At 42.8% G+C, this 72089-nt stretch overlaps 1 protein-coding gene across 1 annotated transcript; it reads left to right on the top strand.

Annotated features, from left to right (window-relative positions):
• Window positions 1-45227: 45227 nt before the first annotated feature.
• SERP2 (stress associated endoplasmic reticulum protein family member 2) lies at window positions 45228-70869 on the top strand. The gene is made up of 3 exons (XM_073614173.1): window positions 45228-45561; window positions 60977-61049; window positions 70449-70869. The coding sequence occupies exons 1-3, from the start codon at window positions 45478-45480 to the stop codon at window positions 70487-70489; spliced, it is 198 nt and encodes a 65-aa protein (XP_073470274.1). The 5' UTR covers window positions 45228-45477; the 3' UTR covers window positions 70490-70869.
• Window positions 70870-72089: the final 1220 nt, after the last annotated feature.

The following is a 72089-nucleotide window of genomic DNA, read 5'->3' as shown; positions in this document are numbered from 1 at the left end:
TTTATTGGACAGCTTGGGCCAATGGTACTTTAGCATTGGTCCAAGACTCCAAGCTGTCCATTGAGCTCAGTGCCTCTGACAAGAAGTGAGGAGAGGCACTGTGAGCTCATCCTCTCAGTCTGCTGCAAACAGAGTGTGCCAGCTTGTATTTAAACTGGCCGCCCTGTATGTAGCTTCTGACAGGATGCGCAAGGAGCCCCCTATCTCCGGAACCATATTTCGTAGGAGCCCTAAATTTTGACCAGTGGTGGGGTAGGACTTCTCTGAGACCCCAGGTCACTGAGCTATGACCCTCGAAGCTTGATGGGGTTTTTTTTTGGGGGGGGGGGGGTTTCTTTTATGTTCATGGCAGGTGAGGCTTAGACTCACCTACCTCCCCTGACTGCACGTCCCTGGTCAGGAAAAATCTGATCATTGGAGGAGCGTACACTGAGTTCCCAGCACAGCTAGAAAACTAACCACGGTGTGTTCTCTTGCTTAGTGTGGTCAGTTTTTGATAGGAAATCAGAGAAACTGGCAGGAACACCAGGTATGTCACAAAAAGAAAGTAATACAAAGAGAACAAGGTACTTTATCATATAAGTACATGGTACAGCAGGCACATATCAGGAATATGAAGTTTTGGGCTAACAAACGCTTTAACTCTCTGTCTATAAAAGGTAATATCACTTTTTTTTAGATTAAAAATGCAAGGTTCACAGATCAAAGATAAGTGCATAGATTTATTTATACTCTGTAAAAGAAATCAAGACCTCATTCAATGGAAATGATCATTCCATCAGAAAGGATGATAAAAAGTACCCCTAGCTATTAATGACCTTTGCATCTGCAGCTAAACACTTCCTCTGTGTAGTGGAAATTACAAGCAACTCTTGTGATTATCAGCCTATTACAGGAGTTTCTAGGGTTTGGAATAGCTATGTTATGTCATCATTTTAACAAAATATTAGGCATCCTGCTATGGATCAGAGAAAGTAATTATGTAGCTTGCACACACATTTATTATCATCATGGCAAGTCCAAATGCTGCAGTGAATTATTGGCTGTCGTCCTTGGAGAGACATCTGCCCGTCTATGTTCACCCTTGGTTGTATTAAACATTTCATGACAGTAACAAGTGGTACATTACATTCTCACACTCTCATATTCAGGACAGACGTTTAATGAAAACACTACTGGCGTGACTTGTATTGTTTGATATATTAAATACTACCTTGGTAAGATCTGCACCCTTTCTATTGACACCCAATCCCCTTTGTGTAGACGCATTCTAATTAACTCTGTGTGCAAGTCAGGCATTCAGTCACAATTCCTACAGCTCATGTTGCACAGATAATGCTTTATGACACCAGTCTTACCAACTGTCTAGAAGCACACCTTTAAGTTACACTACACAAAACCTTTTTTTCCCCAAATACTCCCAGTGTGTTTGACACCCTGACAATGAGGGTGATAAAATGAACAATAAGCTAAATATGCTTTACATCATCTTTTTTTTTAAAAACAGCATCCATTTAGATTAAAAACAATAAATAAAACAAACAAGGAGAAAAATATTAAAAATGACAGTCTGGAACTGTAAAAACACAGCGATTTACCACAAAGCACAGTGGTTCTGTGACCAGAGGAAGCATGGACTGAAGTCACACATGCATGGATTAATATTCTCAACCAATGCCACTTAATCAAGCTTTGGGAAGCAAAGGTTATGCGCAATTTTAAAGCATGAGATGTTAGGTATCTATTTACTCAGCGTAATTTTTTTTTTTTTTTTTTTATTAATGAAACAGTTAACAGTTTCTTGAATAAAAAAATCGCGTTTGAAAAATTGCTGCGCAAATACCGTGTGACACAAAAAGTTGCAACGACCACCATTTTATTCTGTAGGGTGTCTGCTAAAAAATATATATTGGGGGTTCTGACTAATTTTCTAGCAAACAAATTATGATTTTTACATGTAGGAGAGAAGTGGGAATAATTGCCATAAGTAAGTAATATACAAATAATTATTATAACGTTTTTAAGGTAATTTACTATATTTTCAAAAACTGTACTCAAGCAGGTGGCTTAACGGACAAACTACTGAAGTTTGAAGTTAAAACTTCCAACCAGTAATTTCACAGTAAATAGATAAATAATAAATTATTAAGGTTTTAACATATAGCATAATAATATATGATTTAACTTGATTAAAACAGTACCTTTTCAACAGCAGCAGATTCTCATTCTCCCTCTCAACTGTGTGAGAAAAAACATGGGATTGTGGGTAAATCATATCTGTCTTTTAGACACATGCCCCCTTCTATGACACTGCAGGGAGAGGCGTGCCTCCACTGAAGCATTTTTATTGGACAGCTTGGGCCAATGGTACTTTAGCATTGGTCCAAGACTCCAAGCTGTCCATTGAGCTCAGTGCCTCTGACAAGAAGTGAGGAGAGGCACTGTGAGCTCATCCTCTCAGTCTGCTGCAAACAGAGTGTGCCAGCTTGTATTTAAACTGGCCGCCCTGTATGTAGCTTCTGACAGGATGCGCAAGGAGCCCCCTATCTCCGGAACCATATTTCGTAGGAGCCCTAAATTTTGACCAGTGGTGGGGTAGGACTTCTCTGAGACCCCAGGTCACTGAGCTATGACCCTCGAAGCTTGATGGGGTTTTTTTTTGGGGGGGGGGGGGTTTCTTTTATGTTCATGGCAGGTGAGGCTTAGACTCACCTACCTCCCCTGACTGCACGTCCCTGGTCAGGAAAAATCTGATCATTGGAGGAGCGTACACTGAGTTCCCAGCACAGCTAGAAAACTAACCACGGTGTGTTCTCTTGCTTAGTGTGGTCAGTTTTTGATAGGAAATCAGAGAAACTGGCAGGAACACCAGGTATGTCACAAAAAGAAAGTAATACAAAGAGAACAAGGTACTTTATCATATAAGTACATGGTACAGCAGGCACATATCAGGAATATGAAGTTTTGGGCTAACAAACGCTTTAACTCTCTGTCTATAAAAGGTAATATCACTTTTTTTTAGATTAAAAATGCAAGGTTCACAGATCAAAGATAAGTGCATAGATTTATTTATACTCTGTAAAAGAAATCAAGACCTCATTCAATGGAAATGATCATTCCATCAGAAAGGATGATAAAAAGTACCCCTAGCTATTAATGACCTTTGCATCTGCAGCTAAACACTTCCTCTGTGTAGTGGAAATTCCAGCACCATCTCCAAATACAAACACATCTTTATTATAGCTCTTAAAAATGTGTAAGCTACTGATCCTTTATAATGTATATTCAGCTGTTTTTCTAGAACCTTTAGCTATCACAATAACATCCTTTAATTTAGTGAATATCAGTGTAAAAAAAAACATATTCAGCACATTTCTCATACACATATTTTTGTGTATTAACCTTTAAAAAGAACACTGCAATACAGACAAATGCTGGTTGATCTGACAAATATAGTGTATTCCTAACTCCTTTTTTGGGATGACAACCCAATGCTTTTCTGCACTGAAATTCTAACCAGTACTTCCAACTCTGCATGGTAAACTACAGAACTATGTTTGTCCTCCACCCTCTTCTGTCCTTTTCCACATGCATTTTCCCAGCATATAATGTTAATGCCTTAACACCCAAGAGCCTGTCCCAGCACATTGTGTTTAGGGAAAGGGCTCTTGGTAGATGTAGTTCTGGTGGCATGCCTACATCAATAAGAATTTCCATCAGCTGCCTCTACATTACATTTTTTAAGCATAGTGATGATTTCACAGCTCTAGAGGTGGTTGTAAACTTTAACATCTAAAATGTATGTATTTCCAAAATGGGAAGTAAACTGCACACTATCCTTATAGGGTATCGCGGCCACGCCATGTTGCTAGGACACGGCGCGACCCCGATCTGTGTAAAGAGCCACATCAGCGGCTCTTTAACCATGTGATCAGCTGTGTCCAATCACAGCCAGTCACATGTAAATACGGAGATGCCGGTAATCGGTTCTCCTCGCCTCACACTGACAGAGTGTGAGGAGAGGAGAGCCGGTCAGCAGCATCTCCTCATAGGGGAACATCTAGGAATGTAATCAGGGCACTGATCATCAGTTCCCTGATTACAATAAAGAAATATAGTGTCACGATACAGTGCCCACCATTTCCAGCATACAGTGCGAACCAGTGGCAGCAATCAGTGCCCACCACTGCCCACAAGTGCCACCAATCAGTGCCCATTAGCCATGCCAGTCAGTGCTGGCAATCAGTGCCACCTATCAGTGCTGCCCTCACTGCTGTCCATCAATGCCCATCAGTGTCGCCCATCAAAACCCATCAGTGCCCATCTGTACCGCCTATCCATGCCCACCAGTGCCGCCTATCAGTGCCCGCCACTGCTGCCTATCAGTGGCCACCAGTGCCGCCTATTAGTGCCCATCAGTGCCGCCTATCAGTGCTCATCAGTGCCACATATCAGTGCCACCTATCAGTGCCCATAAGTGTGGCATATTAGTGCCTCCTCATCAGTGCCACTTCATCAGTGCCCATAAGTGCCACCTCATTAGTGCCCATAAGTGCCACCTCATCAATGCCCACCAGTTCAGCCTATCAGTGCCCATCGGTGCCGACCCATCAGAGCACATCAGTGAATGCGAAAAATTACTTAGTTACAAAATTTACTGACAGAAAAAAGTAAAAAACATTTTTTTTTCAAAATTTTTGTTCTTTTTTTTTGTGTAAAAAATAAAAAACACAGCAGTGATTAAATACCACCAAAAGAAAGCTCTATTTGTGTGAAGAAAATCATAACAAATTTGTTTGGGCACAGTGTAGCATGACCACGCAATTGTCATTCAAAGTGTGACAGTGCTGAAAGCTGAAAAATGGCTTGGGCAGGAAGGGGGTGTTAGTGCCTGGTAGGCAAGTGGTTAAAGGGAATGTGTGGTCTTTTCAATTATTTTTTAGATATAAAATTAAGAGATTGGCTAGATGTGAACAATGTTTACATACTCCTTGCTTTGCGATGTTACCTATGGTTTATGCTTTGTTGTTCTTTCTAACAATGAAATTAGATGAACTAGCTAACTCACTGAAAACAATGCAATGTCTGTGTGGCTGATGAAGTATTTCAACAGTTGTTCAACAGATAGGTTAAACAAGGCTAAATTATATATATATATATATATATATATATATATATATATATATATATATATATATATATATAATTCCATCTAGTGGTCTACTTACTAATCTACAAATATCTATATGTAATTCAATAACACAATTCCGTGTTGAACATCGTAACAGAAAAATAAAAATTGAAATAACTCCAAATATGTTCTCACCTCAAATACAGTAGCACCTTCTTTGTGTAGAATCCTGGTGAAGCGCTTACCCCCGAAAGAGCGGCTAAATAATTGTTATATCCGTAATTCACGTTTACCACCCAACCCTTGCAACCCATAGATTCATAAAACACAGTCTTTAGTGCTTTTTCTCTTGCTTTATTGATTAACATGAACTGGGATGGGAGAAGTACTTCTTTTGAGATGCTCTTTTGTTACATTATCATCTTTTACGGTCTCTTATGAGAAAACTAGAATCACTTGCGGAAAAATTGGGAAATCACTTTGTGTGATTTCTTCAATCAGGGAAGATGGAAGTAGATTTGATAGAGAATAATTGATAAAGAGTCACTCTGAATAACTTCTTCATCTGCATGACTTTTCAAGAACAGTCCGTATCTCTATATGTGTGCTTGCAGCTTCACCGCTACCTTTTTACCACTACTTCCCGTCTGCTTGGTACTTCCAAGTTGAGCCGAGAAAGAGTCACTCTGAGTAACTTTTCCCGCCCGACTGATTGGAATCCCGGGGCATTGCTGAACCCAAAGTCACAGGCCATCACTGCCCATCTTACTTGCGTACCAACATCCCTCAGCCTCTGATAGTACCCTTCCCTTGGGCTTTCACTCATGTGATCAATAGTCCATGCCACTCATAAACGATCGATCGCACAGTTTCCTTTCGCTTTGTTGCTACTTCTCCCGCAATGATTCTTAGTTCCTTTTCTCCTTTATGGCCCGCTTCCCTCCCTGCAGGGGCGGCCAACGACACCAGTGACTACATGCTGTAAGATGTCGTCTCTTCCTCCATGGAGACCGGTTCTCCACCCTTCTTGCAAGGGGGGAGCTCCGTTGGCTCCCCGGAGGGGAAAACCTCTCCCCTCCGGGAACCAGGCTGGCTTCTCCACGCTCAAACCGGAAGACCTCCCTCTAAACCATGTGACCCGGCTTTTATATGAGAGTTCTGGGCATTACCAAGCAAATTAATGATTGGCCGAGACCAGCATACAAACTACCTGCCACTCAAATGAGAAATGAACAACAACAGGCCTGCTGTGATAGCACAAGCCTGTCTAAATTTACCTGACATAGTAAACTACCAGGAAAGGTCATCTACCTAAAAGTATGTGCCCGCTACACTGGTATATGAGTTGACCACAGCAACACATCAGTTGTGGCTGACACATATCCTTCCTACATCTAAGAACTGGTAAGCTGCAATGTATTCAATTTAGATCAAGTTTAGAAAACAAAATGTCTAAAATGTCCAAATATGACTGGAACATATTTAACACGTATCAGAATTTTAGAATAGTGCCTTCTGTAACACAAATCTTAAAATGAATTCTAAATACCTGGAAAACAAATTACAATCTTTTTTTTCCACCACCAAAATTCGACCAAACTGTTTTTGAGGAGGATCAGAAGATCATAAAGCAGTGTTTTATCCAATCTAAACCAAAGCAACCCTTTTTTCCCTACAATTTTTATAGGCAGTAAGGCAGGCAGTGATATCATAGGCTTGCTCAAAGGAATTTTTCTGAATGACTAGACAATTTATTTTCTAAACTTGATCCAAATTTAATTCCATGCAGCTTACCAGTCCTAGTAGTAGTAGTAGTAGTAGTAGTAGTAGTAGTGACACTAACTTTCTCTTTTCAGGTTTATGTGTCTGGTAATCTTATGAATACTTTTCCAGTCTCAGGGCGGGCGCGCTCAGCCACATTCATTCCACTGTAAGTATGGAGGGAGCCATGGTTGCCACCCAGGCCCCTGGACCATGCACAGTACAGCACATAAATCGGAATTTCCCCTTTAGGGTGAAGTTCCACTTTAATAAAGCCAGACTCTTTTATTAAAGTGGAACTTCACCCTAAAGGGGAAGTTCCGATTTATATCCTCCTCCCCTCCTCTTCTATCTTTAGCACTTTTTTGGGGTGGGGAGCGGGTACCTGTTTTTGACAGGTACTTGCTCCCAGTTCTCCTCCCCCAACAACAACCCACAACCTTCTAGGACATGTCACAGAAGGCTTCAGGACCATTCAAACAGCATGGCATGGCTCGGGAATGTGCAGTGGGCAGCTGGCTGTGAAGCCACTAGGAATCACAGCTGACTGCCCACAGTAAACATACTAGTGCTGGTAACCAAGACCGGCGAAGAACTAATTCGAGTGAGCACGGCGCTGGACCGGTGAGTGTTATTATATTAAGAGTAAGCAGCTTTAGTATATGTAGCTGCTGGCTTTTATTTTTTTTTGCAAACAGAATGAAGAACCAATTTAAGGTCACTACTATATTTTACATATTAGCATTAAAAATGTTGTCTTGGTGTGTCAATTAAAAAAAAACACTAATGGCGCATACACATGATCGGAAATTCTGCCAGCAAAATTCCGATGTAAGCAAAAAAACACGCATGCTCAGAATCAAGTACGGGACGAAAGCCTTCGGTCTGGTAAAACTAGCGTTCGGAATGGAGATAGCATATTCGTCACGCTGTAAATTTTTGGATCTTTTAATGCAGCGCATTCTTTTTTTCTTTATAATGCTAGAAGAATGAAGTTTATTTTGCTGCTAATATTCACACAGAGTTCTGACAAACTTATTTCTTTATTATTTCTTGTGATCTCCTGAATAATATTTTTAGTTTTTAAAGCCAGATCTCCATAATAATGTTTAGAAATTATTTTTTATAGTGATCTTTTTCCCTTATTTTTATAGAACTTCCCTTTTCTAGTGCCGTTGTACGTGTTGTACATCATCGCGTTCCTGACAGTCGAAAGTTTAGAGAACAGTTGTGTGACCATGTGTATGCAAGCCAAGCTTGAGCTGAATTCCTGTCGGAAAAACCATCCAAGGTTTTTCCGATGAAAATTCTGATCGTGTGTACGTGGTATTAAAGAAAAATAAATGAAGTGCATATAGGGGAACTGTTTACCTGCCAAAGGTTCTGATTTCTGCCCACTTTATCCTCAGTTTTACAGATCTGTCACACAGCACAGCCAGGAGGATGACACATTTTCTCTCCTACATAGTTACATAGTAGGTGAGGTTGAAAAAAGACACAAGTCCATCAAGTCTAACCAATGTGTGTGATTATATGTCAGTATTACATTGTATATCCCTGTATGTTGTGGTCGTTCAGGTGCTTATCTAATAGTTTTTTGAAACCATCGATGCTCCCCGCTGAGACCACCGCCTGTGGAAGGGAATTCCACATCCTTGCTGCTCTTACAGTAAAGAACCCTCTACGTAGTTTAAGGTTAAACCTCTTTTCTTCTAATTTTAATGAGTGGCCACGTGTCTTGTTAAACTCCCCTCCTGCGAAAAAGTTTTATTCCTATTGTGGGGTCACCAGTATGGTATTTGTAAATTGAAATCATATACCCTCTCAAGCGTCTCTTCTCCAGAGAGAATAAGTTCAGTGCTTGCAACCTTTCCTCATAACTAATATTCTCCAGACCCTTTATTAGCTTTGTTGCCCTTCTTTGTACTCGCTCCATTTCCAATACATCCTTCCTGAGGACTGGTGCCCAGAACTGGACAGCATACTCCAGGTGCGGCCGGACCAGAATCTTGTAGAGCGGGAGAATTATTGATGATTGAATATGCCAATATTCTGTTTGCTTTGTTAGCAGCAGCTTGGCATTGCATGCCATTGCTGAGCCTATCATCTACTGGGACCCCCAGGTCTTTTTCCATCCTAGATTCCCCAGAGGTTCTCCCCCCAGTGTAAAGATTGCATTCATATTTTTGCCACCCAAATGCATTATTTTACATTTTTCTACATTAAACCTCATTTGCCATGTAGTTGCCCACCCCATTAATTTATTCAGATCTTTTTGCAAGGTTTGCACATCCTGCGAAGAAGTTATTGCCCTGCTTAGCTTAGTATCGTCCACAAATACAGAGATTGAACTGTTTACCCCATCCTCCAGGTTGTTTATGAACAAATTAAATAGGATTGGTCCCAGCACAGAACCCTGGGGGACCCCACTACCCACCCCTGACCATTTTGAGTACTCCTCATTTATCACCACCCTCTGAACTCGCCCTTGTAGCCAGTTTTCAATCCATGTACTCACCCTATGGTCAATGCCAACGGACTTTATTTTGTACAGTAAACGTTATATGGAGAACTGTGTCAAATGCTTTTGCAAAATCCAGATACACCATGTCTAGGGGCCTTCCTTTATCTAGATGACAACTCACCTCCTCATAGAAAGTTAATAGATTGGTTTGGCAAGAACGACTCTTCATGAATCCATGCTGATTACTGCTAATGGTACCGTTCTCATTACTAAAATCTTGTGTATATAGTCCCTTATCATCCCCTCCAAGAGCTTGCATACTATTGATGTTAGGCTAACTGGTCTGTAATTCCCAGGGATGTATTTTGGGCCCTTTTTAAATATGTAATGAATACATTGATTCAGTCTCTCCACCCACATCTTGCTGATTGGACAGTGAAGGGGCAGCAGGAAAAACAAAAGTGAGATATTGGCTGGAGAGTGCACAATGATGTGTCAAATAGGAAGTGCAGATACATGGCTTAAATCGAGAAGTTCATGGGAGGAGCAAAGAGCTCAAGGTTCAAGGCAAACAAGATTAAAGGCAGGATAATTCAAGAATTGTCGAGGGAACTGTCCAGCATTTCAGATGGCTCAGCAAGCAGAGTCATTGCCAGACACAGCAGAGGTACCAGGTGTTTAAGTCCAGAGCCTGACACAGTGCCCGCATCTGGTCAGATGCAAGCACTGTTCAGGTATTCTGACCACTGGCAGTCAAACAATAGCCAGAGCAATACCCATTCGTTTCCGACCTTTGGCTTGTTCCTCGACTACGCTTCTGCTTAATCCCAACCTGCAACTATTCGTTACTGACTACGCTTCTGCTTGATCCCTATCTTCTACTGGACTCCGGTTTGCTCACCTCCTGGTTGGGCGATTCTGAGGACCGCAAACTGGTACTAACATGCAGCAAAGCCCATGTTTACCATCATGATCTCTGGTGAATACTAGTAAGTACTTGGACCCCGCACCTCAGGTGAACACGTGTCATCAGCCAGGGTGACCTGCATGCATATCTGTCTTGCTTGTTGGTGGGTGCTGCTCCACTGCTATAGCTAATGGCCTCCGAGCCTGACTCCAGACCGTGACACACTGTTTGGCTAACAATTTCTGCCCATCTCCTTCAATTTTTCAATCAAAGCATGTCGGGTGGAGTAGTGCTGACAGGGCCATCCTATGATCGAATTTTGGCTGGTTCATTAGCAACTAGATGATCTTTACTCAGTGTATGGCCAGCTTTAGAGTTCTGTAGGTGTCTCCTGGGTGTCCCCAGCCTAAGGACATCTATTCTTTTACACATGATAAGCTAACACTGGAGATCCCTTTAGCCTAAACAAGAGTAGTCGCAAGATGCAACTATTTTTAGTTACCCAGTAGCCAGCATAGACACTTTAAGGCTGTTTAATTATGTTTACATGTACAACCATGTCTTTGGTGGCCTTTGTTAGGAGTGGTAAACCATTGTACAGTCTACATTCAAACTTTAAAAGAAATAGATAAACACAGTAGTGGAAATCCTAGCATTGTAGGCATTGATGATATGAGTGACGTCCTTTAAGCCTTGTCTTAAGTCCATTTATATTAAACTCTGCATACTGTAATACTTCACATGTGTTTAACCAGGATAAGTATATTTTAGATTATGTCTATCGTCATTGGCAATGCAAAGACAATAAATGAGATAAAATTAGAAACAGATAACTATTTAAACCTCTTCTCCGACGTATAATAAAATCCTCTTTAGTTTAATTCTGTTTAAAGTGGTTGATCCTTCCTGAATCCTCTACTCCTGTTTCATCTGTTAAACTGTCAAGTCATGTAGGATTATTACAATGAGATTCAACAAGTAGACGGCAATCTAAATCACCATGCTAATCACCATGCAAATGAAGATTAACTGTTATTTTTAGCAAAACACCCTGTGGTGCTAATAAAGTGGCAGCTTTGCTACAGTTTGAATTCTTGAATTCTTTAAATATTGTATGCAAAATAATCTTTAGGAAGATCGCCTGAAGCAACAAAAACTTTACTGCTGCTAAGTTCTTAAACGATCATTTAACCGGCAACTGATTGGCTTTTGGTAGATGCTGTAGAGTTAAACCAGTTGACATTGTCCTGACACCGTATGGGTCAAAAACCTGCTCTTTAGTGTGGAGTCTGCACATCTGCTGTGTTCATTAAGAGTAATTTCCACTCTGTCTGTTGGATTTTTTAAAAATATTTTATAGTTTAGAGAATGCAACACAAAGTTCTGGAACACACAAAAGCAGGTGGGAACATGGAAAGCCCCAGGTGAATAGAAATATCCAAGACACAAAAAGCCAAATGTTGAATCAACATACCAGGATCAACCTATAATAATTATATTATTTTTGGATGGACTGGCCCTTTATTTAAGGGCTCTTTTGCATTCAGTATTATTGAACTATTATCAAATAACTGTACTGACCACAAATTTACAGGCATATTGGAAGTGGATAACAAACTTAAAATGTTACTAAACCCACAACAGTAAAATCAGTCTGTAAATGCAGTAAAGCATGCTTGTTACACTCACTGTGGAACAAAGGGGGTTAATCCTCTGCATTGTGTAAAAGGCTGTTTGATCCTGTCTTCTCTGATCCTCCCCTTCTTCCACTGTCCCAAATCCATCTGCTGACAGTACAGAGCCTTGAGGGCACTCTGCACATGCTCAGTTTGGTGTGTATTGCTAAAGGGTTTTTTCTTCTTGGGAGGGTGCATGTAATCAGAACAGGGCCAATTAGCACTGTCTAGACAGAGGGTCAGGGGTCCTGTAGCCTCATAGTACAGTCAAATTAGAATAAAAAGTTCTCCCACAGGCTTTACTGCTGATGAGAAAATGATGCTGTTGATGACATGTCAAATCGCATATCAAATCGGTGGCAATTGCCGTCAACGGCACCGTCCTAATCGGTGCAACGCCACATCTGCAGCGCTGCACTGATTTAAAAAAGTAGTTTCTGTACTACTTTTTGCGATTTCGGACTGCACAGATGTCTCTGAATTCTTGGTCGAAATCGGGACTCACATGCAGCTTCATTCCCGCAGCTCAGTATGAACCTGGGCTCAGGGCTGGTTCCCACTACTGCGATGTCACACATCACATGTGATTCGCACTGCACTGCTGTGCAAATCACATGCGATGTCTGTGTGATGTGAATACAGCCATACAGATTGTATGACTGAATTTGCATTGCATTTGGACCAAACTCGTGCAGGACCCTTTTTTTTTGGTCCGTACCAGAATCAGATCGCATGAGTGTTCACACCCATGCAATCTGATTCCTATCCGAATTGACAGTTCGCATTGCGATTCGCGAACCAATCTGGGGGTGTCATTAACTTTGTATTAGCACTGCCAGCAGTTCACTTAGGGCAGTGTGAACTGCCTGCGGGAGACATGCGATGCGGGAACCTGTACTGGATTTATGAACCAAGCCTCAGTGTTAAAGAACTACATTTTATATCAGCAAAAAATAAATATGAAATATATTCTTTTTTTATATCTAGATGGGTTTTCCATGACTCAAGTCTTTCAAGTGTTTAATGTCCTCTTAAATGTTTTTTTCAGGTACCAAATGTAAGCATCACTGGGTCAGTGTCCCTGATGCGTTACAGATCTGGCCTTCCCATAGAACAGTCTTGTGTATATTCCTATCGCAGACGTTGCTGGAAAACAAGGCTCATCAATGGTGGGTGCTGTAGCGATTACCAACTGGATCTGGAGACATCAAGAAAGTATATATATTCACCAGGACACCAAGAATCTTCAGTCACCGTCCAAAGGTTTTTATTGCAGAGAGATAACATCACAAAGATAAGTGTAGCGTTTCAGAGTCGCACAGGACCCCTTCATCGAGCATGTGATGTGCCTGACGAAGGGGTCCTTCACGACTCCGAAACATTGTACTTATCTTTGTGATGTGATTTCTCTGCAATGAAAACTTTTGGATGGTGGTTGTAGATCCTTGGTGTGCTGGCGAATATATACACTTCCCATATAACAGGTATCACTAAATGGTGGAGCACGGTCCAGATCCAGACCCAGTAACAGTCCTATCCAGACTGCAGCCTCACCAAACAGTTGCCTGAGTGTCCTCTCCCCGCCACCAACTTGCTTGCCTGCTGCTGCCGCTATCATCCTCAAGGAAGGGCACAACAAGGGAGCAAGGCAGGTCTGTGATGAGGGGGGGTCTGTGATGAGAGATCTGTTATGGGGGGATCTGTGATGAGGGGTCTGTGCTTGGGGGGATCTTTGATGAGGGGGGTCTGCGATGGGGGAAATCTGGGATGCGGGATGTCTGTGATGAGAGATCTGTGATGGGGTGATCTGTGATGAGGGGTCTGTGCTTGGGGGGATCTTTGATGAGGGGGGTCTATGATATGGGGGTCTGCGATATGGGGGTCTGTGATTTGGAGGTCTGTGTTGGGGGGTCTGTGATGGGGGATCCGTGATGGGGGGTGTCTGTGATGGGATGGTCTGTGATAGAGGGGGGTCTGTGATTGGGCGATCTGTGATGAGAGGTCTGTAATGGGGGATCTCTGCTGAGAGGTCTGTGATGAGAGATCTGTGATAGGGGAAATCTGTGATGAGGGGTCTGTGCTTGGGGGGATCTTTGATGAGGGAGTCTATGATTGGAGGGGCTGTGATATGGGGGGCTGTAATGGGGGGATCTGTGATGTGGGGTGTCTGTGATTGGGGGGTCTATGATTGGGGGATCTGTGATGAGAGGTCTGTGATGGAGGAGATCTCGGCTGAAGGGTCTGTGATGAGGTGGGGTCTGTGATGGGGGTCTTTGCTTAGGGGGATCTGTAATGAGGGGTCTGTGATGGGGACAAAGTGTGAAGCACATAAATGTTCCAGTTCCTGGACCTCACACTAACAGGTGCCCACACAGTAGAGTCATAGCACCAACATGACACTTGGTCCTCCGCTGAAAGAAAATTTTACTGATTGGACCCCTGTGAATTTTTATTTAGTACCCATACCATAGAATATACAATACTTTGAATTTCGAATTGCATGCCTTGAAAATTAACTTCAAAACAATCAATGACATATGGACACTCGGGTTTCCAACTTGAACAAAGCTGGCCACAGCAGCCAGTGGTCACTCATGCAGCTGAAGAATATAGAAATTCTACATTTACACTGCTTCAGTTGCGAAAGCTACCATATCTATTCATTATAAAGGAGCAGAAACACATTTTGAATCAAACTATTGCAGAAAGTGTGGCTGAACTTTTCTAGCAGCAACATGAATGAAATTCTAGTAAATGTTTGACTGTAAATGTATTCTAAGTGGCTTAACTTGTACAGTAATCCTGAGCTCACTTCCCTGTACGTACTGCAGGAAGGCAAGAGAATGAAGTGCTAAAATTGGCTGTCAAAGTCATGACATAATATCCAGGATTAAAATAATTCTTCCTTGTGAAGTGCAGACAGCTTACTTTCTCTGGTATGAACAGGTTGCAGAGGAAGATAAACATTAAGATGCTAAGCGTGTACCTTTGCATGCATGCTTGCTTTGATGTGAATTAAATGCTCACACCTTCGGAAGCCTTTTTTATTCTCAGGGGCAATCAATTTAAACAGATACCTTAGAAGTAAAATCATTCTTAGGCGCAACAAAATGAGTTCTTTTGGTAACATTAATTTAACTACTTGCAAAAAAATGTGTTTAGCAATGAGGGAAATTTCAGCGAGTATAAGGGCTTGTGCCCATGGCATTTGTGGTTTACATTTTTTCAGGGAGTCATTATAGTGAACCAGGACTCTAATGTCAATGCCAACATGTATAACATTATTCACCCAGATTTGGTTTAAAAGCAAAAATCCCAGAAAAAAAGCCCATTAAAAGATAGACTAAAACAGCTGTGTTGCTGCAATACTCACCTTTTGTCTGGAGCTGCCTGCTGTAGTACTTCTTTTCTAGCACTAGATGTCTTCAGTCTGCCAGTTTAATTGAAGGCCAGCATCATTCAACCCATTTCCTCTAAAGCCAGGATATCATGTACCAGCCCCCAGCCTGTGATTAGACAGCATAAGCAGTACAGTGATGATGTCAGCATCATGGGCGTCCGCAGGTAGGGGCAAGGGGGGGGCTAGTGCCCCCCCTGGAGCAAGGTGTGACACTCAGGGGCCAGGCCCAGGCCGATCCTGGGCAGGTGCAGAACGGGTGCCAGCATGAAGGAGGAGAGGCAGCCTTAAGGCACCAGGAGAGGGAAAGTGCTAAAGCCACGGGTCCCTCATGAAAAGCTGATGCTGACGCAAGCCCCGCTCACACCTTTACCCAGCCCAGCACAGGTCACACAGCGCGCACTGTGACATGCAGCACCGTGCCTTAATTCTGTGACCATCAGCTGCTGCCTCCAAGTCACACTAGCTTCCATTTCAGCCTCCAGTCCAGCACAGAGTCAACATTCGCCGCTGAACTGGAGACAAGAGATGTGGGGGAGGAGTCCAGTGAGACTAGGGGCTGGAGTCAGCAATCTCAGGAGCTGGATCAGTACAGAGTGGAGAGATGAAAGGTAAATCTTGCTGCTTTGCTTTGCAAAAGATAGCCCGCTGACATATGCACCATGGGGACCCTCTAGAGATGAGGAATAGATGGGAACATAGGAACAGAGTGCAAGGAAAAAAGAGAAATGGGGACAGGAAGGGACATGGGGGCAAAACAGAGAAGATTACATGGGGACAGAGGGGCAGAATCTGCTTCCTATCCACTTGCTCAGCTTGGGATCTGTGTGCTGATCCCCTGCTAAGCAGAGCCCACCTAGCCCACTCTGCTCTATGGGTGGTCAGGTGTATACTTGTGTCTGTTTACACCCAACTGCCCTCCAATCCCATCTGCCCAGACAGAGGGGGACAGATCCCCTTCATTTGTTTTTGGCAGATTGAGTTGGATTGGATGTAGGTGGGTGTAAACTGACACACGATTGGGTCCGTCTGAAAAACTGACAGGCAGACCCAATCAGACCAATCGGTGCCAGGATGGGAGGGGGGGGGATCTGAATCGCCAGCCACTTGCTGGAGCTTCAGATTTTTAACGTGCTGCAGACATGTTCTTTTAACACACTCCTGGCTAGTGTGTGTACTTTTGTAAATCCAAATGTTGGCTGATCACTTCCACAACCGTAGTGATGGGCCAACCCTCCCCCCCCTCCTGCCACCTAGTCACCTATATGCTATCACATAGGGGCTAATGGTTCCCTATGTGATAGCAATAAAGTCATGAAAAAAATACATTTTAAAAAGTTTTAACTGTTTAAATAGACACATAAACAATAATACATTATTTTTAGATGCCTCCCCCGACCCCCCCCCCCCCCCAAACACACATACATTAAAAAAAACACATGCGTTAGGTCACCTAGGTAGGAAAATGGTGTTTGCCCTACACATATATCACTGTACACATCAGAATGAGGGCAAACATTTTAATTCCAAAATGATGACCTACTGGGGCGAGAGAAATCTAGATCCAACCGCCGCAGCCCTGGCACTGCCCACTCAAGACCCTCCCCTTCATGGCATTGCCAAAAAGGGGCGAAGCATGGGTGACCTTAAAATGATGCCCCCCCCCCTGAAAAAAGTTCCACGCCCATGGTCAGCATGCTTCTTGTCAGCACATGAACTAATCGGATCCTTGTGCTGCTTCTTCTTATTATTTTCATCTCATTGATTTCAATGAGAGAATGCAATTATTAAAAAATTGTACTATAATCAAATGGTTTTATAAGACTTTTTTTGACCTGACCTTTATTGCTTAGGACTTTGCAGAACACAAACACAGCAATAACGGCCTCAGCATTTCTCCCACCAAATGCTTTCTTTAGAATACTTACATTTCTTACGGCAGGAAACAGCTTACACAGTGCTTGACATTTTGATTTTCCATAGTTTCTGAAAAATGACTTTCAATTGTTTATGAATTGCATATAGCTGTGCATACATGAAATTACATGATCTTGCGACTCTCAATAAAATGAGCAAAGAATATATATAAAAAATAATAATCTTTTATGCTGCAAGCTGCTGTATTCAATGCTTATTTAGAGTATATTTAAAGCCTTTGAATGGAGTGGGGAAATTAATGGTTAAAACCCCTTTCAAGTTTTTTTGCTTTTTTTGCTGGTTGTGTCCTATTGGGAAGATTGTGGCTTTGCATATACTTTACATTTACAAAGGTGAAGTTAGCTAGGTAGCCTAATCCACCTACCTTTACCTTTACATAAAGCTGCGGTGTATATAAATACAATAATAAAGAGTATTTTGATTTAAACAAGATCTTGAGTTAAAGAAAGTGAAGTTTAGGTTGCTAAAGCATTAGAAATCATGAACAATTGCTTTTGAACTCCAGACAAAAAATGTTATTCAAATATATTCCACGATAACTACAAAGAATGTAAATTCACTTAATGTACCTTTGCAAAGCAAGATATTACCCTGAAAAAGTAGCAGTGACCCCGTTGTGCTATTCACAGCCTGTGCTGCGAGCGGAGCTGTGGAAAACTACAGAGTGGTGGATATAAGACCAGTCATGCTTTGCAAGGAGGGAGAGCAGCAGTGATTGGTCTAGGGTTGACATGGTTGGATCCAACCATAGACGTAGAAATATTAAAAATGACTATCTATTTCATTAATTGAGGGATGCAGGGTTCAGAGACACTTGGACGTTACTGCTGCCTAAAAGAGAATGTGGGCACTGGAAAACAATAAAACAGTGACCAGTCTGGTAGGACCTCTCTGAATCCCAGCATGCCTCATTTTTGTACTAGTGTCCTAGAAGGGTGGGCACCTTTTCTCTGCGTTTTTTTCTGCATTCAAATAAATTTTTACTTCAATCAAGATTCTTCTACCTGTAATATGCAGATGTACCATATGGTCTTGAAAACAATGTTTGTACCATTTTTTCTGAAAATTCAATAAAAAATTTTGTTGGATAAAAAAAAAGATTCTTCTACCTGCTGTTTGTGCTGGTTTGTACAGTATATGCTACTGTCCAGATCGGCATATCCTCAGCAATAGCTTTAGAGGTGGTACCTGGACATCACTGGACTGGATGACTGCAGGGCTAGCAATAACCTTCGGTACTGGGCTCCGCATTGTGGCACTTTTAAAACTTGATCGTATAGTGTTAGGCTGGCCATACACGGTTTAAATGTCAGCTGGTTCAGCAGGAAATGGCCAAGATTCAAAGCATTAGTGGGCAGGCTGAATGTACCAAGTTGATCGATCAGCTTGGGTACAACCAGCCTGTCGGATTTGCAATTATCGCCAACAGTTACTATAGCCACTAGTGATAATCAATGTCTTCTCCCGGCGGGGATGGTTTCTCGGTTTCTCCCGCCCGCTCACACCACACCCCGTACCCCCACCATCAGGAGAAGACAATTGCTCGGCAGGAGGGATTCCTGTGGTTGCAGGAAAGAAATTTGCACCGTCTGTGGCCTGCCTTAGTTAGCTGTGGAGCGCTTTTGAGACCCAGAGACAAGACACAACTAGGTGTGACCCAGTCACTGAAGGCTCACTTTGTGGATAGTCTGTGTGAACCAAGGAATATAATGGTGTCCATTATTGGGACAATAATGGACACCATTATTGTCCCAATTTTTTTTTGTCAGTTTACCATGGAAGGGGTTAACACTGAGGAATTGATTCCTTATGTGGAGTGCTGAAAATGCATGCTCCGCTCTCTTCTTCCTGCCATTTAGTGTGTGGTAATACACTCCTGCCACTGCTCCTTATTTTGAACCCCTCCTGCTACCAGCAGCCTGTCTTTGAGTATTCAAGGCCTAGCCTTGTACCCTGAGTTACATTGTCCCTGTCTTGTATCGTAATATGTGAGATCCCAGACCTGCTGTAACAGGTACCCCTTTGAAATTAGAAGAACAGTGTGCAGCTTCTACCAGACTACCAAGAACTTTTTTGTGCACCTGCTAGTCCCAGATGTCCTTTATAGGGACTGGGAGAATCCTGAAAGGCTGCTCACACATGTCAAACATTTGACAGCCCTATACCTGTTTGAGGAGTCAGATCTATCGTTATCACACCTTAATAAAGCACTGATGATCCACGTAAAGGATGCGCTTGTGTTTAAGTATCCCATCGACATACATATGGAGGTTCTTTCTAAAACTTTGTTTTCTCTGGCTGGCCCTGCGTTGCATCTGTTTTTTGTTTTTTTTTCCTGGGGAGTTTAACCTTGGGCAAACAAAGAACAATTAGGCCGTGTGTGCTGCAGAAAATTGTAGGTGTGGCATAATTGTACAGTGGGAGGGGCTTAAACTTGAGCCTTCTCACTGTGTACACAGTAACAGATGCCATGGCCTTTGTATCCAAATAGTGCAATAGCTTGTATAAGCAATAACAACACTTCAGATGTCAGCAGCAGTGATAATGAGCAACAAAGAGGCCCAGAGAAGCCTGCCTTACCACCTCCAGAATAATTTACACATGCGTGCTGTCCTTTATCTTTGTCTGTCATCTACTAGTATCTTTCTCTTTCCCTGCTATGGGTCCTGCTGATCCCCTCCAGTGTTCTACATTGTCCCTGGTACTTCCTCCTTGCCAGTACTGCCAGTCAGAGGTCTTCTCTCTCCTCTCCCTGCTGTACTGTCCTGTCAGCAGTGGGGAGACAAAAGCTGTTGTGTTGAGAATGCCCAGGCTTTGCGACTCCCTCATTCTAAAGTGGCCATCAGCCAGGATGCTCCCGGATCCCCAATACCCCCTTCTCCTCAACACCCCTTGACTGGACAAAGGACAGGAGAATCTTTTTGATTATGTTGTGTTGAGAATGCCCAGGCTTTGTGACTCCCTCACCCTAAAGTAGCCAACAGTCAGGATGCTCCCAGGAACCCAAATACCGCCCCTCCTCATCAACACCCCTTGACTGGACAAAGGACAGGAGAATCTTTTTGATTCCTCAGTCCTATTGTTATTGTGTGGGCCTGTTAGTGTTTGATTGCCATTTTCCACTCCTCAGTTGGACTGATTTTGGACATCCCAATAGTCTCTGAATAATGTGTCTCTCAATGAATTAGTATAAAAATATGATTTCATATTTACCATAAATTTCTTTTCTTGGAATTGGAAAATACAAAAATCTCAAATTATTTTGACATGTCAAAGCATATACAGTATGACATTCTTGTTATTGAGTACCTTAAAGTTCCCAGCCCAGCTTTGCCCCCAAATCTTATTCATCATTCAGTCCTTTCATTAACTTAAATGATATGAAATATGCAACAGGAAGAATAAAGCCTCGTACACACGATCAGATTTTTGGCAGACAAAGCGTCAGAGTTTTTTCCTGTGCCAGGAACTTGTCTTGCATACAAACGGTACACAATTGTCGGCCAACAAACACGAACATAGTGACGTACTCGATATACTACAAGTCGATAAAGAGGAAGTTCAATTGTCAGGAGCCACCCTTTGGGCTCCTTCTGCTAATTTCGTGTTAGTAGAAGTTTGGTGAGAGTTGATTTGTGCTTTTCAGTTCGTGCTTTTATGTTAGTTTTCGAACGGCCGTTTGTCAATCAGCCATGTTGCAGAACAGAGGAGAGAATGTGCTATTATTGGCCTTAAAGTTATTGCTTTGACCCAAGTCCAGTCCAGGAACTGGAGGAGGAGGATTTCTTGGACCAAATATGGGATGCTTAGTCTTGACCAATTATGTAATTTGCCTTTGTTGTGAGAGCTCCATTAGAATAATCCGGATGATTTTCAGAATTATCTCCGGATAACAGACCCCTGCTTTCATCAACTCTTGGCATTGTTGACCCCCTATATTAAGAAGCAGGACACATGCTTGAGGCATGCCATTACTCCTGAGCAAAGGCTCATAGCCACCTTGCAGTACTTGGCGATGGGGAGAAGTCTCCAAGACCTCAAGTTTACCACTGGGATCACCCCGCAGGCTCTGGGATTCATTATTCCAGAGACCTGCTTAGCCATTATTCAAGTTCTGCAGAAAGACTATATTCGGGTACGTTTTTTCCTTTAATATCACATTCTATGTATTTAATGTTTGCTAATGTATCGTATTAGTTTCTTGATTCCATAATTAACATTATTGTAATATGCTGTGAATGTCCTCTTTGTCCTCATGGATGCTGTAAGCTTTTCCTGCTCCTTTTTTGGCCTACATGCATATTTTTCTTCACTAACCTCCCCAGCATGCTATCCTGGGCCCATACACACCTATCTTAGTAACTTAACAATGTTTTTTGTCAGCTACATTTTTGTGCTTACCCTAAACACCCCCTAAAATGTGTCCAAATGTATTTTTGTCCTCCAATTCAGGCAGAATGCAAGAGGCCATTTTTGGGGCCCAAATTCATTTGCAACCCCCCCCCAAAAAAAAAAATGCTAAGTCAACAGATACAAATACTCTATCTGTTGACTTTGCAAAACCTATACACACTATCCTTCTTTTGTGGTATCCCTGGATGAATTCACCAAAGCATGTAGTGCAAGGGCCTGCCTGATTACCTTCAAATTGTAACGTAGAAAGTTTTTGTCTCCTATTATCTTGATAGGTTATTTCTGAATGTCAAAATGTGCTGCAATTTGGACAGTGTGTATCCATATTTTATGATTATGACACTTCTTACCTGTCCACTGGGCTGCCAATAGTGTAAGTAAGGAGGGGCTGGCCAAAGTATGACACGTTATTTATGAAAACAGCTCTCATGGAAGGGGAGAGGGTTACCTGCCCAAAATATCTACCCATTACCTCCCCCCCACCATAACATGTTTAGAATGGGCCACCAGAGGGGGTGAGGAATCACATAAGTTGACCTTACACTTTTGTCTTTAAACACTCATTTAAGTTTTATACTTATGTTGGCCAAGCATGTTTGTGTCAAATCTGCTTGCAATGTTATGTGGAGAAGTAGTAATTTCTTTTTCCTTTTTTAATCCACAGTTGCCTTCCAACCCACAGAAATAGCAGGACGTTGCACCCCAGTTCCATCATCAGTGGGATTTTCTCAACTGTGGTGGTGTTATTGATGGAAAACATGTCTGGATTGTCCCACCACCCAACTCTGGCTCATGTTATTTCAATTATAAGGGCTTTTGCAGCATAGTCCTGCTAGCTGTAGTGTCTGCCACATATGAGTTCTTGTTTCTTGATGTTGGGAAGAAGGGCCGCAACTCTGATAGAGGAGTCATTATGCAGACAGAGTTCTACAAGCGGCTCCAGAATGGAACCTTAAACTTGCCACCTGCTGAGGAAAATGTTGAGGGCCTCAATTTTGTTTTTGTTGCAGATGAGGCCTTTGCTCTGGGGGAACATCTTATGAAGCCGTTTCCTATGAGGAACCTCACCCCAGAGCAGAGAATATTTAATTACAGGCTCTCTTGTGCCAGAAGGGTGGTTGAAAACGCCTTTGGCATCCTCTCCAGTCGGTTCAGGCTGTTTTTAACACCAATTAACCTGGCACTATACAAAATCAACCATGTGGTATTGTGCTGCTGTATACTCCATAAATTTATATGGGGGAATGCTAGAAGCTACCTTGCCTTAGTGCTAACTGATGCGGACCCTGCAGTGACAGGCCCAGCTGAAGAGGCTGCAGCTCGGCCGTCTGTTGGCGTGATGACAGCTCTAGAAACTGGACGTGCTGGATTTCCCTCCCAAAATACCAAAGATATACGTCAAAAATACCTTGATTATTTTGTGGGTAGAGGGGCAGTGTCTTGGCAGCAAATTGGAGCTGATCCTGAATAATATTTTTATTTAAACTCATATTTCATTTGAACTACTGTTGTCTATGTTTCTTATCTGTATAATATGTTCTCAAATGGCCTTTATTTGGGCCACTTGCTACACTTGCTACACATGCACACTTAGCAACCAACTTAGCAACCAACACGGTTGTATGTTTCTTTCAATATAGTCGCCCGTGTTGCCGCTAATTTTGATGCCCAAATAGGTGAATTCTTCCACCCACTTAAGCTGCGTATGTAATCTGGCCCTCGGTGCCGTGGAACATAAAGAGAACAGGACTGACTTGTCCCAGTTGATTCCGATACCAGAGTATCTTCCGAACTGGTTAATAAGGTCCAATGCCACTTGTAGAGAGGAAGAAGCGTCTGCCAGATATAGGAGAGCGTCGTCCGCGTATAAAGAGAGCTTTTCTGTGATCGGGCCTATCTGTAATCCCTTAATCCTCTCTTCCGCCCTCAAGCGTATAGCCAAGGGTTCCATGGCGAGGGCAAACAAGCCCGGGGAGAGGGGACACCCCTGTCTCGTACCCTGACCCAAGGGAACGTCTCCGAGAGATAACCATTGGTTCTAATTCTGGCTAAGAGACCACTATATAAGATATGTATACATTTTGTGAAGTCTGGACCGAATCCAAATCTGGAGAGAACTTCCCACAGGTAGCCCCACTCGACGGAGTCAAAAGCCTTCTCCACGTCAAGTGAGGCCACCACTCCCGTCGATCCCTCGTCCGCCCTGTCAATGTGGGTTAGGAGGCGTCTGATATTGATATCAGTTCCTCTACCCGGCATGAAGCCAGTCTGGTCTGGGTGCACCAGGGCCGTTATGACCAAATTCAACCTGAGTGCCAGGATTTTGGCTAGTATTTTGGCGTCAATGTTGAGAAGGGATATGGGGCAGTACGAGGAGCACAGGGTGGGATCCTTCCCTGGATTGGGGATCACCACTATGATTGCCTCCCGCATTGTCTCGGGGAGTCTCTCCGACTTTGACGATTCCGCAAACAGGGCATGAATTCTGACAGTGAGTTCCTCCTCATAATGTTTGTAGAATTCCACAGGAATTCCATCGAGTCCCGGTGTTTTACCAGCCTGCATAGATTCAAGGGCTCTCTGGATCTCCAACACCGTGATGGGTGCATCTAGTTGTGTATGATAGGTTGATGTAAGGACTAGTATATCTATGTCTGCCAGATAGTCTGTCAGTTCCCCCCCCCTGTAGTCTACCCTAGAGCTATAGAGGGATTTTATAATAGTCCGCAAAGCACTGATTGATTCCCCCAGGGGAAGATACCAGCTCCCCCGTGGGATCTCTGATGTTGCTCATAAAAAGCTCCTCACCAGCAACTGCATCTTTCTTAGATTTCACCAAATGTGCCCTACGCTCTCTCCGGACTCTGGCAATGATGGTCTGGTACTGTCCTCTCGTGGTGGCCTTGAAGGCATCCCACACTATTGGAGCGTCAGCCGTGTCTACGTTAGTTGCCCAGTAGCCAGTCAGTTCAGTGTGGAATTGGTTATCTACCGCTGTGTCTGTAATCCAGAATCTGGATAGTCTCCATAGTCTGGCAGAGGAGCCCACAGAGGGGTCCAGGGTCAGGAGCAGTGGTCAGAAATTCCTCTGGGTAGTATTCGTATGTCTGTGACTCTCGGCAGGACGGGACCCCCCACATATGCCAGATCTATACGGGAAAACGTCCTATGAGAGGCCGAGTGGCACGGGTAAGCATGGGTATGAGGGTGTCTCCACCGCCACACATCTGTCAGCCATTAGGTGTCCGCCCACTCGGCTAAGCCAGAACAGGGATGACCCGCAGACTTCAACCGGTCCATGGCCAAGTCAGGGACAAGGTTGAAGTCACCCAGGATCACACTATTATCAGTGGCAAATTCGGCCATTTTGGATGTTATTTGGTTCAACAGAGATGAGGAGACTGGTGGAGGCAAATATAAACCCACAATTGTCCAGGTCAGTGAGTAAATTGTGGCATATACTATGACATACCTACCATCTGGGTCAAGGGCCAGGTCCAAGAGCCATAATGGGAGGGTTTTATGCACCAATACACTGACCCCCCTGGCAAAGCTAGAATGTGTGGAGTGATAATGGTACCCCACCCACGTTTTTTAAGTGAGAGAATTCTGCTCCCCATGAGGTGTGTTTCTTGGAGTATACATATGTGGGGGTTATAAGATTTAATAAATTGGAACACTAAGGAGCGTTTGGTCGGTGAGTTTTACCCCCTGATGTTCCAAGAAAGGATATTAAATGTAGACATGGATTATAAAATCATTATGGGGTTTAGGATGGTAATTGGACTCGGCTCCTGGACCTATCTCCCAGACCCAGGGTGCACACAACTGAACATAATGCAATGCTGAAATTACATTTTCCTGAAAACAAAATAAAAAACCTTTGAAAATAAAACCAAACAGTAACCCCGATAACAGAGCAGCCTTCAACGGGCCAACATCCCATCCCCCCACCCCACCCACCCTCTTGAAACTGAGGAGGGCTTGCAACCCATAACCTTTTATGGCTCGCCGGCCATCAAGTGAGGGGCCTGTGCAAGTGGCCATATTGCCCCCCCAGAAGGAGTCTGGAGGGTGCATCAAGGGGCTATCAAGTCTTGCTCCATGGCTTCCGCCGGGACAGTTCAGAGGCCCAGGAGGGGTGTCAGGTACAACCAGGATACAAGTAGTGACGTTCAAGTACCTCTCCAGGCTAAGGCAGGATCAAAGTATAATCCAAGGCATGATGAACAGCGTTACATGTGCAGAACTTCACCACAACACGCAGGTGAAGTATGCAGTCTCAGTCTCCTGACATTGTCAGGGGCGCAGACACTTGTTGCAAATTATCATAACCGTGCACAAAAGGTGCAACCAAACCCCCCCATAGGGACCCCCCCCGGCTCTCCCCGAGCAGTCACCCCCAGCATCATGAGTCAACAGTATCTCTGTGTCCAAGGCCTTAATGAGGGCAAAGTATGGTATACAGTAAGTCTAGGGATCAGTGGAATACTCGCCCCATTTGAAGCCCCCATCCGGCCCACAGACTGCCCAGAGCAATAGGGTGACACAGGTGCAGGGGGAGAGAGATTCAGCAGCTATCAGGCCCAAAAAGGGGGGGGAATCAGAGAGGTAACCGTGTATTCAGGGAGGTATAACTCACGGTTTCATACTTCAGCTGGGTCTTGGCAGGGATTCAAGCCACACTGCAGGGTGGTGAAGAAGCGCGTGGATTCGCCATCTTGGACTCTTAGGCGTGCTGGAAAAAGAACACTGTATCGAATGTTCCTTGCTTTCATGGCTACCTTGACCTGGTCGAATGATTTGTGAAGCTTTTGGGTCTCCACTGTGTAATCGGGAAAAATAAGCAGCTTAGCATTTTGGAAGCGCAGATCTCCTATGGCCCGGGACACTCTGAGGATTTCATCCCTGTCCCTAAAATTCAGGAGCTTGAGTATGAATGTCCTTGGTGGGGATCCCGGGGGTCCTGGCTTCAGTGGCACACGGTGAGCCCTCTCCACCACCTATTGAGGGGACAGATTTGCATCTGGGAGAAGGGAACGTAGCAAATCTTCAATGAAGGTGGTCGGATGGGGCCCCTCCACTCCCTCCGCCAGACCGACGATGAGGAGGTTGTTCCTCCTGTTTCTATTTTCCACATCCTTGGCTCTGTATTCCAGTGTCGATTCGCTGCTCGGTCTCTGTCACGCGAGACCGCAGCTTGTCCACGTCCCATCAGGCCCATATCTAGCTGAACAGTCTCAATTTTCGCCGTTAAGGTGGATTGGCATGTGGAGATAGCAGCCATCACTTCCACGAGCCAGGGTGGCCTGGCCTCCTGCTCTGCCATGTCCGCCATTTGGGAGGCCTTAAGCGAGCCTCTGTTGGCGCGGGTCTCCACGTGTGCGGGAGGGGGAGACGGCAGGATCTCCTCAGCTGTCGGAAAACAGAGTCTCCTTCCTCTACTGGCACATGCTCCGGACAATCTGCATCTCATTCAGGGGTTGTGGAGGTCACTTTCAGCAAAAAAGAGAGCCTGGATCCAGGTTAGTGTGATTTTTCCCAGCGGAGCTCTAGTTAGAGGCAGTCGCTCACCTCGCCATCTTGGACACGTCCCCCAATAATATTTTTCTTGATATCACTAGAAAACAAAATAATTTTAAAATACGTTTGCCATAACTCCATCAGTATCACCAGCAAAGCAGCTTCATTATTATCCCATTAAAGAAGAAGAGAATTGTGCGCTGCATTTCGACAATTCATAATTTTCCGTTTCACGAATGTTAAATCTCCATTATGAACGCTAGTTTACAAGACCGACCATTTCCGGCTCGTCCTTGCTTCCGAGCATGCGTGTTTGTACTTTGGACTTCTGTGTGATGGATTTGTGTACAGACGATAGGAAAATCTGACAACAGGACGTTGTCCACCGAAAATTTACTAGCCTGCCATCCAACATTTGTTGGCGGAAAGTTGGACAACAATTGTCTGATGGAGCGTACTAACGGTCGGATTTTAGGCCAACAGTCTGTCATCACACAATTCCCTGACGAAAATCCAATCGTGTGTACAAGGCTTAAGCCTAGGATTAACACTTTCTGTTCAAAGGTGACAAGATTCACCCACTGCACTGTATCTATGGAGGAGCAGAGTTTTCTCCCCAGGACAGGAAGTGTGTTAGGACCGTAGAACACCCCTCCCCCCTTTCCTTTTCTCAGCGAGAATGATCTGTGATCCACAGAAAAGAACTGGGCAGGACTGATAACACTACTTGAGATTTCAGTACAGCAGAGGCACAGAGCACAGAAAGATAAGAGTTCACTGGATTTCTGGTAGGATCAACAGGTATATTTTTAATACATTTTTATTAAATAAGTAGTATATTGCCCAATTACAAATACTCAACATTTCTTTGATCATGCAGATGTACATATCTTGACGTATGATATAAAGAGGAGTTACAGATGTGAATATATTATACAGTCATAACAAAACAATTAACTGCTAGACTCAAGTACCTCATATGAACTGTACATTCCTGATAGGTGGGGCTCTATTGGTATAAAGGTAATACGAAGAACCATCAATTACTAGAATAACCTGTTCCCCACAACGTTTTTGGATAAAATGATGGAGTCGGCCTCTATCCCATGGCAGGCACATTCTTCTAACTATTATCAAGACAATAAAAGATAAAAATATGTACAACAAAGATAAAAGACTCAGAGCAGGTAAATTGGTGCATATATATATTTTTGAGAATTAAAGAAAGCAAAGAAGCAAGCAGCAGGAAAATAAAGCAGGGTAGGATGTTGGAGTTCGATCAGCACAGGTCCCTATGCGCAGGGCGAACCACTGATTGGCCAACTATTTGTTGTGTAGGATAGCAGGCAAATTTCATTAATAAATACCATGAGTTTTTTTTGTTTCACCTGCGTGACAGTGGGAGTTCCAGATTTCCATGTTCTCACTAAGGTTTTTTTAGCAGCTGTGAAGATAAAAGACACTAATTTTAAACTGGTTATAGGTAAATGAGATGAGGTTATAGTTTTAACGAGGCTTCGTAGGGATTTTTAGGGTTGCTGTGCCCCCAAACTGTGTAAACTAATTAGAATACCCTCTCCAAAAGCTTTTAATTCTCAAACACATGGCAAAGTGCCAGCCAAGCCATCTGATGCGCCCTGAGCAACCTTGGCTATTCTAGAGGATACCATGTTCCACCCAAGGAGAAGTGTATAGTTGATCTCCAAAAATTAAGAATTTAGTGAGCCATGAGTAATTGTATCCCAGATTTGGGTCCATTGCTGTGGCTCTAGTGGCCCACCCAAATCTTTTTCACATTGGGAAATACAGACTGGAAGATCCCTGAAAGAGATTTATAAATCAGGCAAGGACAGTATGCCTTTAGACAATGGATCACTGCGACATACTGTGAAAAAGTATTTGCCCCTTCCTGATTTTTTATTTTTTTGCATATTTCTGACACTTAAATGATTCAGATCATCAAAAAATTTTAATATTACACAAAGATAGTAAATCAAAAATGCAGTTTGAGTCATGAATGAACTGTGATTAACCATACTTTTTTGGAATGCTGAGTTAAATTTCACTTGCCACACCCAGGCCTGATTACTGCCAGACCTGTTGAATCAAGAAATCACATAAATAGAAGCTGTCTGACATAGTGAAGCCAGATCACAAAAAGCCACACATCATACCACAATCTAAAGAAATTAAAGAACAGATTAGAAGTAATGTACACAGTGGCGGTGCATCCATAAAGCCACCCCCTATATGACCAGTGGATAGATTCATGCATTGCATGAATCTATCCACGGCCACCACTGCCACCCCCAGTTCAGGCGCCCGGCCCCTTTTCAGACGCTGAGAGCCTGAATTATTGTGGCGGATGGTGTTTTGGAAGCACCTGATTAGAGCCATAAGCTCTAATAGGCATCAAAAAAGGTGACCTTTGAGCGCCATGCTTGGCGCTCACAGCTCACCCAGGTGTGTTAGAACACCGAATGAGAACTCGCTGTCCTAACACTGAACCGCTTCTCCGCCAATCAGGTGCTCGAGTCTGTTACCCGTCACATGATTGGCTGAAACGACAAGCGGTGTGACAGGAGGAGAGGACGGGAGGAGACACATGGAGGACACCGCTCGGAGGACACCGCTCACGCCGTCACCTGCTTCCCCACCGAGACAGGATAAGTGCCGGGCAGACGGCAAGCGGGCGGGGGGGTCACAGTGGTGGCATTGGATGGCACAGTAGCAGCATTGGATGGGCAGAGTGGCAGCATTGGATGGGCAGAGTGGCAGCATTTGATGGCACAGTGGCTGCGTTTGATGGGCACAGTGGCAGCGTTTGATGGCAAAGTGGCAACATTTGATGGCAAAGTGGCTGCGTTTGATAGCACAGTGGCAGCATTTGATGGGCACAGTGGCAGCGTTTGATGGGCACAGTGGCTGCGTTTGATGGCACAGTGGCAGCCTTTGATGGGCACAGAAGCTGTAATTGATGGGCACAGTGGCTGCAATTGATGGGCACAGTGGCTGCATTTGATGGGCACAGTGGCTGCGTTTGATAGCACAGTGGCTGCGTTTGATAGCACAGTGGCTGCAATTGATGTTTTTTTGTTCAGTATTTTTCAGTTTGTTTGCGCCCCCCAAAAAATTTTGAGCACCAGCTGCCACTGAATGTACATGTATCGGTCTAGGAAGGGCTTCAAAGCCATTTCTAAGGCTTTGGAACTAAAGTGAACCACGGGGAGAGCCATTATCCACATATGGGGATAACTTGGAACAGAACAGTGGTGAACCTTCCCAGGAGTGTCTGGCCTACAAAAATGACTCCAAGAGCATGAGGACTTCTCATTCAGGAGGTCATAAAAGAACCCAGAACAACATCTAAAGAACTGCAGGCCTCACTTGCCTCAGGTAAGATCAGTGTTCATGATTCAACAATAACAAAGAGACTGGGCAAAAATGGCATTCATGGGAGAGTTCCAAGGCCAAAGCCACTGCTGACCAAAAAGAACACAAAGGCTCATCTCACATTTACCAAACATCTTGTTTATCCCAAAGACTTTTAGGCAAATATTCTGTGGATTGATGAGACAAAAATGTAACTTTTTTGGAAGGTGTGTGTCCTGTTACATCTGGCATAAAACTAATACAGCATTTCATAACAAGAACATCATACTGTAGCAAGGTCCTGGGCCACCAGAAGCCTAACGGTGGCCTCCAGAGTCAGGGAGAGCTGACATCCTTCTATGTAGAGTGGGTAACGAGGCATGGTGGGTGTAATGCAGGGTAGATTCATGGGCGCCAGACACTTCTTGAATGCAAAGAGATTTATTGTCTCTTAAACAGAAATGTGGGAGAGGGTTTAGGGCCAGGACACCCTTTAGTAGCTGCAATGTTAATTGGCAGACTCCGAAGCTTCTATAGGTAGACAGCCATGCAGGGAAAGGCACCCAGCCGGACACCACATCTGCATGTGTAGACACGCTGTCTCCTATGGCAACAATGTTGAACAGTTTCTAACAGTTTACAATGAACTCTTTCACTTCCTCTACAATTTCCTATTGTAGATCTTTACTCAACTGAGCTTCCAGTCTCTCTCACTAGACTTGCTGATCCACTACCACTGGATCTCCTGAGCTCTTCCAACCTTCTCTCTCAGTATCTTCCTGAAGAGTCACCCCCGCTTCCCTACTGGGTCCCTAGGCATCCAAGATACTCCTCAAGCGTCCACCCACTGGCTTGCTCAGTCCCTAGCTTGGCACACAAGGCTGCTCTGAAAGCGTCACCTCCACTGGCTGGGTCCCTGGCTTGACACTCGCTGAAGTTTCCCAATTCTTCACCATTACCAGTTGGCAAGAATACTGCTCTGGTACTTGCTTCAGCTACTCACAGTGGTCCCTGGTAATAAGGTGGATGGTCTCTTAGTGGCGACAGCTTCCCCTCTACCTCCAACCACGACAGGTTCTTCGGCTGGCAGAACCGTTACTTCTGGTTGGACTGCAAGCCTCAGGCCCAAACCTACTCTGCTTTCTTGCTTCCGGATAGGCCCTCAGACAGCCTAGCAGCGAGATGTCCACGGGATAGGCCTCAGGCTCTGGCCTAGCAGCCCGGGGCAGCACAACACACGTCCACCCAGACAGCCATCCAGGTGGCACAGAACAGCGATCACCTGACCTCACCCAAATAAACTGGCTCTGCATTTTGTATTTACTCGGGTTATCTTTGTGTAATAATAAAATTTGTTTGATGATCATTTAAGTGTGATAAACATGCAAAATAAAATCAAAAAGGGGGCAAATACTTTTTTACAGCATTGTATATGTATTTTGGTGTTATGGGGGGGAGGTTTGCTCAGTGGTAGTGCTTCCCAGTGAGTTCAGTCCACTCCAGAAGTCTTTCATATTGGACTGATTTATATAATATATGATACATGTGTTGATATTCACATGCTTATATGGTTTTGCGCCCAATTTTTCCCCTTTTTTTTCTCCAGAAGTGCTGTTTAATGGCTTGCTGGCCTACTTTTATTATCAGACCAGAAAAGGTTCACAGAGCAAATCAGTTTCCCACACAGGGGATTCCACCATCAACACGAACCTAAATGAGGTTCAGTCTCCTGGCTATCTCTAGCAAAACCGCTGCTCAGTTCTTTTGCCTTCATCATCCAGACCATCTAACAGAGCACCTCAGTGATCTTGTACAAACTCTGTGTACCTCTGCTCTTTTCCAGCTTCTTGCTGCTTTGTCACGGACTGCACCTGCACTGTGCAGACATGCACGCTCTGGCTGCCCCATGCAGTCTCTCTGACTCCTGGGAAAGGATTGGAGTCCTCCTGATCCCTATGCAGGGCAACCATCAGAAAGTTTGGGGCCCCTTACACAGCTTTAGGCCTGGGCCCCCCCGGGGCCTGACCACCAACATTCCCCAGGGCCCGTCCACTGGCCGTCCCACCGAATCCGCTCTCTGAGTCCTTCCGTGCACCCACATTTATTTTAACACTCTTACAACTTAATGTAAGCCCATCCATGCCCAGCATCATCCATCCCTCTCCACAATGTATCCCCACCCACGCCCAGCATCATCCATCCACACCCAGCATCATCCATCCCTCTCCACGATTTATGCCCATCCACACCCAGCATCATCCATCCCTCTCCACAATGTATGCCCACCCACACCCAGAATCCTGGAGAGGGATGGATGATGCAGGGCATGGGTGGGGATACATTATGTAGAGGGATGGATGATGCTGGGCGTGGATGGGCATATATTGTGGTGAGGGATGGATGATGCTGGGTATGAATGGATATACTAGAGGGATAGATGATGATGATGGAGCTGCATTGTGAAAATGGATGAGGATGATGACTCTGGGTGGGGATGAGAGTTAGATAGTGAAGAGTCTCTCCACAATGTAACTCTTATCCCCACCCAGAGTCATCATTAATCTGTCCCATTACTTTTGGTCCCTTAGAAAGTGGGAGGCACATATACAAACTGTTGTAATTCCTACACCGTTCACCTGATTTGGATGTAAATACCCTCAAATTAAAGCTGAAAGTCTGCAGTTAAAGCACATCTTGTTCATTTCATTTCAAATCCATTGTGGTGGTGTATAGAGCCAAAAAGATTAGAATTATTATTATTATTATACAGGATTTATATAGCGCCGACAGTTTACGCAGTGCTTTACAACATTAGGGCAGACAGTACAAGTACAATACAATTCAATGCAGGAGGAATCAGAGGGCCCTGCTCGTTAGAGCTTACAATCTAGAATTGTGTCGATGTCCCAATATTTATGAAGCTGACTGTATTTATCAAAATATGAATTAAAATAGTTTTTTTTTGGTTCATGTATATCCCGGGCAACATTCACTTTTATTATACAGTATATAATTTCAGAAACGAACAAGTCATTTTTCATTAAGTGGATCAAACATCACCATATTTAGAATCTGAAAGTAGTTCTGACAACAAGAGATATAAAATATTCAAGTACTATGGTCTGCCAAGGTTTTCACAGAACAGTCAAGCTAAGTGGCTGAGTTTATATTGCCATTATCACTGTTAGCTGAATGCGGTTGCTAAGAAACCCGCCTTATCAATGATTCAAGAGTCAGGTTTTGCGCCTTTAACTCTGTAAATGGATAGTGCCCACTTTTCTGGTTCTCTTTCACACTGAAGGTCGGCATGAGAAATGTATCTGTCCCACTTCAGAGAAGACAATGGTTCCCCACAAAGTAGTTTTGTAACCTATTGAAAAGAATGATACTTAGGTAACACAACGAATGTTAACAGTGATCCAGATCTTGAGGCAGAAGTTCCATAAATCAAAAAGGACATCAACGAAAGTCTGTTCTCACAGTGTGCGAACAGACAGGACAAGATTCCATTTCTTTTTTGCAGGTATTTATGAAGTGATATACATATACAGTATGTTACAGAATGAAAAGGAAATAAATATCTCCACTATATATAATACTTACTGAAGAACAAATACATTACCTATTTTAGAAAGTTAAAAAAGCAAATACTAGATTCTACATGTTAAAAAGTCCGGCCTCAGGCAGTCTGTGTTACTCATAGCAACCAGTCAGATTTTTCACTCTCACTGACAGAATGTACACAGGATTTAAATGTTTCCTATGGGAAATACAGATCTTACAGATTATCAAAAACAATTGGGTAGAATAAAGTCTTTCTTGTCAGTGCAAGGTTTTATAACATCCGTAAAATGAAAAAGGTTAAAAAATCTCTTTCACAGGAGTTCTTAGCGTCCCATCCATACAAAATCCATGTAAAGCACCAGCACAGAAAATGTTCAGATACCTCCAGATCAAAAAATGTTGCTGCCCAGCAATCAAAAAAAAAATCTTCTTCCCTGCAGACATTGACATAGTTTAGGTGTATATGCTTACATTAACCCACATCCAAATGAACTATCTCAAATGTCTATGTCTCGATCTTGGAAGGTCAGGCATCCAACCATCTCCCTTATGTAGTTAAATGGGAGAGAGACTTAAGGAGTAGTATGATCCAGGAGAACTGGAAACAGATATGGCAGACCATAGCCCACTTCTCCATAAATGAATTGGTCATAGAATCCATCTACAAACTGCTTAAGCGATGGTGTATGATCCCACCCCACTTTGGATGAAACACTCTCTTGCATACAGGGTGGAAATGTCCCAAGATCAGGACCAACGTGTATCAAATAGCGTAAACCATATAGGGTAAGGGTACATGAAAATCACCCAGAGAAGCTCAGTTGAACCTGAAACCACAATTCCACCTTCTTACCTTTCTGTCCACTGCGGCAAATCAAAGCCTGCAAAATTTAAGCAGAACTGGATCCCATAGATTAAAACACTACCTTCCTAAAAACTTTGATCATTCTCTATTAGACCTTTGAAGTGGATCATTCCAATGAATGGCCCCTATGGTACTGCCTGCTGCCAAGGATTCATTCTCTCGACCCACCTCCCCACTCCTTACTCTGATGCCCTATCAATGCCTTCCCTGTCTTCATCTTGCTTTTTCTCTCTTTTTCATACTTTGACTATCCTTTTAACTTGTTGCTCACTACACCAACAACTATAACCTCCCTCAACATAGCCCCTGCTCTGTAATTATACGTTAAGGAACCTCATTGCCGGGGCAACAATCAGAGCTGGACGCAGCCTTACATTCCACTACATTACCACTACCCTACACAGGCTCCTCTTTAGGATCCATTCACACTTGTTCCTTTGTGGCACTGTGCAAAATCGTAAGCATTAACATGCGTGCATTAGTGCCATATTACTAATGGTGGAGTATATTACCACATATCACTTACTTACAAACTAAATTATATAAGTATTTTGATTAGGGTTGCACCAATACTGGGTTTTTATCGTTGAACAGGAATGTGGTGCGATTCCTGTCCGAATCTCATGCGATTTTCTGTACTGTTCCTGTATGAACCCAGGCTGAAATGTTCCTGTGTGAACCCAGGCTGAAATCAATGATAATCCTGGCTTCACACAAGAGCGGTGTGGGAAACCGCATGCAATTCAGACAGGAATTCAGCTGCATTCCTGTTCAAATCGCATGCAATTATTTACAGTGCGATTTAAGCCCATTCATTTTGCATGGGCTCAAATTGCACCACAAAGGTATCGGTTTCGGGTATTGGAGCATTTTCAAGAGTACGAGTACTTGTGTAAATACTCAGTATCGATGCAACCCTAATTGTGATCAGTCGCATACATTTGGAGCTTGTGACATTAACCTCCCTGGCGGAATTCCCGAGTGTGGCTTGGGGTGAAATTTCAGTGCCATTAGCGGTAACCCCAAGCCACACTCGGGATTGCAACGCAGGATCCTGGAAGAGGTTACTTACCTTGTCCCCATGATCCCGCGATGTACTCCTGCTAGATCCAGCGTCCGGATCTTTCACCCGATGCTCTGTGTGTTCCATCTCCATTCCCTGCTAGCATCGCGACGCATGGGGGCGGAACCGACGGAAATTTCAAAAAGTATAAAACACAACACATACACAATACATTGTAATCTTATTTGATTACATTACTGTATCAAATCATTTGACCTCAGTTTGTCCCAGTTTGTCCGTGATTTTCTTTTAGTGTGTACGAGCCTTAAGATACTGTAAATGGCACAACAGTGTAAAATTTACCAGCATCAGGACCTGTTGAAAGAGCACAGGCTGGGGTTTTACTACAAGAATGAAAATGGTACAGAAGATACAGCAGAGTAAAACTGGCCAGCGGCAGGCAGTTTTATAATGGCCTGATACATGCCTATTTTTTATTTAATTTATCATAAAAGTGAAAGTTCCGCTCATTTACCCCCCCCCCCCCCCCCCCGCCATTAACTAAAATACTTTTTTTCTACTCTTTTATTTTTATTTATTTAGAGGTTTGTTTTTGTTGTATTTAGTGTAGTTTAGCTGTACTTTTTCTGTTTTTGTGTATTTTTTAATTATTTGTGACGTGTCACTTTAAGTTTTATTTTTACTTTCATCACTGTTTGTTTTTTTTGTTTTTTTTCTGTGATTCTGTGATTTTTCTGTTTATTTTTTAGCACGGGAACAGATCTAGGCTACTCAAAAGGAGTTTCCATGATCTTCAGAAGCTATTTAAAGACCATTTAAAACATTAAAAAAAAACGTTATTTCACCCTCCCCAAGTTTCTGAAAAGGCCAAACTTTTGCATACCTCCCAACTTTTTGAGATGGGAATGAGGGACACCTATCAGCAAAAGTATGCAGGCATAGGACACACCCCTTGCCACGCCCCCTTAAAGGAGAATTGTAGAAAAAAACAGGATTGCTTAAACCCACAAGTGCTTTTTATACCACTACTATTCCTTTATATTGGCTTTTGGAATTTACAGATGTAGCAATTTAGAAATCAGAAGAAAGGTTTAGCACTGGAAAACACTTTTTGAAAGATAAAAAGTGCATTTTATATACATCTATACACAGGGCTGGACTGGGACAAAAATTTGGCCCTGAACTTCATCCAGACCGGCCCACTTTAATTTTGAGTGTCCCCAACAGCGTCCCTCTTACATCAGAGTGTCCCCAACAGCGTCCCCCTTACATCAGAGTGTCCCCAACAGCGTCCCCCTTACATCAGAGTGTCCCCAACAGCGTCCCGCTTACATTGGAGTGTTCCCATCAGCAGCCCCCTTCACATCAGAGTGTCCCCATCAGCACCCCCTTACATCAGAGTGTCTCCATCAGCACTCCCTTACATCAGAGTGTCCCCATCAGCTGCCCCCTTCACATCAGAGTGTCCCTATTAGCAGCCCCCTTACATCAGAGTGTCCTCATCAGCAGCCCCCTTCACATCAGAGTGTCCCCATCAGCAGCCCCCTTCACATCAGAGTGTCCCAATCAGCAGCCCCCTTCACATCAGAGTGTGCCCATCAGCACCCCATCACATCAGAGTGTCCCCAACAGCACCCCCTTACATCAGAGTGTCCCCATCAATACCCCCTTACATCAGAGCGTCCCCATCAGCAGCCCCCTTACATCAAAGTGTCCCCATCAGCAGCCCCCTTCACATCAGTGTGCCCATCAGCACACCCTTCACATCAGAGTGTCCTTATTAGCACCCAATTCACATCAGAGTGTCCCCATCAGCACCCCCTTTACATCAGAGTGTCCCCATCAGCACCCCCTTCACATCAGTGTGTCCCCAACAGCACCCCCTTACATCAGAGTGTCCCCATCAGCAGAACCCTTCACATCAGAGTGTCCCCATCAGCAGAACCCTTCACATCAGAGTGTCCCCAACAGCATCCCCTTACATCAGAGTGTCCCAAACAGCACCCGCTTACATCAGAGTGTCCCCATCAGCAGCCCCGTTACATCAGAGTGTCCCCATCAGCAGCCCCCTTCACATCAGAGTACTCACAGTTCTGAAGGCGGCATCTTGTTCCTCTCTCCAGTCATGTGATAAGTGACAAGTGATAAGTGGAGAGAGGAAGGAAAGTCTGCCGGCTGTCTATCTCCCCCTGCAGGCTGGAGGGAGCAGAAAGCCTAATCCTCTCTCCAGCAAGTGTTGGAAGCTGCTTCTTGGTGACAAGAGTGAAATCGCGATCATTCACTGTCAGAGAGGAACGGCTCCAGGACTGCACCTGACCGGCCCACTGAGCCATCGGCCCACCGGGAAACTCCTGGTAGTCCCGATGGCCAGTACATGCCTGTCTATACAGATCAGACCAAAACGAGGAACAAATGAGGAGGAATGAGGGACAGAGGGATATTGCTCCAAATCAGGGACAATCCCTCAAAATCAGGGACAGTTGGGAGCTATGTTTTTGCCAAGATCTCCTGACTTTCCTAAATTTTGGAGAAATGAAAACTTGTATGGCTGTAGGTCAGATGGGGTACTTGAAATCATGGAAAGTTGGGAGCTATGGGCACAATGGTGGCAGATGGATCTGTGGCAGAGTCACACACAGCTGTGCTATATTAAAAAAAGGATGCAGCAAAGAGAAGCACCCATGACCCATCTAAGTGAAGAAGGGGAGCAGTGTAAAGGTGGGGGATGGGTAATTGTATTATTCCTTTTGAAAATTACAATATTTGGGGGGAAAAAAAAGTGGGGGTTGGGGAATGTGATCATGTTTTGTGTCACAATATGGGTTGAACATGAAACATGGTCCCAAAGGTGAACCATGTCTTTGAGCTAAAACAGCAATCAGAATTATAGTCTCCTAACTGACCATAATCTCTTCCTATGCAGCTTGTTATCTTTCCTTGCAACAGATTCCAATACACTGATATATTGGGGTGATTTAAGGCAAATAGACTGTGCACTTTCCAAGCTTAATAAATGAGATGAAGCTTCAATTTGCAAAGAATACCCAAACACATGCAAGGAAAGTAAAAAAAAAAAAACATCATGTTTGCTTGCACATGATTGGATGAACAAATTCAGCAGAGTTTCCCCTCATTTGCTAAGCTCTGAAGAAAATGCACTTACAAAGTGCACAGTCTATTTGTCTTTAATAAATTAACCCCAATGACTGTCCCGTGCCCCCCTTTTTATACTGAGGGGGCTGGCTTAATGAAAAGCCCACTTATTGGTTCTTCTAAGCCTGCTAACCATAGTGCTAAAGCAATTCAGTGCATAATGGCTGAAAAGAAATTCTCCCAGGCAATCTGCACATACATTCGCCAGGACCACAAATCTCGAACCTGCAGGATTCCCATGGTAGTGGTGACCCCAAACCTCAAACCAAGCTGTATGACAATTTTTAAACTTGCCTGAGCAGATTAGTACCTTTGACTTTATTATTAGCCTTGAAATTACTAGAAGCTTACAAACATGTTCTGTTTTGTTAACAGTTACTAATGCCAGATGAAAGCAGCATGCTACTAGACACTTAAAAAAGAACAAAAATCCCTTAAGTTCCAAAGTGACGACCAGCACAAATCCAACCCATCTATTACAGCATCCCAAATGACATGCACCATCCAATCACAGCACCCCACATATCTATCATTTATTGCATGCTTCCCGGTGAGTACCATTGCTATGGAAACCAACAGCTTGCTTTCCATTTGCAAGCATTTACTTATGCTTGGATATCATTGCCCCAAAATAGCTTCTCTGTCACCGAATGTCCAACCACATTCAGCCCCCCGAAAGACCCCAGGATAAGAAGTGTACTGCTGGGCTGCAAGAGAAAGCAAAAAGGCATAGAAAGATGGAGCTACAAGAGAATGGGCTTCCCCAGCATCCCTTTAGACGAGCATACTTAGAACTGGTCCCTAATGAGCAATCCATGTTGTCCGCTAACTGTTTGTTTAAAGCGGCATTACAGACCATGTGCTTTGGGAATGCACATTCGCTGGGATGAGTGATTGTTTCTGTGAAGCTGCTGTGTCCCTATAGACTTGAATGGGCTACCTGCATACTGAACCTTGTTTTGAGGCCTAGAGATGCATAATCAAGGCACTCATCCACAGGCTACAAGTGTCAGTGCCTGTCCGGATGAGGCTTTAAAGTCACGTTCACACTTGTATTAACTTGATATAGGAGTCTGACAGCAATAAAGCCGAACTCCTGGTATAAGTCTGAAGCAGAACTAAACTGTGAGCAGGCAGGTTCTTTATTGCAGCAGAGAGACACGCAATGGGGGTTATTTACTAAAACTGGAGCGTGCAAAATCTGGTGCAGCTCTGCATAGAAACCAATCAACTTCCAGGCTTTATTATCAAAGCTTAATTGAACAAGCTGAAGTTAGAAGCTGACTGGCTACCATGCACAGCTGCACCAGATTCTGAGTGCAACAGTTTTAGTAAATCTCCCCCAATGTCTCACAGCAATAAAATGAATCTCCACTGGGACGTAACGTGTACGGAAGGAGAGGAGCTACGTCTGACGTCACCCGTGGCCATCCCCCCATGTGGTTTTGTGTACAAGTGCTTGTATGCCTGCACTTATTGAAGTGCTCCTTTTGTAAGTGCTATTCTTTTATTACTTTATTAAAATTTGATAGCAGAGAGCACTAGATGTTTTTTATTTATCTTTATGTCGGGAAATTGGGGATTTTTTTAACCATCCATGACCCTGAAGGGATGTCCGTGCATGAATCCAACTGGCGTTCTTACAAGGTCTGCACCGGGAAGAATATTCTGACCACACTCCTGGATATTTACCCTTAAGTCCTCTTTCACACTGAGGCGCTTTTCAGGCACTTTCACGCTAAAAAAAAGCGCCTGGAAAGCTCACGAAGAAACTATTTCAATTAAGATCAATGAATGCTTTCACACTGGGGCAGTGTGCTGGCAGGGCGGTGAAAAAAACACTCCTCTCCATTGAAATGAATAGAAAGTTCTTCAAAAGCGCCTGAAAAGCTCTTCAAAAGCGCTCAGTGTTTTACTGGCAGTTTAGAAGCGCCTCAGTGTGAAAAGGGCCTAATGGGAAAGCCTATTTGACCCTTTGTTGACACAGGGGTCCTGGCGTTGAGGTGAGCGGCTTAGAGTGTCTAAGGTGGAGGTTTTGCACATTTGACACGGAGTTCATTGTCTACAAGGCACCACGTCAGTTTGTTGAATCTCTGTGTGTCTTCCTTTATAGACTCTTTCTTCATGAACTTTTAATCAGTGCTGCACTATTATTTCATAATAAAATAAATCTACCTGCCTGCTCGCAGTATTTGGAATGTACACTAAAAAAGCAAGTACAACTCAGTTTACATTGCGGCACAGCACCCAAGCGCATGCGCAGGAGTGGCGCCATCCTGCTTTAGCCAATGAAAACAGCTGCAGTTCAGCACCCAGAAGGAAGCTGGATAGAAGGTACCGGCGCTGATGAGGGACATTGGACTACTGAAGTAGAGGCAGTATTGCAGTGTTTAGCTCCGCTTTATTTTTACAGGACTACAACAAAATGGTGTCCTCCAGCACACTGTTAAGGCATACAGACGGACATAAACTGTGAAGGGTTGGTTCACACTTGCTGAAATTTTTCTTCCACCTCACTGATATTTCACCTTCCACTTCGCTGATGTTTGATTAATGGTTGTCAAATGTGCTTTAAACGGGTGGTAAACACTACAGGCGTATTTATGGTACGTTACCTTAGACTTGAGCTGCAGAGCTGGAGGTGTGCCTCTGTGTGTCTGTGTAAATCCAGGAAATGACGGGCAGCAGCTTCCGCTGTCCACAGTTAAAATAATTGCAGCCAGACATAGTGGAGGGAGATTTCTGCAGCATATCTGGCAAGTACACAATCACAGTATATATAAAATAATATGCAAAGTGGTTGGAGGGAAGCTTCAGAATGGCAAAGATGTTTTTATTACAAATTAAGGGAGCAGACTGCAGTTTCTCTTTAAGCTTTGTTTCCGGATGCTTTAGTTGCATAGTTACATTGGTCCAGCTTGCCACAATGTAAGTATATATACTCACCGGCCACTTTATTAGGTACACCTTGCTAGTACCAGTTGCGGTTGGACCCCCTGCTGCCTTCAGAACTGCCTTAATTCTTTCGTGACATAGATTCAACAAGGTGTTGGAAACATTTCTCAGAGATTTTGGTCCATATTGACACGATAGCATCACGCAGTTGCTGCAGATTTGTTGGCTGCACATCCATGATGCCAATCTCCCGTTCCACCACATTCCAAATGTGCTCTATTGGATTGAGATTTGGTGACTGTGGAGGCCATTGGCGTACAGTGACCTCATTGTCATGTTCAAGAAACCAGTGGTGAGATGATTTGAGCTTTGTGACATGGTGCATTATCCTGCTGGAAGTAGCCATCAGAAGATGGGTGCACTGTAGTCATAAAGGGATGGACATGGTCAACAACAATACTCGGGTAGGCCGTGGCATTTAAAGGATGCTGAATTGGTACTAAGGGGCCCAAGGTGTGCGTGTATATCCCCTACCCGGGGAGCCACTGGGCAAGCTGACAATTACCATAGTAGTCACCGCTAGTACAGCGATCACTGCGATCTTCTGGGGAGTCGCTGGCTAGATATTGTCCCCAATTACAGAACACAATTTTTTTCAGTGAATAAAAAGCATTCCCTGATTGGTCAAACTGGTGAAGAAGGGCAGCGACATCAAGATCTCCACCTTGACTGATGACAGAAAAAAAATAGAAAGTGTTCTGTGAATGGCGGCAGTGCCGAGCGAGCGATCGCACACAGCCATGTCATCATTTACAGGGATTGCTGAATCAAAGTATTACCACTGCAGCAGTGGGTGGCAACAGCAGCGAGGTGACATCACCACACTTGTAGCACATTCATGGTGTCCTCCAGCCCTATAACAGAAGATCCACACCTCCATACAGACCTGGGGCTGGGTAAATTGCACTGACCGTGGCGCATTGATCTCGGATTGCAATGCTCTGCAGACTCTAATGTAAAAATTTAACAGAAGCACATTTTTAATTAACTTATTGTTGGTAATGTATTTTTTAACAATGGTGGACTTAGGGTGACCACATGTCCTGGATTGCTCGGGACAGTCGCGCTTTTGGCAGGTCTGTCCTGGGTCCTGGGCACCTTCATTCTGGGACAATACAGTGTCCCGGAATTGCCCCCTGGGCTGATCTGATGCGCCCTAAAAAGGCTGCTGCATCGCCGCTTTACTCACTGTCACTTGTCCTGGTGGACTCCTGCCGGCTGAGACCCGTTTTACCTTGTTCCACTGGGCGCTGGCTCACTGCCAGAACTGGTTGCTAGCCGCCTGGCATCTAGAAAACTGTGACATCACTAGAGAAAGCGAGGCCCCAGCATTCAGAGCGGAGGAGAGTTTAACTTCCTCCTCCTGTGCGCCTAGTGCTTAGCTCTACCCCCCTCCACCTCAATCTTCTACGACGCCATGCAGACAGATGGAACATCATTAGGCACTTACTGCAGTGCAGAGAGGATGGACGGCAGCTGGGTAAGCTGGCAGCAGAGGAGAGGACAGATGACATGACACCCTCAGAGGGATGGGAGGAGGACACATCCTTAGATATCAGAGATTCATGCTGGGACTTGTAGTCCTTCACTTTTGGGGGATGTGACCCCCAAAAGTGAAGGACTACAGGTCCCAGCATGAACAACTTAGAGCTGAAGATGTGACACTCCCCCGTCTCCCCCTCACCAGTGTAGAACTACAGGTCCCAGCATGAACCTGTGAAATCTATGGGGTCACACCCTTAGATCTCAGGGGTTCATGCTGGGACTTGTAGTCCTTCAATTTTGGGGAGGGGGAGTCACATCCTTAGATCTCAGGGGATCATGATAGGACTTGTAGTCCATCACTTTTGGGGGGGAGTCACATCCTTTGATATCAGGGGTTCATGCTGGGACTTGTAGTCCTTCAGTTTTGGGGGGAGTCACATCCTTCAATATCAGGGGTTCATGATGGGACTTGTAGTCCATCGTTTTTGGGGGGGAGCCACATTCTTAGATCTCAGGGGTTCATGCTGGGACTTGTAGTCCATCATTTTTGGGGGAAGTAAAATCCTTAGATATCAGGGGTTCACGCTGAGACTCGTAGTCCTTCAGTTTTGGGGGTGGTCACATCCTTCGATATCAGAGGTTCATGATGGGACTTGTAGTCCATCGCTTTTGGGGGGAGTCAAATCCTTAGATCTCAGGGGTTCATGCTGGGACTTGTAGTCCATCACTTTTGGGGGGGAGTCATATCCTTAGATCTCAAGGGTATATGCTGGGACTTGTAGTCCATCACTTTTGGAGTCACATCCTTAGATCTTAGGGGTGTATGCTGGGACTTGTAGTCCTTCACTTTTTTGGGGGGAGGGAGTCAAATCCTTAGATATCAGGGGTTCATGCTGGGACTGGTAGTCCTTCAGTTTTGGGGGGAGAGTCACATCCTTAAATATCAGGGGTTCATGCTGGGACGTGTAGTCCATCACTTCTGCGGGATGACACCCCCCCAAAAGTGAAGGACTACAGGTCCCAGCATGGACCCCTCCAAGATGAAGATGTGACCCCCCCCCCCAAATATAAAATTGACAAAAAAAGGTATCAAAAATTTTTTTTGTGGGGGGTGTCACATCCTTCGAGATCAGGGGTTCATGATGGGACTTGTAGTCCATCACTTTTTGGAGGGGGGGGGGTCACATCCTTAGATCTCAGGGGTTCATGCTGGGACTTGTAGTCCATCACTTTTGGGGGAGTCATATCCTTAGATCTCAAGGGTTTATGCTGGGACTTGTAGACCATCACTTTTGGAGTCACATCCTTAGATCTTAGGGGTTTATGCTGGGACTTGTAGTAGCATGAGTAGCTCAGTAGCATGAACCCCTCAGAGCTGAAGATGTGACCCCCCCCCAAATAAAAAATTGATAAAAAAAGGTATCAAAAATCATCTTTTTTTTGGGGGGGGGTCCCTGAATGGCAGTTTGGAAATGTGGTCACCCTGGATGGACCTGCCTTCACCCCTCCTGGGTGTTCTCCTGAATCTGATGTGTAGAATGCAGATAACAAGCCCACACATATAAAGGGATGCAGGGGATGCGTGTTCTCCTATGACAGGTGTAGAGCTGTTTAATAAGAAGAAGCCCCCTGCTGAAGCAGACAGTGAGGAGTCCTCCCCCCTCCCTCCTCTACACGTCACTTCCCCCTGTCTGTGCTCCCCTCCAGCATGTACTAAGCAGGGATGGAGGGACAGCAGACACAGGTGCTCGTGACGTCATGACGCCTCTTGACAGCCGGCTGTGTGAGCGGTTCATGCTGGTTGCTTAGTGTACCGGGGATCCGCTGTGTGCCTCTCCTCCGCCCGACCATGGTGGCCAAGCAGAGGATCCGGATGGCTAATGAGAAGCATAGCAAGAATATCACTCAGAGAGGAAACGTGGCCAAGACCCTGGTGAGGAGGAGAGGGGGGAGGGGGGGTCGTCTGCCATCATCACTGGGAACATCTTTGTATGTCACCCATGTCTCTGTCTGCAGGAGCGTCTGCTGTCACCCATAGCAACCAGGATCCAGCTACTACACAGGATGTACACATCTCATTATATAGGTGCTCTGTCATATAGCATCAGAATCCCCAGGTATATGAGGACAAGGCATGCTGGGATTTGTACTGCCACAAGTCTGCGTCTGCCTTCTCCAACTACATCAGACTATGCATGGTATACTGCATGTGGTGCCTTATCCCAGTATCTAGGCTGTAATATATATATATATATATATATATATATATATATATATATATATTAGTATGTGTCACCAAAAGTGGGAAATGTATCACGCAGACCCCACATCTACACATTAATTTAAAGTAGAGGTGCACCTAACGGAATTTTTTTTTTTTTAATTTATTTTTATATATATAATTGTATTATATTCAACTTTTTAATATCAATTTAAATGAATATGCATTTATTGGCAGCTTGAGCGCAAGAAAAATGTATCCCTTTTAAATTCTATGTATGTCTTCACACTGGTCTGGCTTTCATTGTGGTGTTAAAAATCAGCTTGGTGCATTTTTTTTTTTTTTTTTTTTTTTTGTTAGTAAAAAAAAAAAAAAAAAAAAAAAACGCACCTCAGTTTAAATGCATTGAAAATGCATCATTAACGCACCCATGTTACGTTTTTGATGTGGTTTTTGCATCACATGACCTATTAAAAACCCACCATAAGCACAGTTAGGCTCGGTTCATGCTGCAGCGCTGCGGGTACCCTGCGAATCCACTGCGGGTTCCCGCATCGCATGTCTCCCGTCAGCAGTTCACACTGCCCTATGTGAACTGTTGGGAGTGTCAATTGAAAGTTTGAATATCGCAGTGCGAAATGCAAATTCAGATAGGAATCGGATCGCATGGTGTGAACACCCATGTGACCCAATTCTGCTGCGGACCAAAAAAAAAAAGGGTCCTGCCCAAGTCTGGTCCGAATGTGATGCAAATTCAGCCATACTATCTGTATGGCTGAAATTGCATTGCACAGAGATTGCATGTGAGTTGTAGTGTGAATCACATCCAACGTCTGACATTGCACCAGTGGGAACCAACCCTAACTCATGGTAAAATCAGCCCAAAATAGCAAATTCTCGATAAAATCATTGCAAATTTGCAGCGCAATCGTGGCAAAATCACTGCGAATTTGTGATAAAATAGCGGTACATTTTCGATGCCATTATCGCCACCTTTTTGCCGAATGCTGATAACACCATTTTCGGCCGAAATGTTTCCACGGCTGAAATTTCATTGCATCTCCTAATTTTAAAGGTATTCCATACAGAGGGAAAATATCGATCCCTTTACACCATCCCGCGCTGGGCTCTGATGTCCGAGACAGATAGTAGGGGGTCCCAGTCTTGCGCACTGTGATGGGCTTCACCATGCTAATATCATCAGGAGCCTGTCCTACATGTGAATTGTCTAGGACAGCTTGGTCATAGTTCTGAGATCACTGATGGAGTGAGCCCCAGAAACAGACAGCGACGCATATATGTGGTGGCTGGGCGTAAATCTTCAGGGCCAGTTCACACCACATGCAGTCAAGTGTGTTGTGTTTTTTTTTTTTTTTTTTTTTTCTGCATCAAAAGCACATGGAAAGTAGGTTATATGGTTTTCAATGGCATAGTTCACACCAGTGCGGTCAGTTCCAGGAAAAAAAAAGTAGAACATGCTGCATTTTTTCTGCACTGAACTGTACTGGAACATGGTAAAATGCATCAAAAATGCACTGGAACAGAAATGTCCTTATTTAAGGTGAAGAAAAAAAAAGGTGGAAAAAAAAAAATGCAACGCATCAAAAACACGCATGCAGAAAAGCATCTGAACTGCGTTACTATGGTGTGAAGTGGCCCTTAGAATACATACTTACAAGGCCGTGAATTAAGCATTGCCTTGCTGGCCCATGTGAAGTTCAGCAATTCCTGAGAACTGTAGCAGGGGTTTCCCAGGAGGCTGTGGGTGAGGGGGACATTATTTTCACCTAGGCAAGACTCCTGGAAGCATCGGGAGATGTCACCCAAAAAAAGTACTGGAGGGAGAGAAAAAAGAAAACCTAGTGAGAACGGAGGGAAAGGAGAGAAGTGCAAGGGTGTTAAGTGGATAGAGCGAATGAAGATCTACTTTAAGTCTGCCATTGCTGATCTTTCTGAAAATGCCAGCTGCTTGGCTATAGTGGTGATCCAATGATGTAAAGGAGAAGTTCACCTTTGGGAACATGTTGCATGTTCCACCCGTTTTTAGGGTACTACAGTCTCTCCCCGACCCGCTACCCCTAGTAACCGCGATCTTCTCCCTGATCTTGCGGTCGATCCGTCCACCCGGCCGCGTGATTCATTCAGAGCCCTGTGAGTGGGAGAACTACAAGTACTGACACCCTTTGCGGCTGTCGGCTTGTAGTTCCTAAGGGTGTAACTGTCTGTCTGCACGTATGATGTACAAGCAGACAGCTACACTGACAATCTGCAGGAGTCCTGCATGGCACCCACAATCTGCTGATGGCAATGCTTTGTAGGCTCCTAGTAAAAATAATAAAAAATGCACTATAATACTAAATAAATACTAGCACATTATCAGATACTTGCCTTAAAACAAAGCCCTCCAATGGCGCACTGTCATCACTGACAGGGCTTCCATCTTCACCCGGTCTTCCTTCCGGGTTCGTGGGCTCCGGCTGTCTGACTGGGCAAGCCGCAATGACGTCACTCCTACGCATGCGCACAGGAGTCAGTTTACGGCACAAACGTCTGAATAAACGGCGTGATGTGCGTTCCTTCAGAGCGCATGGGTTGCTGCTCCATAGAATATCTCCTAAACATGCACCGTTTATTCTTTTTACCTACAAGTAAGCTTTATTATAAGGTTCCCTGTAGGTAAAACTGTCAGACGTGATCTTACTACCACTTTAACCACTTGCCACCCAGGCCAATTCTGACATTTCTCTCCTACATGTAAAAGGCATCATTTTTTTTGCTAAAAAATTACATAGAACCCCCAAACATTATATATGTTTTTTTTTTAGCAAAGACCCTAGAGAATACAATGGCAGTTGTTGCAACTTTTTATCTCGCACGGTATTTGCGCAGCAATTTTTGAACACGTTGTTTTTGGGGAAAAAAACCCGTAAAGTTAGCCCAATTTTTTTGCATAATGTGAAAGATGAAATTTATGGCAAGTAATTAAATACCTAACATGTCACGCTTCAACATTGCATGCGCTCGTGGAATGGCGCCAAACTTCGGTACTTAAAAATCTCCATAGGCAACATTTAAAAATGTTTTACTTGTTACATGTTTTGAGTTACAGAGGAGGTCTAGGGCTAGAATTATTGCCCTCGCTCTAACGTTTGCGGCGATGCCTTATATGTGTGGTTTGAACACCGTTTTCATATGTGGGCGGGACTTCACTTCTGCATGCGAGCACACGTGTACAGTGGTGCTTTAAATATTATTTTTTTTATTTTTTTTATTTTTTTTTTTTTTATTGTTAATTTTACTTAGTTTGACACTTTATTAAAAAAATAAAACATTTTTGATCACTTTTATTCCTATTACTAGGAATGTAAACATCCCTTGTAATAGGAATATGGCATGATTGCTCCTCTTTACTTTAAGACCCCACATCTCACCTTAAGGGTCCTTTCACACGGGACGGATCAGTGATGATCCGCCCCGTGAACACCCGCTTGCTCAGTGGGGGTCGCTCCGTGGATCCCCGCTGAGCAGGCAGATGACAGGTCCGTCGCTGACCTGTCAGATCGCCGCTCTCCCCATGGGGGATTGGAGGCTGACGGACCGTAGAGTCCGTCGTCACCCGATCCGATCCTAAAACGGATGGAAAAGTAGGTTTTTCCTCTGTTACACTTTTTCGGATCGGAGCGGGTCGGATGTCAGCGGACATGTCACCGCTGACATCCGACGCTCCATAGAGGTCTATGGAGGGTCCATTCAGATCCGCCTAAAAAACTTACAGGCGGACCTGAACGGACCGTTCATGTGAAAGAGGCCTTATGCTGGGAAGCCTGAAATAAAATTAAAAAAAAAAAAAAATATCTCGGCTTCCCAGCCGAGGCAGTGCTGTTTGTTTGAATGCAGAGGCCAGGTGTGACGTCATAACATCGTGCCCGGCCTTCGAACGATCATAGAGACTCCGGCGACCATCTAGTCTGCCAGAAATCTCTATGGTAAACATCCAGGGCCGGCGGATCCTGTCTCTGACTCACCAATGGAAGCAGTGAGTCGGTAGAAGCACCGGAGGGTGGCGGGAGGGGGGATGTCCCCTCTCGCAGCCCGTAAGAAAGATCAAGCGGAGGAACAGCCGCTATGATTGTCCTTATGGTGTAGGCAATCGCTGGCTGAAAAAGCCAATATCTGAATGATGCCTGTAGTTGCAGGAATCATTCAGATATCACCGCTCAAAGTCAAGGACGTCATATGATGGCCAGTGGGCGGGAAGCGGTTAAGTACCCCGAGTCATTGGCCTGAACAAAAAAACATGCATTTTCAGCTTCAATGCATTGTCAATTGTTGCATGTTTATTGTAGATCAATGACTTGAAAAAGCAACTAGCATTTGCAAATGAAAGACATTGGCACCTTCTAGATTTCTCCTAGGATAAGCTTTATTTACAGTGGTGTCACAGGATCAGTTTATAACTCAATGTAAAGTTAGGCCCGGTTCACACCTATGCTTTTTTTTTTTTTTTTTTTTTTTTTTTAAGTACGTTTTCAGTTTTGCAGAAACACACTACAGTCCACTTATCATGGTTTCCTATTGATGTAGTTCACATCTGTGCATTTTATGGCAAGGGCCAGGTACTTTTTATTTTTTTTCTGTTTTTTGGTTCCATAGACTTCAATGGATAAAAAACGTGTATTGGAGAATGCAAACTGCACCTGCATAGGTGTGAATCAGGCCTAACTCTGGAAAACTTCAAAAATATCAAACTGTTGCCCATAGAAACCAATCAAGTTTTTTCAAGCGCTGCAGACAAAAGCTCCTTTTTTTTTTTTTTTTTTTTTTTTTTCCTTCCTTGATAGTCTGTAGCGATGTTACAGCTGTTATTATTCGCATAGGGTAAAAGAATAACATATTCCACATAAGGATACACTAAATATACAGTACTTACAATTCAAGAATAGTGGAGGGCTCTAGTGAGCAGAGCTTACAGTCCATTGAGAATAGTGATGTGCAAACCGAACAAAGTTCGGTTTGCTGAATGTTCGCCAACCAAATCCACAAACCCCCAGCTTAGCTCCCGAACCCTATTGAAATCGATGGGAGTCAAATGTTGTAATTTTTTCTGTTTTTCCAACACCAGTTTGTAAGCTTTCGGTAAAAAGGGCAAGAATTGCTGGGAGATGTACCAATGCAAAAATAAATACTGTTCAGTGGGTGGGGTCTTTAAATGTGGCATAAAGGGCAAAATTAAAAAATGCCATGCTTGAGGGGTGCCTTAAATTTGCACATGAAGTGGTGCACCTGTAGGAAGTACTACAATAATGTGACAAAAAAAAAAACAAACAACTTATGGCCATTAAATGACAGCTCTGAACCCTGACCTGCTTATGTTTTTAAACAAATCAGCTAGGGAATCCTAGGTGACATCACTGACCACATATGACCATGCAGTCAATGACATAAACTAGTATCCCTTGCCTGTTTGTACTACATGACCATGTAGTAAGTGACATCAAGCAGTATCCTTGGCCGTTGCCTTTAGCTGCTAGCCAGGCAATCAGGAGAGGAGCGTTTTGGTGTGAGTCCCCCTGTATGTGTTCCATACCAGACTCTTATCCTGGATAACGAACTGGTGGAAAGTTTAGAGGGAGACCCAAAAAAAAAAAGTGTGGGGATGCACCAAAATCCATAAGACAGTGCACCCCCTCCTGATCCATACCAGCCCAGGGAGTGTACCTTGCCAGGCCCCCCCCCGAAGAAATGGTAAGGGGAAATTGTTTTCCTCTTATTCGGCTGTTATTGTCTAGATCCTGCACCTTTCATAGCTCATATCTCTAAGAGCTCAATTCACAGAGGACTGTAGCATGCTTTATTTAGCCTACTGTGTAAGCAGTTGTGTTTTTACTATGACTAATGTTATTTTACAGATAAAATGTAAAAGTCAATTTGCAAAGATAAGTACACAAATTATCACTCTCTATAATAACACTAGCTTCAAGCTGTGGGTACATGGGTTCCAATAGGTGTTTATTGAGGAGAGCAGGAAATGGAGGCTTTTCAGATGGTGATAAAATAATAACTCGTGTATCTAGACCCAAGCACAAAAAAGGAAACTGTAGCGGTTTATCTGTCTTTGAAAGTGGCGGCTGAGATAGAGAGAGATATAGATATATATATATATATATATATATATCTATATCTATAATATATATATATTTTACCTTGTGATCCTGCCAGTAACACACTCCCTGTGCTGACAACGCTCACTCGCTGTAATGCCTCTATAGAGGGGTTGTGACCCACAGAGAAGGAAATATGTCATGATGACAGAACACCTCCCCTTTCTGTCCTCCATAGGCTGCATTCACACCGGGAAAATGTAGTGACAGGAATCTTCTTATTCTTGCTGCGGCTGTGAGTGTCTGTGTGGCCCCTGGCCCCCTTCACTAGGGAGACACGAGTACCTGGGGCCACTGGAGACCTGTCATTAAAGTGAACAGGGCGGCAGCCGCTCACAGGTGACTAGGTGCTAGCTGCACCGGCCTAATAGTCCGTGTGAATGTAGCCTAACGCTGGGAGGTGTACTTTAGTCCACAGAGAAAGCTGGGGGAAAATGATAATGATCCTAATGATGGCAGAAGCAGGATGCACAGAACGTTCTCAAATGTTTTCATCAGTATTTATCTGAAGGCACCCATAAAACTATCCAACTTAAACGCTTTATGCCTAATGGTGTCCACAAACATAGCCATTTTCAGGCTTTTGATGGCAAAAAACTCCTAAATCAGTCAAGCCATCCTACCACTACACTGGGAGGAGGTTGATTTAATTCATCGGTAGTTTCTAAATCCAACACTAGTCGAAAGTGGAGATTGCCTGAAAACTGACGTGTGTATAATCAGGTTAATAATGGTGGCCATAGAAGCTTGATAAATTCAAGTCGTAACCATTAAAATTATGGTTATGCATCTGGCCCTTGGGGTGTAAAGGAATTATTTACATGGCTCTGCCCACTGTCTTGAAATTAGAAATCTTTTTATTTTTAGGTTATGTAATGGAGTGAGACATGTCAATACATTCTGTTCTAAGAATGCTCTACCATACTACTAAATGATTTGGTTGGAGTTCTTTTTCCTTTTAAGCCTAGCATGCACGGTCCGAATGTCGGGGGACATTGGCGGGTTAAAAAAAAAAGTCTGACATTCGGCCCGTGTATATGGCAGTTGGTCTGATGGCCGGCTTCTGTTCGACGAGCATGACCGGCTCCCAATCAGCGATCTCAGCCAATGGCTGAAAACGCTGACCGGAGTTTTCTAGCGGGGGGGGAGATCGCTGTACTAACATTGGAGCTGTCAGGTTTTTTTTTTTTTTTTTGTTCAACCTGCTAGTGTGTACTAAGCTTTAGTCTCTTCCCACCATAACCTGTATGATTACAGTACTGTGCAAGTTAGTTGAGACGAACAGGATATTACAATGAGACAATTTCAAGTTTACCAAACTTTTTTGGGTGACTTTTTTTTTTTTTTTCTCTCAGTAATTGATATGACCTCCCCTTAGCTTTAATTACCCTCTTGGGCATTGATGCCACAAATTTTTCACATGAATCTTTTACTTCAGGGTTCTCTAACCATACTTGGAATAGAAACTTTCTATCATTTTAATTGTTCTACAATCTGCCTTTCTTATGCGAGCGTTCACGTTGGCCCGCAGGTTTTCTATCAGGTTTAAGTTGGGTGAATTTCCTGGCTGTTCCGATACATTTAATTTTTGTTGGGAAATAAAGTCCTTAGTTAACTTGGAATTGTGAATTGTGACAGGGAGCTAGGTCTTGCTGGAACACTCCCTCTTTATCAGGAAACTGCCTCTTTAGGGTCGGTTCACACTGAGGCAGCACGACTTGCAGCGCGACTGCCTCAGGCGACCCAGGACACGACTCAGCGGCGACTTGCAAAACTGTATAGAAGTCAATGCAAGTCGCCCCCAAATTTGTACAGGAACCTTTTTCTAAGTCGGAGCGACTTGCGTCGCTCAGATTAGAACGGTTCCATTGTACAGAACGGGACGCTACTTGTCAGTCGGCTAGGTCGCCTGACAAGTTGTCCCAGTGTGAACCGAGGCTTAAGTGTCAGGGTCAGTTTTGCCGTCAGAACACTTACATACTTATTATTGTCCATGATGCCTTCAATGGGGTGATGTTTCTGGTCCATAAGCAGTAAAACACCCCTAAAAAATGACTTTAAGTGGGTGTTTTAGGGGCTTGCTGGATGTGGTCAGTTCAAAGAGGTTCTCCAGGCAAGCGCTGAACGAAGTTTGACCTGTATCTATGAACATAAAACTGTGTTTCGTCTGAGAATATTCCTTTCTTCCATTGCTCCAAAGGCCAGTCTCTATGCTTCTTTGCCCATAACAAACTCTTTTTCTTCATAGTGAGATGCCAAGATCTGCTTCTTAACTGGGCGTCTGGCTCTACGACCACACTTGAGCAGTCTGCGGTGGACAGTGGAAGTATCCAAATTAACTCCATGAGATGCAAGCTCACTTTTTATGGGACATCACTGGTCTTCTTGGGTTTATGATGCTTCTTCTGATTAGAGCAACATCCCTCAGCATAGTCCCTTTTTTTTTTTTTTTTTTTTTTTTCTTCCTTTCTTCCTTTTCTTTCTTTCTGAAAAGTGTCCCCAGATCCTGTCTCTTGATACAGATTCACAATCCTTGAAACACTTGATCACCCCACACCAAACTGTTAATTCAGTATTTTCTCTCAAAGCAATGATTTTCGAGCGCTTTCAGGTAGTGATATTCATCTACAGTACATCTGTACAAAAATAGCATAATAATAATGAATGTAGTGAACCAACTTCAATCACTACTTTTCTGCGAGAAATATATTAATTCAGACTGAAATAAAAAAGTGAAAAACGGTAGAGTACCTTCTTAAACAAGTTTAGACATGCAGAAATCAATCTGTAGCAAGTTTAAACTTGCATAGGCCCAATATAGAGTCTTGAAACAGTGCTTACATGTTTGTGCCAACTAATTTGCACAGTACGTCACTAGTTTGGTCCAAAGCCCTACTTTTTAGAAGCCATGGTTTTCACAGACTGCACGGATGATGGCCAAAATGCCTGAAACAGCTGTATGCAGTTTGGAATAAATGTCTGGCTAGTATTTGCAGATATTTGTGCTTTAAACCTAACTTGCTCGTATTTGCATTATATCAGTGGTTCTGGTCAATGGGTCATAAAGGAATACTTTACATAGCTCCGCCTACTGTACTAAACTGAGGCAAGTGGTCAGTGATCACCTAAAGGGGGCAGGTGTGGTGTTCTGTTCTTGATGATTGGTCAATCCATGTATGAGCAGCATTACAATGTTCTTTTGCCATATGACCCAAGCTACAGTGGCCAATGTGTGCATCTGACTTATCGTTTGACATCTACATTATGTACTAGTAGCTGCTATATTAACTTAACCACAGTGCTGGTTATTAGGGGTTCTAGATTACATGAGACATTTACATATCTCATTGTAATACAAACTGTATTTGTAGCCATCTTGAGATGCATGTGCCCCAAGATTGGTTTGGCCTTACTCAAGCATCAGAGGGCATAAGATATGCTTATCGGCTATAAATCAGAGCCAGGTTGTAAATATTTGCAGATATCAAAGTCTGCCGTTTACACTGTTAATATTGGAATTGTAAAAATTATTGCACTTGGGGCCTATAATTTGTTGAGATGAAACAACATGTAAAACCAAGTTTTCCTTAAAACACTACAGAATTTTCTCAAGTCATCTTCCAGGACGGCACACCTGAGAGATGAGAGGCTCCTCCCCACAGGAAACACAATCAATCAACAGCTGTTTTAAGTCCACACCCTTCCCCCTGATCCTCAGTTTTTGATTGTGTTTCTCCCTACACGGCGAAACGAGAGCCCACTCCACCTAGATCCTGCATCCGAAACAACAGAGAAGGCAGGGACACCGGTGGAGTAGACCGGCAGATCAGCCGCATGATCCAGCTAAGATACCTTCATCAAGCATATGGAGTAAAGGTAAAGCTTACTGTAGAACCGAGGTTCGCCAAGAGTCTTGCAGTGGTCCCACCCTAAGGTAGGCCTGAGGTACTTGATTATTCTCTCAGGTGTGCCGTCCTGGAAGATGACTTGAGAAAAGTACTAGTTACTTACCGGTAACTGTCTTTCTGGGAAATCTTCCAGGACGGCAGGCCTACTTCCCACCCGTTGGAGGAGGGAAAATTTTAGAACACTAGAAGGTGAGTGCCTATGAGGAATGATTTCCCTTGTGAACCAGGTTCAGGAGTTACTTCTCTACAAACTGAGGATCAGGGGGAAGGGTGTGGACTTAAAACAGCTGTTGATTGATTGTGTTTCCTGTGGGGAGGAGCCTCTCATCTCTCAGGTGTGCCGTCCTGGAAGATTTCCCAGAAAGACAGTTACCGGTAAGTAACTAGTACTTTTTTTTTTTTTTTTTTTTTTTTTCCCCCCAATTTTGAAAGCTACTCAAACCATTCCTATGTGAAAAAAAAATAATTTCATGGCCTTGTGGATACATATTTTAGTAATGTAGATCCTTGTAAATATGAGGATATCCAGCTTTAAAATCCATCACTACTTGACTGCACATTGATGCCTCGTATATTTATACCAATTCTGTGTGTTAGCTGGAATACATGACGCACAAACAATCAGTAACTCCTCCAGTGGGATCAGAATGGAAAGTACTTATTAACTTCACACATTATTTGGTGTCTACACCTGGGTAGTTCTAAGATGTGCCTTGAATAAGCAATAATAAGCAACTCTTTTTATGTATTTTTAGCTTTCCTATCAAATTACCAAATTCAGTCATCAACTGTATTTTCCCACAATAATTCATAATGAACATTTCAGATGTTTTCTGCTTAGTATAGGTGGGTGTAATCCCACATCTAAATACATTTTTTCTGGAATAAATGCTGGTTAAAATACAAACATTAACTCTTAATTTCAGTTCTTAACTTACCCCAACTTTCATTAGAATTGTACTATGGTGTCTCTATCTCCGTGGGATGTGGATTTTGCATGCTGTAGCCTTCCCATCCCAGTAGGATGTGGGCCTTGTATGGTTGTATACATTGGTTTCATCTTCTCAATAGGATTTCAACCTTGTAGGACAGCATGACATCATTACACTAGGATTTTATTCTTTAATTACAGGTCACATGCTGTGGCCCCATACCCTCACTATGATACCCCTAGGAAGCTGGCTCTCTTAAGCTGTGTGTTATGACTAATGAACATCACATTCGACAAGTATCTGTAAAACATTGGGGGGTTGATTTTCTAAAACTAGAGGGTGAACAATCAGGGGCAGCTTGTTCATGGTAGCCAATCAGCTTCTAACTTCAGCTTGTTCAATTAAGCATTGACAAAAAAATCTGGAAGCCGATTGGTTTCTATGCTGCACCAGATTTTGCGCTCTCCAGCTTTAGTAAATCACCCCCTGACTTTCATTCCTGAGATGAACATGGAAGCTGCCATTGCTGACCTCCCATTCTGAAATGTCAGTTGCTTGGTTGAGCCTCTGGAGCAAGGAGCAGGGACCATCAGAGTGGTTTGACATATGGCAGAGCTGGTAAAGAAAGAAGGGAGGAGAAGAGACCTTGCAAAACTATAGTGTAGTGCAGTGAGCAAAAGTACTTTATTAAGAAAACAATGGTTCTGCTCACAGGGCAGCGAAAAATGGGGAAGCATAACAGCTGAGTGGGGTGATCTCGGTTCAGGCTCCTAGAAGCCAAACACAAAGGATGGAGGGAACAGTGGACAGCATCCGGACTGCTGTCAGGATCCCAGACAGGCAGGATGGAAAGACCGCATCAGGATCAAGCACTCCCGACTCAGCCGGCCTCCAAGGTGACATCACTGCTGGAACTGCACCAATCAGGACGCTTTTCAAAGTAACCAGTTCTAGGGCACTGAAGACTGCTGCACTTTATACTTATCACCTGATTGTTTTCTTGTCTAAGGGACTCCTTTTCATAAATGGGCTATGTTGCACTCTGGTTATTCTGTAAGAATTCTCTTGGCTGACAGGCTATAATGGAGGTTTAATAAAGAATTACCCTTAATACCAACTATTTATCCAGGAATTCTCCACAAGAGCCCTAAGGTCATCCTGTTCCTTTAATAATTGGAAGGCATTTGTTGTTTCTGCACTTAGAAGCAGAAGTAGGTGTGGTAGAGAAGGGCCTTTTTGACCTTCTCCCCCAATAGATAGGCAGGGAGAGCCACTCAATAATGAGGCAGTCATGGAAGATTACTGAAATCTTCCACCCTTTGCTGTCTTCTTTAGAACATGCAAGACCTTATCTTCAGCTTTTTAATACTTATACATTGATTTTATTATTGTTGTTATTATCTTCTGTAGGGTTAGTGAACCATGAACACATTCCAAGGCAGCCAGTCACTTCAATTTTATGAGGCATTAGTCACATGATATCTACTGAAGAGAAGGATGAGCCAGTCAATAGCTCTGCCTGAACTGTAACCCTCCCTATAAGCGATTATACGACTAGTGTACATCTGTTCATCTGATTAGCCACAATGTGATTATGAAGTTTTAATCTCTGCAGCCAATGAATGCCATGCAGCCTGTTTTATTGTATTAACTCAAAAGGGAAAGTGGTCTTTTCTTCACTACAGTCTGCTTTGTAGAAGTGGAGCCTACTTATTTTGGATAGAATAGGGACAGGTCAGAACCTGTCAGGTTTTTTTTTTATTTTTTTAATTGCTGTCTATGAACCCTTTTAATGGGACATTGTATTCACTTTCTATCCTAGATGTAACAGTAACTAAAGCTGGCTATACACTGTTCAAATGTTGGCCAGTTCCTGATGTACCGGACAAAACTCACTTGGCTGAGAGGCCCTATCAGCCCCCTCATGTCCAAAATGTTTCAAGTGAGGGAGCCAGGTGAAAAATTGTTGGCCAAACAGCAGCTGCGTCCAATCGAATGCAGACAATGTTTGCGTATTGTGAAAGTTGCTGGTACTACAGGGGACTCATCTATTTGTACTGTAAAGCTGCAGGCTGAACAAAAAAAAACCTTTAGTGTATGACCAGCTTTGGACAGAAAGTAAAGGTGAATGCCCCTATGGGTAATGGTAGAGCTGCACAATTAATCGTCAAGAATCGTTTATCACAATTTTTTTTTTTCCCCCGTTGCAATCTTGATAAGTGTTTCACGATTCTTGCTATGCAAAGAATTCTCTCTGCTCTTCTGAAGCCACAGCCGTCAAAGGAAGAAAAAAATTGGGCAGTCTGCCCAAGAATCAGAACGTTCTTTATCAGTTGAACTTAAATATAAACATTGTAACAATTTGTCAATGGAATAGACTTCATGTGTAAATTAATTAAGTTTAGCCACAAGTTAAAATCATATATTTATATATTTTTATTTTTTATTTGCTAGAAAATTACTTAGAACCCCCAAACATTATATATATATATATATATATATATATAGATATAGATATCTATATCTATATCTATATCTATTTTTAGAAGAGACCCTAGAGAATAAAATGGTGGTTGTTGCAATATTTTATGTCACACTGTATTTGCGCAGTGGTCTTTCAAATGCAATTTTTTTGGAAAAAATTACTTTAGTGAATTAAAAAAAAAAAAAAAACGGTAAAGTTAGCCCAATATTTTATTTATTTATTTATTTTTTTTTTTGAATAATGTGAAAGATTTTACGTCTCGAGAATAGTGATCTCTTTATTCTAAGCAAAAAAAATTGTGATTCTCATTTTGACCAGAATCGTGCAGCTCTAGGTGACGGACAGCAGGAAAAGCCTGATCATTATTATAATACAGGCTTTATATAAGGCCTACAGTTTGCACAGCACTTTACAGTATAAAGGGAGACAATAGTTTTCAGGGATCACCTGGAATGGACAGAGTAGGAGATAGCTGGACAGATTTGGGGTAGGGAATTCCAGAGGATGGGAGAGCCTTTGGAAAAGCCCTGGAGACGAGCATGGAAGGAGATCATGGTTTTTGACTCTTTACTTTGAGCAGCATTACCCTTTTTATAAGGTTTAACGGTGTGCTATGTAAGAGAAGAGTTAATCTAACTGTAAGAGCTTTGACTCCTTTGTGACAGGACTCTGTGCAGGCCAGTAACGGTCCTCCACCCCAAACTCGCTCATCTATGTCTTTATGGACCTTGCATTGTGCACTGATTCAACTCATTTGGTGGTGGTGGTGGTGGGGGGGGGATTATGGTGTGGGGGGGTTTTCAGGGGCTTGGGCTTGGCCCCTTAGTTCCAGTGAAGGTGTCAGCATACCAAGACATTTTGGACAATTTCATGCTCCCAACTTTGCTGGAACAGTTTGGGGATGGCCCCTTCCTATTCCAACATGACTGCGCACCAGTGGACAAAGCAAGGTCCATAAAGACATAGATGAGCAAGTTTGGGGGTGGAGGAACTTGACTGGCCTGCACAGAGTCCTGATCTCAACCCGATAGAACACCTTTGGGATGAATTAGAGTGGAGATTGCAAGCCAAAAGAGTGGGCAAAGTCAATATTGAACCCTACGGACTAGGCCTGGGGTATCATTAAAGTGTGTGTGTGTGTATGTATGTATGTATGTATATATATATATATATATATATATATATATATATATATATATATATATATATATATATATATATATATATATATATATATATATATATATATATATATAAAAATAGGCAGATGTCCCAATACTTTTGACAATATAGTGTATTCATTTGGCTTGAATGGCAAAATGCAGGTGAAATGGACTAAAATGCTGCATTTGTAGTGCACTGGGTAGATTAAATCCAATTATTTTTTCCCATGTCCGACCAGTTTACCTTTACCAAAAATACAGCCAAATACATGACAACTCGTGTGGTGGAAACACGACCACGTGCATTTACCTTGTATTCTTGGTACTGTCACTCTTTGTTTTAGAACTGCCACATGTTTGATATTCTCGGCATTCTAGCCATTTAAACCTATTCTTTACAATGTGTGTATTTATGTACTTTTATCACACATAGTAAACATCAGAGGTACTACCTAAACTGTTTTTTTCTGCATTTTAGAGGCCGCAAGAAGAAAAATACCCTGTAGGACCTTGGCTGCTGGCACTGTTTGTGTTTGTTGTTTGTGGATCAGGTATGAATACAAAGTAAGGAACATTGCCATACCATCAATAGCTGTCAGTGGAAATTGAATGCTAAGCTTACTAAGAATTAATGAATGCATATTTTAGTAGGTATTGAGGGAAGGGAAGACAATGAATCTCATGCACATATTACAGATAAAGGCTTCATTTATTTAACTGGTAATTTGCAGGTATTAATCCCATAAAGAGGAACTTCACCCTTCATCATATATACAACAAAGGCACTTTTTAGAAATCTTTAGTAATGAAAGTCTACTAATTGCGGACTTCTTTTATTCTTTGCATACCTTTTTTTTTTTTTTTTTTTTTTTCCTCCCCATTCTTCTAACAATGGCCATATTTTTTAAAAGGGCAGATGAATCCATCTCCCTTTACTTCCTGGAACTCTGCCTAAACCTCTGGGACTATGTGACAGGAACTTCCCAGGATGCTTCAGTGAGGCCCTGGTTAAATGGCCAGTGCCTTACTCAGGGCTCAATTCACAAAGTGTTAAATTCTGAATAGGTATGTTTGATAAATTAACATGAGATACATTTCAAAAGTCCCTTCAATTCATGAAAAAGTATTAAGTTAAATAACACATGTTATGTTCCTTTTTATTAATGCGGTGTGTTCCTCTTGATTTCTGTGAACAGACTCAGTCTAGCTTGGTGAAGATGTCATTTCTGGGGGCGTGTCAAACAGGCTCTGCACAGGAAGAAGAAGAGGAAGAGAGGTCTTAGCATGCCCCAGTCGATTACGTCATGAAGGGACAGAGTCACCCTGTGACATCGGGTGGCCCCGCCCCTTCATTTATTTGGCAACGGAGCTGTCATTGAGGGAGTCAAGCGTCTGTGCGGGCCAGGTTTTTTTTTTTGTTTTGTTTTTTGAGGTCAGCGGCCGCTGTTTATTCGTGATTGACGTTGGATCCCCTCCCCCCTTTTTTATTTATCTTTTTATATTTACTGGTTAGGAATGCTGGCGAGGGTCCGCTCCTTAACCAGTGCTAATTTGAATATATTTCTTGAATAATGTGTAGCTAGACCACAACTTCTTCAGTGAATGTATATAGTTGAGTAAATTTACTTTAGAGTCAGAGTTTGTTTACTAGTGCAGTAAATACTGCATAAACTGCCAGTGAATTGACCACTTGAATATCGCATGAGATAATTGGAAAAAATGTGTCATGTGATCCAATTATCTCATGCAATATTCTGTACTGAATTGAGCCCTGAGCCAGGAAGTGGAAAAACAGTAATTGTAAGTAAAAGCAAAAAATATTTTAGCTGAGGAACGTAAGAGGATTTCATATCAGCAGAGTTGTATGATGATGTGACTTTTTTTAGTGAAGGAGAGGGGGGGGGGGGGGGGTCTGCAATAGACTGTGGGTAGTTTGTGCCTAGAAATCACAGCCACAATGATTTTGCTCTTCCCCTTCTTTTTTTTTTCTTCTGCTCAGGGGACTTCACTAATGATATGGTACATCAACGAAGGAAAACTTTTATTTCATTAAAATTTTGTATCGGTTAAAAAAAAATTATTTTTTATCTAGTACAATATATACATATCGTATTTATCAGTGTATAACACACACTTTTTTTTCCCCCTTAAAATCAGGGGAAAATCGTGGGTGCATGTTAAACACCGATCCCTACTGTCTCTGAGGGAAGAGGAGCGAGCACCGCTGAATTGCCGTACATAGAGCCGCAATCTCCTGTGTACCCGGCGCTCAGTCACTCACAGCCACTCCTCCTGCCCCCCCCATTGGGCCACTGTTCTGTTCTGTCTATCATATGAGCAGGACCAGGAGGCGTGGCTGTGAGTGATGGAGCACCGGGTACACAGGAGATTGCGGCTCTGTGTAATTCAGCGGCGCTCGCTCCTCCAACACTGGCGAGGCTGCAATGATGGGAAAGGTGAGGCTGCAGATGGGCACTGAACAGGGTGCATTGATGGGCAATTTAGAGGCTGCAGATGGGCACTGGTGAGGCTGCATTGATGAGCTGTGACCCTAATTTTGCTTCAGTTCTTTATTTAAAATGTAAGTGTTTTATTGGGGTGTGTGTTATAAGTCTGTGCGTGTTATACATCGATAAACACAGTATTTATGTTACAAATAAACACTGAATAAATCTCTGATTTGAAACGTACACAGCTGTGCAGAACAGGAGAGAAAGGATGAATTGGTTGTCTTACTCTTTGAGCTGTGTGTATAATCTGATCTTAGCCTATTGCTTGCAAAGTGAAAAGGCTCAGTGTTCACAGCACCCCAAAACTGCAGGGAAAACCCTCCCCGCATTTTTCAAAAATCCAGCTTGCTGCCTCTTTTGTTTTAGTTTTTGGAAAGCTCACATCATAATCATTGGTAACACATTTGAATAGCACTAAAACTGCAATACACATTTTAATCAGTGTGCTTTAAGTCATATGTTCATGATTTGTATATGTGTCTGCATTTAATTTAATGGCTTAATGCAAGACTAGGCTGAGGATTAGGTTATTCGGGCTTACACCGTTCGAAGGTCTTGGTTTTTTGCTTGCACAGATTTTCCAATTGTCAATCCCAGGGAGACATCTGCCCCTCTATGTATACAAAGAAATGTATGCAATTTTGGAATTTTCCAGTCTATAACCAACCTATCTTGTTTTGAGACAATCATTTTTATTTTTGCTTACATTTCCCCTGTATTGGTAGATTAGTAGGTTGTAGCATTGATACCAGCCATTCTGTCATTTTTTTGTTTTTTCATACCTGAGATCTCAAGCTTGTAATCTATTACTGAGGAACTCGTATGGATTTAGAATCTGTAATCCTGGTGTGGCGAGTGAAAGTAGAGATGGTTGCTAACCCAAGGCTGCAGACAAAAAAAAAAAAAAAAAGGAAAAAAATGCAGCATTGGCGTTTCATGTAGTTAAAAATAGAACTCATGTTTTTTTCCATAAAAACATAGTCACTAGGAGTGGGAAACCGTGTAATAACAGGATTTTAAATGTGCCTCTTCAGGGATAAAATTACATTAACATTAAAATACAAAATGCTTTATTACAATATTAAAATGATGATAAAAGCAACCATCAAAGTACATTGATGCCAACTCATGTGACGTGTAATGATACGCATGTCACATAATTACAAAATGGCGTGATGAAACCCATACCGTGTTTCCCAGAGAATAAGCCGGGTCTTATATTAATTTTGGCAACAAAAGACACAGTAGGGCTTATTTTTGGGGTAGGACTTACCATGTTCTCTCTCTCTATCTCTATTTTCCAAACCGACTTTGGGGCCACTTTGATGTGCAACTGGAACTAGCACTACAACATATCCAAAGCTGGGGTTCCTAGCACTAAGTGGCCCAGAGATACAGGGGCCCCAACTTCGGTTCGGAAAATGTCATTCTCAGCTGCAGAAAAGTGCTTGACATTTTCCAAACCGACTTTGGGGTCCCGTATTTCGGGCCCACTTAGTGCTAGGAACCCTAGCTTTGGATATGTTGTAGTGCTAGTTCCAGTTGCACATCAAAGTGGCCCCAAAGTCGGTTTGGAAAATAGAGAGATAGAGAGAACATGGTAAGTCCTACCCCAAAAATAAGCCCTACTGTGCCTTTTGTTGGATATGTTGTAGTGCTAGTTCCACTGGGTTTGTACACCAAATTTAAGGTTTATAGCACCAAGTGGCCCCGAGATATGGGGCCCCAAAGTCAGTCAACTGTGTTCATCTGCAGCAGTGTCATTTCGGGACCCTTTGGGTTCAGAGACCCCAAATTTTGGCTGCAGCTAGGGGGCATCTAGGAACCCTTAACTACCGAGTTTGAAGTTGGGGGACCTATGGCTGCAAATGGGCACAGTGAGGCTGCAAATGGGCCTCTCTTCCACTTACAGTAGCTGCGCATTTCTCACCCTAGACTTATACTCAAGTCAATAAGTTTTCCCAGTTTTTTGTGGCAAAATTAGGTGCCTTGGCTTATACTCGAATGAAAATATATATATTATTTTGTTGGAAAACAACATGGAATAATAAGTTGGGAATTCCACTGCGGTTATATAAAGCAGTGCCAAGCAATTGCTTATCCATACACAGCAATCAATGTGGGGAGCTTTGGTTTACAGTATAGTCCAACTTTTTTTTAACCTTTTCAACATCGATGAACCTATGAAATAATCTACAGGTCTCAGAGAATGCCTACCAAAAATGTATTATATCTACAGTTCATGGGTTTTATTAGTTGTGATGGTGATGATAAAAATAACCAGAAACCAGATTTTTGACACTGGGTGGATCATATTTAAAAAAAAAAAAAAAAAAAAAAAAAAAAATCCTCTTCCTATATTAAAACATTTTATTTCAGTAATAATTATGCTATGAAATAATAGCCAAAAAATGCAGACAATAAAAATTTTAGTGGGCATTTTATATTGGCGGTGGAATAGTGATCATCTTACAAAGGAGTTTGGTGCATAAGTGCTACTTTAGAATGGAAACCAGAAGAAAAGTTTCCCTTTACATTGATGGACCAGTATGTGGGGGTGCCCTCATACATTAGTGGTCAGTAGAAAAGAATGTCCTTTTACATAGTGTTTAGTGAAAACGAATACTCTTGGTGTCCTCTTCTGAGCGTCTGTAGTCGTTAAACTATGCAGACATTGTCAGATGAGAAATCTATCCACCACTGTTCATTGTTCAAGGAACCCTTAGGAAGCTTTATAAAAACCCTAAGATTCCACAGAACTCTTGTTGAGAGAGGCTTCTATAGTCCATCAACATGAATAAAAATGCAGTGTGCCAGACGACATTCATTGATTGGTTACCAGTGTTTTAATCATAACCAGGGTTAGAAAGCACTTGGTAAAATTAGGAGCCTGCATTGGAAGCTAATCCGGCTTCATGTGATGACAGTGAACATGCTGAGAGGAGGAGAAACCAAAGTGAAAAGAGCGATAACCTTCTCTGGTGTTCTTCTGTTTCTTCAATATGAAATCGGCAGGCTAAGGTGTTCTTGACCAGATTTGCTGCTGCAGTGAAGGTTGTGGATCTGGCTGTGGTGCCAGGTAGGGCTACATGGAGCACAACGTTGACTGGTCAGCATTTCTAACCCTTTGGCAGATAAGCCAAATAAATAGTATATATAATATAATTATAGAGAGATATATAATATTATATTTTTACTACTGTTTTAATTAGCTTCTTGCTTGGAGTACGTTTTTAAATGTATACTTTTTAATGCTTTCTTTTGCCCCATAGTCTCCCAGTGAACAACAGTCAGATTTCATTGCGTGATTATAGAGAATATTGGTCTTCAAACAGGATATCCAGTTTGGTTTGTTTTACCAGACGTCTAAGGCAGCTGACCTTCCTGGCACCTTCCCAGTCTGCTGTTCTCGTACTCATCATAGTACACTTATGTAAAGACACAGTCTACATGGCTGTGCCAAGGGGCAATTAGAAACTTTCTGAAACTGCAGTTAATGCAGACTTTGTGATTCATAACCCTTTCCTTGCTTTTCCCAAACAGAATAGTTCTGCCGAAAAGGAGCGCTCCTGCTTTCTTGAAAATCTAAAGATACTTGCTTTATGAGCCATTTTGTAAATAAATGTTAATAAGAATTGCCTTTTTATATTTAACTCTGCAGCCTGTCATTTTATTTTATGTAACTTCCAAAAAATGTCCTTGTGTTTCACATGGGAGTACAGTCTGGCTCTATCAGTTTTTCATACGGATCCAAACTGAACAATAATGTAGGTCTATGATTGGACAGAAGCAAACCAATATCTGTCCGCAGGAAAAAAAAAGTTTGTGTCCTTTATGACTGTTTTAAGGAAGAAACATATTTTTTGTTTATTCTTTTGTCCACCTATGACTATATATTTATTTTTTTTTCCTTCAACAATAAAAAAAACAGACCTGGAAAAATGGATGTATATTGGCATAAACTGAACACGACTGATGTTTAATTTTATTTTTATTATTCAGCTTTAATAACAGAACTGATGTAGGTTAGAAAAAGGTCTCTTTCCCAAATGAAAACTGAATCCTTTTACACCAGTTTAGAGATCCATTTTCAGTTCAGTTCAGTTTACATCAGCATACATCTGTTTTTTAAATTGCCCATTTTGTTTTTTCTAGTTATAGGAGGACAAATCCTATGAAAAAAAGAAGAAAAAAAGGATTTTTTTTTTTTTTTTTCATGACAGAAGTGAGGATGCTCATGTGAAAGCACCTATAAGCGGATTTTCAAAAATCACACCAAGTGACATATTTCAAACTTTTTTTTTTAATGTTGATTACGGCTTACAGCTAGTGCAAACCCAAAATTCAGTATCTCAAAAAATTTGAATATTGCATATGACCAATTAATAAAAAAAAAAAAAAAATTTGAATACAGAAATGTTGGCTTACTGAAAAAGTATGTCCATGTACAGTATAGCATGCACTATACCAATACTTGGTCAGGGCTTCTTTTGCATGAATTACTGCATCAGTGCGGCGTGGCATCAGCCTGTGGCACTGCTGAGGTGTTATGGAAGCCCAGGTTGCTTTGATAGCGGTCTTCAGCTTGTCTGCATTGTTAGGTTTGGTGTCATCTTTTTGACAATACCCCACAGATTCTCTATGGGGTTTAGGTCAGGTGAGTTGGCTGGCCAATCAAGCACAGTGATACCAAGATCATTAAACCAGGTATTGGTACTTTTGGCCATGTGGGCAGGTGCTAAGTCCTACTGGAAAATGAAATCCGCATGTCCATAAAACTGGTTAACAGAGGGAAGCATGACGTTCTCTAGAATTTCCTGCTAGAGGGCTGTGCTGGCTTTGGACTTGATAAAACACATTGGACTATCACCAGCAGATGACGTGGCTCCCCAAATCGTCACGGACTGTGGAAAAGTTTGCATTTCATTTGGAAATCAAGGTCCCAGAGTCTGGAGAAAGATTGGAGAGGCACAGAATCCAAGTTGCATGAGGCCCAGTGTGAAGTTTCCACAGTCAGTGATGATTTGGTGAGCCATGTCATCTGCTGGTGTTGGTCCACTGTGTTTTATCAAGTCCAAAGTCAGCACAGCCCTCTACCAAGAAATAGAGCTTTGTTGGGAGGAGGGGGGTTAGCGGGTACCTGATTTTGACCGCTTCCCACTTCTGCTCCGACCGCCTAGGCGATCAGAAGGGGATCTTCTTCCCTCCTCCCTCACAAAGTCTTCTGGGACACATGACAGGTCCCAGAAGATGGCTGGACCATTCAACCTTGTGGACAGAGTGAAGATGAATAAAAACACCTGTCCACATTTATTGCTGTCTGTGCCCCCATTAGGGAGATCCACCCTCTCTGTTTCTCCTCTATATGATCATTAGTGAAAGTAGAAAAAATCCAAGCCACTAGTTCTGGTGACCAGGGGCTCCCCAAGGGATTCCCTTAATTTGCAGGGATTTCTTCTCTGTTTTGGCTATGGAACAGGAAGTGAAGTTAAATTTCCCCAATGAAACACAGATGGCAAAAAATCTGACAGGGGTTATAACCCTTCCTTACTCTATCCAAAATAAACAAAAATACTGTCTATAGTTCTACTATAACTGATGTCAAATTTATTGCAGGAGTCTTCACTTTTTTATTTTCAAAACTAAACCGTGAGATTAATTCACAGCTTCTTGATTCGGCTTTACTGCTTCTTGGCTTAACGTCCTCCTCATTGGACAGGAGTGATGTTCCAATTTACCGTCCAGTAAGCTCTCCATCTCCAGCCTGCACACAAAACGGCACTGCTGAACCAGGAAAAAATTGTGTCATCTACCTGGCTGTGCAGGATGCCAAAAAATATGGAAATTTCAAATCATTTCGCATTTATATAAAAGATCACATCATGTGTGTATTTTGCCATCTCTCTGGAAATTTACTTTTAAATGACTCTCACTTTGCCCATTCAATTTTCTTTTTTTTTTTTTTTTTTTTTAACACTTTTGCTGACCAAGCTGTCCTGCAGATGTAGTAGTAGTAGTAGTAGTAGTAGTAGTAGTAGTAGTAGTAGTTTGAGACAAACCATTTAACACTGGTCGGCTTTTACTTTTGTATAGAGTCTTTATCCCAAGAGGAAAAAAAAACTCTTGTTGTAACTGCTTAATTTAACACCTCCAGGTTTCCCTGCATCCAATTCACATGACAGGAGAATGTGCCCGGCTCTCTCTATGCAGCCGGTTTACCGGGGCGGCTTGCCCAGAAACGCTGTGTGCGTCTTTGGCTCCATTTCAGAGTTGAATTCAGGCAGAGATCCGTCCCTGATTTGTCCTTGAAATGGGGTACAGGGACGCACAGTGTTCCTGTGTGATCCGTGGTCATCTTAGGTGTGAACCCAGCCTGAACCTGCTAGTATACATCTAACACTCCCCTCCCCCAAGACTGACAATGCTGCTGTCAAAAGGTGTCTCTACTGCTTCTCCATCCAGAGTCTAGGTATACCAATGGTGTGCTACTGGCTAGATAATCTGGTATAAACAGATGGCCTAAAATATATAAATTGCATCTTACCAACCCTTATGCCGCGTACACACGGTCAGACTTTTCAGCTACAAAAGTCCGACAGCCCTTTCGACTGACTTTTGGCGGACTTTCAACAGACTTTCTAACGACCGGACTTGCCTACACACGATCACTCCAAAGTCCGACGGATTCCTACGTGATGACATACACCGGATTAAAATAAGGAAGTTGATAGTCAGTAGCCAATAGCTGCCCTAGCGTGGGTTTTTGTCCATCGGACTAGCATACAGACGAGCGGATTTCTGGGTCCGGCGGAGTTACGACATAAAGATTTGAAGCATGTTCCAAATCTAAAGTCTGTCAGATTTGCGACTAGAAAAGTCCGCTGAAGGTCCGGTGAAGCCCACACACAATCGGATTGTCCGCCGGATTTGGTCCGTCGGACAAGTCCAGTTGAAAAGTCCGACCGTGTGTACGCGGCATTAGATGTGGTAGCTGCATTCATTAAATTTTTTGGTTTTAGGTTTAATACTGCTTTAACTTTATTGGTATTGCGACCAATAGCCCCCTGTGTTATAGCATATTTAATGTGCCAGATTCTTTGAGACATCAGGGGTCACCCCTGATGTCTCCCCTGCAGTCCACTGAAGCTAAGGAAGTGTGGATTGATCCACCAGCAGATGATTCCTGGCACAGCAGATAAGTGCAGCAGGAACTGGAGGAGTTTGGGAATTTATCGTTCATTTGGTGTAAAGATGGAATTACCCCTTTAATGAAGCACCACATACCACAAAGAGCCCTACTTTGCTGTGTATAATAAACATTTTGAAGCTAAAACTGCTTAGCTTTTTTTTGTATTTAGGAAAATGTTTTTTGAATTTAGCTTTATGGGTAATTAGGTGTCTTGTAAGATCACTGACTGGAATGTACCCTTTATGTTTCAGCAATTTTTCAAATTATCCAGAGTATCAGGATGGGCATGTGAGAATGAGAAGGACCTGGACACTTGCCTTACGTCAGCAGTCATAATGGACAAAGCCACAGCTGTGAATCGGTGGAAACCTCAAGAACCCATTAATTATTTTGTGCCTACAGAGTTTACCTTGAAGAAAAGATGGAAGCTCATGATTTTAACCTTGGTGCATTAACACTTCAAGTTCTGCTCCAAGGAAGGACTTGTTTCTTTTCTATATACATCAGCTGAACCACATTGGTTGACTCTGTTTTATTATTTATATCTTTTTTTTTTTTTTTTTTTTTTATTTATTTTTATTAAATTTGTTTACAAGACATGGATGCTGTTGCTGTGCGAAAGAAAAGAAAATCGTTTGGTCTGAATGTTACATGGAAAATATTGGTGTTGTCGTAGGTATTTTCTTTTAAATAAAGAAAATGTATTCATGTCTGTTTTCTTTACCTGATTCTACTACTGAATAGAAGTAAAAAAAGAAAAACCCGACATTACAGTATATGCTGCTATATCATACTATAAATGAAAAATGACTTCCTAAAAGCTAATGATGCCATCTAGCTCCCCATTCCCGACTGCTGCTTTGCCAGCCTGTCCCACCAAGAGCAGTTCTGCTAATGTCTATGTAGTGTATGTACTCGCACTGTCAGCAGTAAATTAAAGTCAAACTCCAAGCAGATGTAAAAGGCACAAATTAAATGGTATTAAACCCCAAAACAAAAATGTAATATATTTCAGCTTACCAATCCTTTAAATATGGTGGCTGCGTTAGTTTTCTTTTGTTTTGTTTTTTTCCTTTGTGTCACCTGAAGATCCAGCCAGTAACACACTTCTGTCTTAGGGTGCCTTTACTTTGTGAAGGAGAAACTGGGCCAGCCTTGGACCGCAGCATTGGCAATCTGGGGAGAGGGGTGGCGTTTGGTGTTGGACTTGCAAATTTAAATGGACCTGACTAACGAATTGACCACTTCAATATTGGGCACTTTCACCCCCTTCCTGCCCAGGCCAATTTTCAGCTTTCAGCGCTGTCACGCTTTGAATGACAATTGCGCGGTAATGCAACATTGTACCCATATGAAATTTTTAGCATTTTTGTTTTTCACACAAATAGAGCTTTCTTTTGAGGGTATTTCATCACCACTGGGGTTTTCATTCTTTGCTAAATGAAAAAAGACAGAAAATTATGAAGAAAAAACATGTTTTTTCTAATTTCTCATAATATTTTGCAAATAAATCATCTTTCGTCATAAATTTATGCCAAAATGTATTCTGCTACATTTCTTTGGTAAAAAAAATAACCCAAACCAGTGTATATTACTTAGTATGTGTAGGAAGTTTCCTACAGACTATGGTCCACAAACTATGGTAAATATCTAAAAAATGATCAATCCTGATGTACTGAGGGCCTTACTCAATTCTCGAGGCCCAAAAATGCCAGGACAGTACAAACACCCCAGATTACCCCCTTTTGGAAAGTAGGCGGTCCACTGTATTTAGTTACAGGCATAGCGAGTATTTTGAAGTTGTATTTTTTTTTTTTTTCAAAGTTTTTGGAAAATGAAGAAACCTTTTATTTTTTTTTTACTTGCTGTCAACAGTGCAGTACAGCATCATA

The sequence above is a fragment of the Aquarana catesbeiana genome, linkage group LG02 (genome assembly GCF_042186555.1).
Source record: "Aquarana catesbeiana isolate 2022-GZ linkage group LG02, ASM4218655v1, whole genome shotgun sequence".
Taxonomy (NCBI): domain Eukaryota; kingdom Metazoa; phylum Chordata; class Amphibia; order Anura; family Ranidae; genus Aquarana; species Aquarana catesbeiana.
Note: the sequence above shows the minus strand (reverse complement) of the source record. Positions and strands in the feature narration are given on the sequence as shown.

Excerpts from the sequence above, each read along its gene's own strand:
- SERP2 (XM_073614173.1), top strand. The coding sequence starts at position 45,478 with ATGGTGGCCAAGCAGAGGATCCGGATGGCTAATGAGAAGCATAGCAAG. Across the intron at positions 45,562-60,976 it reads GAAACGTGGCCAAGACCCTG|AGGCCGCAAGAAGAAAAATA; the intron begins GTGAGGAGGAGA and ends TCTGCATTTTAG. Across the intron at positions 61,050-70,448 it reads GTTTGTTGTTTGTGGATCAG|CAATTTTTCAAATTATCCAG; the intron begins GTATGAATACAA and ends TTTATGTTTCAG.